This window comes from Chenopodium album, chromosome 5, assembly GCF_948465745.1.
Source record: "Chenopodium album chromosome 5, dcCheAlbu1.1, whole genome shotgun sequence".
Taxonomy (NCBI): Eukaryota; Viridiplantae; Streptophyta; class Magnoliopsida; order Caryophyllales; family Amaranthaceae; genus Chenopodium; species Chenopodium album.
The window spans coordinates 70,237,968-70,302,131 of NC_137838.1; the positions used below are offsets into that span (position 1 = coordinate 70,237,968).

General features: G+C 37.1%; 2 protein-coding genes, 1 non-coding gene and 1 pseudogene across 3 annotated transcripts; 1 reads left to right on the forward strand and 3 right to left on the reverse strand.

Annotated features, from left to right (window-relative positions):
* The first annotated feature begins 25,788 nt into the window (after nucleotides 1-25,788).
* LOC145633502 (small nucleolar RNA R71) lies at nucleotides 25,789-25,899 on the forward strand. Its single transcript, XR_014112825.1, has one exon. It is a non-coding gene; the product is annotated as a small nucleolar RNA R71 (small nucleolar RNA).
* Nucleotides 25,900-27,570: 1,671 nt separating this feature from the next.
* Nucleotides 27,571-38,444, reverse strand: LOC145633083 (uncharacterized). Its single transcript, XM_081685378.1, has 8 exons — nucleotides 38,256-38,444; nucleotides 37,512-37,647; nucleotides 29,966-31,264; nucleotides 29,022-29,355; nucleotides 28,841-28,927; nucleotides 28,402-28,501; nucleotides 28,021-28,303; nucleotides 27,571-27,830 (listed from the first exon to the last, which is right to left on the reverse strand). Exons 1-8 carry the CDS (start codon nucleotides 38,442-38,444, stop codon nucleotides 27,571-27,573), a joined length of 2,688 nt encoding a protein of 895 aa, XP_081541504.1.
* A 3,996-nt stretch (nucleotides 38,445-42,440) lies between these two features.
* On the reverse strand, nucleotides 42,441-43,862 carry LOC145630953 (polygalacturonase inhibitor 1-like). The gene has a single exon (XM_081683074.1). It carries the CDS (start codon nucleotides 43,679-43,681, stop codon nucleotides 42,674-42,676), a length of 1,008 nt encoding a protein of 335 aa, XP_081539200.1. The 5' UTR covers nucleotides 43,682-43,862; the 3' UTR covers nucleotides 42,441-42,673.
* A 2,264-nt stretch (nucleotides 43,863-46,126) lies between these two features.
* LOC145630954 (polygalacturonase inhibitor 1 pseudogene) lies at nucleotides 46,127-47,419 on the reverse strand (annotated as a pseudogene).
* Between the last annotated feature and the right edge of the window lie 16,745 nt (nucleotides 47,420-64,164).

Genomic DNA, 64,164 nt, shown 5'->3' on the forward strand with positions numbered 1-64,164 from the left:
CCCCAAAATTAATTTGAAAAAACCCCAAAATCAATTCGAAAAAACTCCAAAATAAATTTGAAAAATAAATTCGAAAAAACCCAAAATCGATTCGAAAAAACCCCAAAATCAATTCGAAAAAACCCCAAAATCAATTAACCCCAAAATCAATTCGAAAAAACACAAAATAAATCCAAAAAAACCCAGAATAAATTAACCCATAATCAATTCGAAACACCCCAAAATCAATTCGAAAAAACCCAAAAAATTCGAAAATCAATTAACCTAGAAACCCTAACCTCGAATAATTAAACCTAATAACATGCACTAACCTCGGACTTGGTGGTGCCGGTGGTTAGTGGCGGTGGGTAGAAGACTGAAGAGGGAAGAGAGGTCGGAGAAGAAAGGGGAAAGAATAGGAGAGGGGAAAGAAGAGGAGAGAGAGGGGAGCTATTCGTGGTCGGAGATCCGTCTGAGAGAGAAAGAGGACAGAGAAGAGAGGAGAGAGAAGGAGGAGAGGAGAAAAGAGAGGCGCATAAGAGAGGAGGAGGAAAGAAGCTTAGGGTTAGGGTATATAAAGGGGAGACAAAAGGACGAATTGAAGGCCGGTTTTTTTATTATTATTATTTAACAAGGCCACCGGTTCCAAACCGGTGGGCTTAATTTTTTTCCATCGGTTCAATTTGAAGGTGGCAATACTCTCCCTTCTAAATCCCGTCCATTTTCCCCCTTTTTTCCCCACCGGTTTTTAAGAACCGGTGGCCTTAGGAAGGTTCCAATTTCGTTTTTTCACCTAGTGATATGACGAACAAATCAAATCAGTGAAGCGTGCATAGCAAATTAGTAAATATTTACTAACATAGATTTTTAAGATAATCACAATATCGTGTAAATTACCATCAGTGACTTCCATGTTGGACCTTGAGGAGCACGACAATGTAGCTTCTTCATAACACTGTAATAAAGTACATTCAAATTTGATTACTCGTCTGACTACTAAATTAGTTAGCAATAATCATCACTAGGTAGCTATATATATATATATATATATATATATATATATATATATATATATATATATATATATATATATATATATATATATATATATATATATATATATATATATATATATATATATATAATATGTATATATATATATATATACATATATATATGTATATACATATATATATGTATATACATATATATATGTATATACATATATATATATATGTATATGTATAGACTTCACGAGCCACTTCTCCGCAGATCGAGCTGAATCAAGGTGATAGATTGTGTTACTGGAATTACAAATCACCATGAGGGTCCAATGCTCCCTACATAAGTTCACAATAGACAAACAAATTAATATTTAGGAGTCAACATATATATAATGAGGCCAAACGATTGAATTTGACATGGTTAGACATACTCTCTATAACATGGGGCGAATATGAACATGTCTCTCGCACGCATTGATTCCCTGATACTCTGTTCAACATAATACAACACGTCATGGGGGTTGCCTATGATTCTAGGAGTGGATAACTTCTCGGGGCATAACCACCCAACTTTACAAGGAGAATCAGTTTCAGTTAAGTGATCATGTAGTGCTCTAAGTGCATGAAAATTGAATAATTAATCAAATGATGGATAATCACCACAAATTTGAATAACATGAAAAAAGTGTAGATTATGTGGCATTGAAGTACCTTATGAATGTTTGAATGAGGGAAATGTTAAGCTTTACACCACATAGAAATTCCTTCACATCTTCTTTGTTAATCCATGCAACTACATCCTCATCATAGTGGAACATTGCCTTAGGAAGCGCAACTTCAAAGGGATCGACCAAATGACAAGCACGATTGTGAAGAAAGGTCAAATCAACAGAGAGTGATTGAAGAACAATGTCTTCAACAAGTGGAGTAGGTTGTATGGGTGAACCTCTCGAAGAGTTTAACTTCGACGCTTGTTCACTCTTGGACCGTTGTTCACTCATCTTCTTGTTAAGTTGATCAATGCTTTTAGGCTTCTCCACCATTCTTCTCTTTGAAGTTTGGCTTCTATGTTAAATTAGAAACTTCAACGATCGAGTGAGTTAAGAAAAAAATAATGGCTCAAAATAATCCCAAAAAAAAGTGTAGCTTCCCCCGAGGCCGGAACAGCCGAGGCAGCTGTCGCCGAGGCCGGAACAGCCCAGGCAGCCGCCGCCGAGGCCAAAACAGCTCAGGCAGCCGCCGCCGAGGCCAAAACAGCCCAGGCAGCCACCGTCGAGGCCACAGCAGTCCTGGCAGCCGCCGCCGAGGCCGGAGCAGCCCTGGCAGCCGCCGCCGAGGCCGGAGCAGCCCTGGCAGCCGCCGCCGAGGCCGAAGCAGCCCTGTCAGCCGACGCCGAGGCTGCAGCAGCCCTGGCAACTTGCAGCCCCCGCCAAGGCCGCCGCAACCTCGGCATTGGTAATAGGGGCCGGGGAATCATGCTATCTCGACGGTTTTATTTTTAGAGGTGCAGTTAGAGAGTGCCTAACGGTTATTTAACACATGATGACCTCCAAGTTTCAATTTTTCTACATGGAAGACACACTTTTTCCAATTCTCTTAAGTGGCACCCAAGTTTTGAAAAATCAAGTTTAGTGCCCTTTTTGGGTTTTATGGCTAACCTTTTGATTTTTTGGTTAACCACAATTATTTTTTTTTTACAAAAAAATCAAATTCTTCAAAAATAAATAAATAATAAAAAAACAGCCCCAAACCTACGATCACCCTCCCCACCACCACCATCCTGGAAGGCGGCAACCTTCACCATTCCGACAACCTAGCCCGCCCTAACCCCTCGCAGCCACCTAGACAAACTTTTGCCGCGTCGGCACCGACGATCTGTCCCCACTCACCCCTACCCACTAAATCCATCACCTGAAACCCCCAAATATCCAACTCGAAACGTAAATAAACCTTCCCCTGCCACGTAAACCCCAAAACAGACCTTTCCCACCCTCGAAACCTTGAGCGTCGGAGTTTTAAGGGTGGGGGAGGGCTTGATTCGGGGTTTAAAGTGGTGGGAGAGGGTTTTTAAGGGGCTTCGGGTTGGGTATTTTGGGGTTTCGGGTTTGGGATATGGGGTTCAGGTGGTGTTGTGGTGGGTTGAGTGGGTAGGGGGACTAGGCCGTTGGCACCGGCGCAGAAATAAGGGATTCTTGGCGCTGGCGATGTATGGGGGTTGGGGTTGTGGATGGTGGATGTGGTGGTGGGAAGGTGGTCGTGGGTTTGGATTTTTTTTAATTTCCTTTTTTTATTATTATTTTAAAATATAATTGAATTAATTTTTAAACTAAAATAATTTAGGTTAACCATTTAAATTATAAAAGTTAGCCATAAACTAAAAGAAGGACACTATACATAATTTTGCAAAACCATAGTGCCACTTGAGAGAGTTGGAAAAAAGTGTGTCTTCCACATAGAAAAATTGAAACTCGGAGGCCACCATGTATAATTTCCCATAAATAAATTACCTCGTTGATCAACCTCACCCACACACGTGGCCAATCCACGAAGCTACCTTGAGCTTGCCAGAGCTTTGTTATCTCAACCTCCTCTATCGGTGCTGGTAGTGGGATGTCTTTGAACCCCGCAATCACCGAATCGATCCCAACCGAGTAATGATGTGGCCCCGCCGTATCACCGGTCGTCGCTTTTGCACTACCAAACGCCACAAATTTTAATTCTCCCATATTTGCATGCCCGGGCTAGAAGTGCACACCGGGTATCTTCCTACACTTTTAAAAAAAGAAGTTATCAAAATAGGTCTTTTCCTACACCATTGATAATATAACCAAACAAATCACCTGTAAATCTGGATATTCATGCGGTATTGGATTATCAAGCTCCCTCGAGGCCGCTTGTGTGGGAGTAGCAACCTGCAATAGTCCATCAATCATGTCACCTCAGATCTCACGCAACTCAATATTTTAAAACTTTTAATACAATTGAAACTACCTCATGTGGCACATCTTCTCCATGTATCTCATCTCCTCAATGTCTATCACCTTCTCCTTGTCCTTGTGAGTGAATACATGAGTCGACCACTATAGTCGCGGGGAACGGCAAACTTGGTAAGTTCATCTGCTTCACCCAAGCATTGAATTCACCTACTAACTCATTGCGTACTTGTTCTTTAATTGATGCCACCTTGGCATCCAACTTATCCGGTGAGTTAACACTTGTTCGATATCGACCCGATTTTGTGTATTCTGGACCCATCACCTTTTTCCATCCTAGAAATGACCCTCCCGAACCTACTACTCATCCTGGATGGTCTGGCTTTCCGAAAGCTAAGGTGAAAGGGTCATTCTCCACACTTGGGACCAATTTTCCCTATACTAGTTCTTTAGTGTGCTCAAGCTGTAGCAAAAGGAAAAAGGATGTCAATAATACAGTTAATGATTTGTATAGTTATTTTGATGCAAAAGCTTCTTAAAATTCAACAGTTCATTGGTAACTTTCAAGTTTATCTTCCATTTTTTAGGTTTCCGGACCCTTGATGACCCATTTTCTGGTTTCCTTATCAAAAGTATGGAGAGAACAAAAGAAATCACCGGCATAAATCACCAAAGTAGTGACCGTGGAAGTGGTGGAACTAGAGGGTTCTTTCGATGGCACTAGAAGCGATTTGGGATATAAACCCTTTTCAATCCACTCAGGTCTCTTTTCACCAAATGTCTTAGCCCCCATACGATGGGTGTACTTCTTCTGAATGCATTTTTTGTATTTTGCTCTCGAAGTTCCTACATAAAAACAAATGTTAGTATCATTACTTTAAAAAGAGTCAAACTATTATTCAATTGGCATCAGATTTACCCAAACTTACAATTTCTTTCTTTTGACTTCTTTGAATAACGAAATTTTCCCAGTCATCTTTTGACATGCTCGGCCATTTTTGCCACGAAAGAAGGTCATCCTCAACAGCTTTCTTCTTCTTTGATTTCTCCTTCTTATAGATCCATCTATTAGTTAAGGTGGTCTTAAAGCCGGCCTCTAAATCTTTCCGCTAATAAAGATTCGAAACCCTTCTCTTCTCGGCATCATTAGGAATAGAAAACAGCTTCTACAAGCACAAATACAAACCGATTATCAGTTTCTATTTACAAAACACCGTAAGGTGAAGGTTTCTTAAATTGTCTAAATGTGCCAATGTAGGGAATAGTTTCAAGCCTTTAAAATCCCACTAGCTTGAACCCCACTGTGATCATACACTAAAGTACGGTGGCGTCCAAAAGGGAAGAAGATAGAGCAAAAGAGTCGCCAACAAGTTTTTTTTAGGAACTTGTAAACTATTCACGAGGTGAAGGTTACACCCCTTAACGATCCAAGAGATCGTCAACTCCATAAGGTCATGAACCAGATAAGGGTCCAGGGATGAAGGTACAAATTCAACCTAAAAGAGATTGAACCTGCCCTAATAATAGGCCTCTACTTTATTCTGCTCGTATTCATGTGCGCTTTCTGATTAACATACAATCAATAGGATTAACCCTAAACCTGTTTAATCTATGTTGGTTGAATTTAATGCACAAATAAACTATTATTGGCGATCACTTGAAATTATAATCACAATTAACCCTAAACAAGATTATTAATATCTTATTAAGCGTGATTGCAAATACCGATTCCCTTTAAACATGCAATAAAGGGTGATCAAGCAATAACAATATATAATAATATGCATATCAAGCAACATAATAAATAATCATGATAATTAATAATAATAATCATAAATGTTAGAAATAACATAGGAAGCATCATACTTTTAATCATACTTGATATTAAAAACACCCTAGACATGATACTAGGAATATCATAATAACAATATAAACATGATGTCTACATCATAAAATCAATTAATCAATAAAGTACTTACTTGGATGCCTCGTACCTCTTTCTAATTACAAAATACACACGTTAGTAACTTCAAGAAAAATAATAATCAAAACAATTAAATTAAATAATTGAAATAGAGATTTGGGACCAAACCCTCAGAAATTAAAACCTTTCACGTCTAGGGCGAAGGCAACTTCGAATATGGCTAGGTGTATCAAGATCTTGTGAATGCGGAATTTTGTATTAAAAAGCAAAATAGAAAAGAATACTAAAGAATCAATGTTATTGATGATTGATGAACGAAAGATGATGAATGAAGGGAATTGATGAAGATTGATTAATAGATGTAGATGATGAAGATAGTTGATAATTGGTGTTGACAATCCGTCCATGAAAACAGAGTTTTTGATACGATATTTATAGAGAAAATCAGCCAAAAAAGATAATTTATCAAAACAGAGTCTGAAGACCACAGAACCACCTTGGCGCCAGCCCTGACTCATTGGCGCCAGGACCAGTGGTTAGCGCTAGGCGCCAATGGCTGGCGTCTGGCGCCAATCCTGGTTTCAGGCGCCAAGGCTTTTAACGCGTTTTTGAAATTCTGATAAAATTCCCGTACTGGAAGATAAAATAATATAGTTTCAGTCGAAAATGCTATTTGATCTAATTAAAACTCTAAAGAATCCTAATTGAATTAAGAATGATAAAATCCTCTAGAAACTTCTAGAAGACCAAAACCATTCCTAATTACATTAGGAATGATAAATCATATTAGGCCCTCCCCTAGATCATTGGGCCGTACTTAAAACTCAAACCAGGCCCAGTTTAGTAAATTGGCCATAACTTCCTCAATATTCATCGGAATTGGGCTTATAATATATCGTTGGAAAGGTCTTTGCAAGCCCTATCCAACTACACCACTATTGGACCCATATCATGGACCAACCAAACTGAATTGGCTGTTTTCTTAAAATAAAGTTTTCAAAAACAGGGAGAAGAGAAAAGAAAAGAAAAGAAATAAAACTTTCTGCAACACTAGACCTTTCCACACTTTCGTTTCATTCGATTATGATTCGACGTGAAAGGCACTCATCACTGGGTTTGGTTTTGGGGAGACACAAATGGGTGTCTACAGCCAACAAAACACTTACCCTTGTATCATCCCAAAAGGTTTGAATCAAACTCGAAGGTACTTGCCGCATTGTAAGTGAAATGGGGATTTTCCGCGCACACATGCCAACATGATTAGCATACTGTCGACGCCATTTGCCCGCGTGTTGGCTGTTGTTGTCATACTCCAAGAACATGGGACCGGTAGGTTTCTTAAAACTTGTCGTCGGACCCCTACCCTTTCTCTTAGCTGGTGTCTTTACCCCCCTCCACCACATGTGTTGTTTTGATCTTGTGCACATCATAAGGGTCATACTCGTCCTCGTCCTCATAGTCATCATCCTCAATGTCCTCTACACAATGAAGGTCATGATCATCCTCCATGAGATATAAACACCTGTGAAAACAAACATAAAACGATATTGTATTCAAATTTGCCTAAAGTCACAACCACATCCGCTTATAAAGCATCTTGTGTACAAGGATCAAGCACTTTGCTGCATATTGTATTGAAAAATGAATAAAGGCTTATAATCGCTTCCCTCACGTGCTTCGGTAAAATACCACGGATTGCAATCGGTAGGAATACTTGCATCATAATGTGACAATCATGGGATTTCATACTTGTCAGCTTCAATTCTCTATTCAAGGATACAAATCTTTTCATGTTAGATGAGTACCCTGATGGAACCTTTATACCGTACAGACATGCACAAAACATACGTTTCTCTACCCTTGAAAATATATAACAAGCCAGAGGTAAATAGGTCTTTTCATCCTTCCCTTTACCCTCAGCTTTCTTCTTTGACGCATCCGTGGCCTTTCCCTTTCCCTTGCTCTTCTTCTTCCCTTTTTTTGAAACATTTTCATCTTCTTTTCCTGGTTCCTTTCCCTTTCTAACCTTTTCCTATGCCCATAATTCTGGACGAATCCCCATCTCTAGCAAATCTAACCGTGCACCCTTTCCGTCCTTTGTTTTGCCTTGAATATTCATAAGAGTTCCCAAAAGAGCATCACACATTCTTCTCTATATGCATCACATCAAGACAGTGCCTAACGTCATGTTCTTTTCAGTACGGAAGCTTCCAAAAGATTGATTCTTTCTTAAACAGAGCAGCTGAGACCACAATTTTTTCTGATTTTCCAAACACTATTCGTATACCCTTAACCCGAGCATAAATCTCATCACCAGTCAATGGTCTAGGCGCAGTATCCTCCTCCACTATCCCATCGAAAGCCTTTTTTCTGCCTATGGTACGGGTGATCACGCCTAAGGAACCTTCAAGTCCACAAGTAGACATCTTTGCGAGAATTCTTAAGTTATATGCTTGATGTGTCATCAATACATATGGGGCATGCTTTTTTTCCTTAGACCTTGTACCCACAAAAGTTGCCATATGCAGGGAAGTCATTCATGGTCCACATAAGGGATGCACACAATGTGAACATCTCGTTCTTATGAGCATCAAAAACGAAAACCCCTTCGTCCCACATCTTTCTCAAGTCGTCAAAAAGTGTCGCAAGGTAAACATCCATGTCGTTTTCAGGTTGCTTAGGCCCTGTTATTAGCAATGAAAGCATTACATACTTACGTTTCATGCACAGCCAAGGAGGCAAATTATAGATCACTAAAAGTACCGGCCATATGTTGTGTTGGGTACTAAGAGTGCCAAATGGATTTATCCCATCCGTGCACAACCCAAGCCTTAAATTTCTGACTTCATCACCAAATTTCTCAAACTTCAAATCAATGTTCTTCCAATGCGGGGAGTTAGCTGGATGCTTTAGCATTCTGTTTTTCTTTCTTCCCTCTGCATGGCACCTCAAGTTTTTAGCGTCTTTTGGTATTGAGAGTAGACGCTTAAACCTTGGAATAATGGGAAGATACCACAACACCTTAGCAGGAGGTCCCTCCGTACTAGGATTGCAACTCATGCGCTTGTAGTGCGACAGCTTGCATCGTGGACACTCCTGCAATTATTCATACTCATTTCGATAAAGAATACAATCATTAGGACATGCATGTATCTTCTTATAATCCAAACCAAAGGGACACATGAGCTTCTTTGCATAATAATAAGACTTAGGAATTTCATTCCCATTAGGCAACATATCAGTTAATGCGGTCAACAAAGAAGTAAAACTAATGTCCGTCCACCCATGCTTCGACTTAATGTTGAAAAGTGTTAGCATGACCGATAGTTTGGAGTATTTTTTGCACCCAGGATACAAAGGCTTTTTGGAACCCTCCGATAATAACTCAAACACGCCACCTTCAACACCATGCAACATCTCATCCACGTCTTTATCCTCAACCTCATCCGCGTGATCATCATCGGCTCCATCCTCACCATTCTCATATTCCTCATCCACATGAATCTCATTGCTTCTAACACGCACATAATTCCGATCAAGATCCCCACTGTACTCTCCACCTTCATCGTGCCAAATCCACACATGGTATTTATGCCTAAATCCACGACATAATACTTGATCTCTAATGATCGATTTCAACACTATCGACCACATTCACATTATTACAATCAACACAAGGCCAATAAAGGCCTTTGTCACCTAGTTTGCGTTGATAAGATAAATCCCTCTCGCAAAACTCTTGAACCCTATTCCAAAATTCCAATGTATCGCGTCTACCATACATCCAACCACGATCCTTCTCCATTTAGTAAATTGTCTCTAAACATATAATGAATAATATGTAATTGCTACATATTTTATGTAAATCAAATTCAAGTACACATCGTGAATATACCATTCATATAAAAAATGAATGTTTCCAAAGGGTCCTTATCACTCCAACCTAACCCATCCTTGAATGTCTACTCTCACTAATGAATGTATGTCAACTTTCCAATTTTAAGGAAAATCTGGCAACATTTCCCCCTACTTCTCCAAGTACACGATGTAGATAATTGATTACCCACATAAGTACAAGGAGAACATAGTGAACAAATGGTAAGACAAGATGTTCCTTAAAATCGAAAATAAGACATACATTCACCACCTAAGTGAGAGTACACATTCAAGAACAGTCCCAACCGGGGACTATTCAAGACTTTCTCCTAATGAGAAAACCTTGAACGAGTATCTAGGCATATGATGATGCAAGAATTATATATATTGTTGTATTTTTTTGCAATTAAACAATACACAAGTTGCAATATCATGAATAAACTTTTATTAAATGGATTAATAGAAAGAAATATAGCTTAGTAAAGTTTATAATTCATACCAATATAGCAAGTACAATGGATGTACACTTATGAACTTCTCACTTGAGCTAAATATGTAGTCCTCAAGCTAAACTCGTGCTTCACATATGAATCTATAAAAAAACAAAAAAATAGGTTAAATATTATGTATGTACTATTTCTTTCTCATAACATGTCAATTCACCAATTTATTTCTAAGCTAAAACACATCATTCATCAACCTAAAAATTGTTAAACTATGTATTCACTAATTTGTTCAAAATTCATCTAATTTATTCAAAATTTCTAAACTAACAAGGTAACTAATCTCTAATTTATTCAAAATTACCCATCAAAACAACTTAAAATTAACCATTAAAACATTCCAATTTTCAACTAATTTAGTAACAAGGTTACTAATCTCTAATTTATTCAAAAATACCCATCAAAACAACTTAAAATTAACCATTAAACATTCCAAAATTCAACTAATTTAATTACAAGGTTTCTAATCTCTAATTTATTCAAAATTACCCATCAAAACAACTTAAAATTAACCAATAAAACATAGCAAATTTCAACTAATTAAGTAACAAGGCTAATATTCTCTAATTTATTCAAAATTACCCATCAAAACAAATTAAATTAACCATTAAAACATACTAAAATCCAACTATTTGAGTAATAAGGTTACTAATCTCTAATATTTTCACAATTTCCCAATAAATTAAAACAACCTAAAATGGAGAAAAGTTGGAGTAAAATTATATTCAAACCTAAATTTTAATTTTCCTAACAATTGTTCAACATGAAAAAGAAATTAATATAAGTACATAATTGGAAAATAATTGTGAAAAAAGCAAAAAAAAAATTATTAGTAAAATCTTGTGGTTGAAGAGCTTGAAGGGAAGGAGAGATGGAGGGCAGCAGCCGTGCTCGGTGGTGAAGGAGCCTCAGGGCAGGGCGCGGCGAACCTCGGGGAAGTGGCGCGGCGGCGAACATTGACAGAGCCTCGAATGAAGAGGGAAACGAAGAGAGGTGGAGGAGGTTGAGGGGAAAAAGAGAAGGCGCGCGGCTGTGGTGGAGGGTTTTCAAACCTCCGGCGTTGAAGGTGGCGGCTGTGGTGGAGGGAAAAGGGGAGAAGCACAATGAGGGTTTTTGGGTTTTTTAAATGCAACAGTGAAGGGGAGAACGAAAATGAAAAAGGAAAGAGAAGGAAGAAAGGAGGGGGAAGGAAGGAGAAGACGGGTTTTTTTTTTTTAAATAAGGCACCAGTTCACATTGGCACCGGTTCAAACCGGTGGTCTATATCTTTTTTCCACCGGTTTAAACTTAACTGGTGCCATTATTCCTGGTTCATTTGTCCACCCATTTTTTAGCCTATTTTTGCCACCGGTTTGGACTGAACCGGTGGCAATTAAGGGGTGCCTTTTTGCTTTTTTCTACTAGTGTCTCTTTCATTTTTCTCACTCTATCTCCTATTCTCTCTTTTGTTCTCTCTCCTGCAAAACCCTAATACGAATTTTTTTCTTCTCTCTCTACGAAAATGAACCCAGATCCAAATGAGTCCCCTCAAAACAACACCCGTAACCCTAGATCTGAGGGTTCTACGCTGTACAAGTTGCAGTGAGGCAGTGGGAACCTCAAACCTTTTCGTCGTTGCACTGCTTTTTTCCGATACTACACTCGAGGGAAGATTGGAGAAAAACTGTCCGAGTACGTGTCCAGCGATGAGGAATAGGAGAAGGACGCTCCTTTGGAGGGTTAAGGGCCAGATCTAGCCATCAAAGATGCTAAGGCTGGTGAATTGGGTCCTAATTTAGGTGCGGATGGTGTTTAGAGCCCTTCAAACGCTGTTGTGGTGGTCGAAAACTCTTCTGATGACTCTGATTGTGTTGAGGTCAAAGTTCCTCAACCCCCTGTTGAGGTGGTGGTGCTCCCTAATTCTCTTGTTTCGGGGGGGAGGGTCTTACGACAAGTACCCTAATGACTTCCCTCCCAGCAACTGATCAGCGCAGCGTAACTATTTCTCAGCCCTAATTTATTGATTTATTTTGTTCATTTTGCTGGTTGATTTTATAATGGGTTTAATTACTCTATTGGTTAATGGTTGAATGAGTCCCTTATGTTTGTTTATGGTTTGTGGCTGTTGCTATAAATTATACATGCTGATTAAAATGCTGGTTTGACATATGTATACAATGGTGATTAATTGCTGCTAGTTGAAGCTTGTGTGTGTTGATGATGATGGTTGATTTGCCTTTGTATACCTTGCTTGATTACTGCTGTTGGTTTATGCTTGTTTATGCTGAGTATGTTGGTTGTTTCACTTATGTACACTCTGTTTGCTTCACTTGTGCACACTTTGTTTGCTTTCTGCTGGTTGATTGAGTCCCATGTTGGCTAAGGGAATTCTTGTTTGATACATGATGAGGCATGTGTTGGTGCCTAACCAGTGCCATTCTATTGATGCCTATTAGTTCTTGCAAGTCTGTGCCTATTGATGTGTGGATGAGTCCCTGATTAAGTGATATGTGTGTATGAGTCCCTCAATCATTCATATGTCAGTGTACAAATTCCAAATGATGAAGGGACTCACTTTGAGTTGGATGTGTAGAGTGGTTTTACTCCAACAAGTGTGTTTCACATTTGTTGTTGAGGTAACCACCTTACAACTTCTCAATGAAACTATAGTAACCTATCTGATGGAATTCAAATAAAGCATGCAATTCCATAGTTCATTCATTTGAACACAAAAGATTAGAATGCAAAAAGTCCCTGACTCTAATCATTCATCACATGACTGCCTAAAAATAAGAAAGGAAATCTACATAAATACACATCACCAAACCATAATAAGCATGAACAAAAAACAGTTGCTTACTTTGACAAAAAACATGTTTTGAGTACTTGTTTGATTATGTGTAGAAGTCATGCCTTTCTTGATTGATGGTCTTCACTTGTCCCTAGTCTACATCAACCTCCATCTGAGTGTTGTCTAGAATGTTTTGGTTAACTGGAATGAAAAGTGTGTTGAGGTGGTCAACTGCTTGTTGAATGAGTCCCCTTTCACATTCCAACAGTTCAGGAAGCAGACCTAGACTATCCAATCTCTTTTTGCCCATATGTGGTGGATTGAAGTTGTTGCCCCCTTCCTTTTCTAGAATCATCTTCATCACCCCTTGCAAAGTGATCCATGTATACTTGTTCAGTATTGGATCAAACGAACCACTCATAAGCCTCTTACACTTTCTCTATTAATTCTTCAATTTTTATGGGGAAGGACTGATATTGTAGAGACTGTATGACCTTAAACAGACCCAAATCTAGCACATTCAGGTTAGGTGATTGTTTTGGCTGAAATTTCATTTGAATGTTGAATCCATTAGATGTGCAGGCTGCAATAAATTCCTCATCCATTGGAATTTGATGAGGCCTTGCATTGTCCCACTAGATGACTATGTCTTTCGGAAGACTTGGATGCCATTGTCTTTTGATTGCTAGAATGATGTTGTTCAAAAGCATTTTCTTGATTTCTCCCTTGTTCACACTTTCCACAGCCTTAGTTTCCATAACCCATTCATCTCTGTTCTTGCTTTTCTTCTTAGCCCTCTGTTGGTAAGTGAAAGGGAAGATACCAAACTTCCCATCATGTAACATGTGCACATTACAGTCATATAAGGGTTTCCCAATGACCCCTATGAATATAGATTTATTTTGTATCTCTTGGATTGTTGACATTTGTAGGGGTTCTCTTCCTTTGGTATATGTAGAACCTTCTAGGGTTCATGTAGAGCCACTTCTCAGCAATGTGAATATAACCTGTTGCATGTCAATGAAATTTGGATTCTCAACTGCTGGAATTGGGTGAATATGCTCTAGTGCCCACTTTAGCCTTACCACTTGGTGATTAAATGTGAATGCTGGGTGGTTTGCTGCTGTCACTGCTAAAAAACCCAGTGAATTGGGAATAAGGAAAACGGTCGCAATTGGGAATTGCGATCGTCACCGTTCGCAATTGGGAATTGCGACCGTCACCGTTCGCAATTGGGAATTGCGACCGTCACCGTTCGCAATTGGGAATTGCGACCGTCACCGGTCGCAAAGGCCTAGTTGTTATTCTGTTGGTCGCAAAAAAAAATTTACGTCCACTTGGCGGTTGCAGATCAAATTACGACCGTTATTCTTATTTTGAACGACCGTTTTTGAAGCTGACGTTATTAGTTAATTACGACAGGTAGAGCGGTCGCAATTGCTGGAAATTACGACCGTCTAAGATGATCGCAAACGCCTGGGAACAACGACAGGGAGAATGGCAGTTGCAATTTTTCAGGAAATTACGACAGGAAACAAAACGGTCGCAATTCTTCGGAGAATTACGACAGGCAGAAAAACGGTCGCAATTATTCTGATAATTACGACATGTAGAAGAACGGTTGCAATAATTCTGAAAATTAAGACAGGCAGAAAAACGGTCACATTTCTTCTGAGAATTACGACAGGCAAAAGAACGGTCGTAATTCTTCTGAGAATTGCGGCTGTTCGTGACGGTTGCAAGTCATCAAATCTGCGACATGTATAGACGGTCGCAAATATGAGATGATTGTGACAATCTAGACAGTTGCAAATCTTATGTAAATAGTGCAATTTTCATATAATTACCGTTTGCATGATCGATACCATCCTAACCTGAACCTATAACCTGTTATCATATGAATTAATTTTAAAAATAATAAAAATTAAAAATAAAATGCATAATTCATGTAAATAATAATAGTAATTAATAAGTCCAACTTTGAACAATACATACAATAATAATGTTCAAGTTAATATTAATAGTAATTAATTAGTAATAGTTTTATAAGCTAAACTTAAAAACTAAGTTAGGCCTACATGATTTATACTAAGTAATGGCCTGTATTCTTTCAAAAAATAGATAAGGCCAACATGTGACAATATAATACTTAGTTAAGGCTTATATTCCTCAAAAAAAAATAACGAAATGGCCTATATCCCCCCCAAAAAAGCTAAGGTCTATATTCCCAAAAAAAACCTAAGGCCTATATTCTCCCCCCAAAAAAACTTACGCCTATATCAACAATACTAATCTAAGAGCTTTATGAACAAAAACTACGACACCGGAGTCTGGTGACCAACCCCACCACCACTCATGTCCGGGTCATCTTCCCTACGAAGCTAAAATGGAGGACCACCTGAACAGTTAGAGAACAAGTTCTGTAACTTCGTCTCCATCATTCGCTTACTCTCAATTGCCGCCTCCTGCAATTGTGTAGCAAACTGTGCCTCCATCTGTGCCTGCATTTGCACTTTTTCCTCCTCTATTCGCTCGGCAACCTCGGCTTGCACACGTTCCTCCAACTGTGAGCCTTTCTCGGAAACGGGGATGTAAAACAAACTAGCGCTTGCACCTAGGCCCTTCACTACACCCTTTTTCCTACCACCAACGACCTCCCAGTATAGCTGGTTAGGGTCCGGTTGTGACCCTTGAGTGGAAGACTCGTCAAGCTTCTTTTGGTAGGCATCCTAAAATCAAAAAACTTATATTTAGCATATGAAACATGTTTATAGGTTAAAATTGCTAAAAAACATACACATTTTCAAGCATTTACAAGGCTATAGGTTCGTAACTAGGCTAAAATGGCTTAAATGACCTTCTAACTTACCCATTTTCTTTGTTTTTGATATATTCTAAGAGTTTATCAATAAAAAAAACTCATATTTAACATATGAAACATGTTTATAGGTTCAAATTGCTGAATCATACATATTTTCAAGCATATAGAAGGCTATAGGTTCATAACTAGGCTAAAATAGCTTAAATGGCCTTCTAACTTACCCATTTTCTTTGTTTTTGCTATATTCTAAGATTTTATCAATAAAACAACTCATATTTATCATATGAAACATGTTTATAGGTTAAAATTGCTAAAACATACACATTTTCAAGCATTTACAAGGCTATAGGGGCATAACTAAGCTAAAATGGCTTAAATGGCCTTCTAACTTACCCATTTTGTTTATTTTTGATATATTCTAAGAGTTTATCAATCAAAAAACTTATATTTAGCATATGAAACATGTTTATAGGTTAAAATAACTAAAACATACACATTTTCAAGCATTTACAAGGCTATAGGGGCATAAGTAGGCTAAAATGACTTAATGGCTTTCTAACTTACCCACTTCTTTGTGTTTGATATATTCTAATAGTTTATCATTCAAAAAACACATATTTAGCATATAAAACATGTTTATAGGTTTAAATGGCTAAAACATACACATTTTCATGCATATACAAGGCTATAGATTCATAACTAGGCTAAAATGGCTAAAATGGCCTTCTAACTTACCCATTTTCTTTGTTTTTGCTATATTCTAAGATTTTATCAATGAAACAACTCATATTTTTCATATAAAACATGATTACAGGTTAAAATGTCTTAATCATAGACATTTTCAAGCATTTACAAGGCTATAGGGGCATATATAGGCTAAAATGGCTTAAATGTCTTTCTAACTTACTCATTTTCTTTGTTTTTGATATATTCTAAGAGTTTATGATTCAAACAACACATATTTAGCATAGAAAACATGTTTATAGATTCAAATGGATGAATCATACACATTTTCAAGCATATACAAGGCTATAGGGGCATAACTAGGCTAAAATGGCTTAAATGGGCTTCTAACTTACTCATTTTGTTTGTTTTTGATATATTCTAAGAGTTTATCATTCAAACAACACATTAGTTTCCAAAGTTAGGTGCCTAAAGTTTTAAATCACAAGTATAAGTGCCTATGTTTTGCTTTCTTCCTTAAAAAATTATTTCATTAGTTTCCAAAGTTAGATGTGTTACCTAGATTTGGTGTGCCCTCTTGTTAGCCGCAAATTTTCCTTTTCCAGGAACTTCCTTGAAATGTGTCTTTAGGAAGACCATAGGGGCATTTCGAAGCACTCCACTGGCTTTCTGAGCCTGCACAAATCAAATAACTCCTTTAATGCTTAGTGTATGTAACTACTAAAATTTATCATTATCATTATATACCATTAAGTATTACCATTTTCTTTGCATGCTTTGATGAAAAGATAGAACCTTGGAAGTGTGACGGCTCAATTGGATTAGACAGGGAGTCGCCCCTCATATTCTTCTTTGCCTTTACTAACCTCTCCATAAAGTCCTTCTCCTTTATTTTCGCCATAATTTGCTCAAACATACATTGTCCCATCCGTCTGGGAACTGACTTGTTTCTGACATAAGCACTGTATGTAATCTCTTTCAACCTCTTATGTGCCTTCTTTTCATACTCCTTCTTCACAAGGGTATCAAGATCAGCATTCCAAAGGTATTGTTTCTGCAAATTTTTTAATAAACAAGAAAAATATTATGTTTAATAATTTATTGTAATAAGTAACTAACAAACACCAAAGTTAGATGAGTAAACTAAACTTGGGGGTTTTATAATACCGTAAACGAGTTCCACCAATGGGTTTTAGTAACCTCGTCAACCATTTCATAGTTAAGCCATGGTTTGCGCCAATGTGCTTGAAAAATATTTGTAATGGAGGTGCTCACAGTGTTATCATCTAACCTTAGTACTAATAAGCAAACAAATGAAGTCATTACATACAAATCTAACCAAGATTGTTCAAGTTGTAATGCAAATTAAGATAACCATGAATAACTTACCATAACCATATAGGGTGCAAAGTCCTTCTCGCAACGGGGGTAGGTACCTCACCCATGGGAGAGTTACCGTCTTGCGTCTGAGGAACCTGAGTAGATGTCCCAGAACCATTTACATGCGACTGAGGGGATGGGGTAACTTCCAGAGAAGTTTCCGTATTTACATGGCTTGTCGACGGAAACAATTCTCTCGGGGTGGCATGTCCCAGCTTCCGACGACCACCACCAGCCATGACAACCTACAATAAGAAAAACATTATGAACATCGGTAAAAATCACGATCTATAAGCTACCGTCACACATAACCTTGGCTTTGCAAAATATAAATAATAACATATTAATAATACGTGACAGGCTAAAGTTGTATCACCTAATGAAAAGTAATTCCTAAATCCTCTAACTAATGTAGATAGGGAAGTAGGGTCGAATCCACAGAGAAACAAGTCTTTCTATTCCTAATTAATTATTATAATCTAGATTATAAAGTAACCAATATATTGTAATCAAAGGAAACTAAACTACGAAAATTAAGAGTAGGGAGAAAACAATGAATAAAAGGCCTAGAGTATAGGTTCACCAATAAATAACACTCCAGGGTAAAACATAATAATCAATCATCAATGCATAAATTAATCAGATCATAAAGGGATTTCGCTACGTATTACAATCACACAATTAATTTACCGGGGTAAAACAAGTCTCTTGAATCTCGACTTAACCATTTATAAATTAACCTGCCTATTGAAACTAGACCTAAACATCAATTCTCATCTCTTGAATCTCGAATCAATATTGTCAAACTCATGCATAAAAGATCTGCGCAAATCTAGTCAAAGAGCATTAAATCAATCAATAGGAAATTAATCTAGCATTGACAATCAATAACAATAAATTACCCCTTCATATTATTTATGGATCCCCACAAACCCTAGAAATAGAACTACTCACACATAATTAAACCTAAACAAATCAAAGTAATAAAACAAGACATGATCAAAGGAATAAAACAATTAACTAAGATTAAGAGAAGAAAAATTGTTACCAATAAATCTGGAATTAAGAATAGAGTTAAGAACAAAGTATTAGAGAGAGAAACTAATCTAAAAGCGAAGTAGAGAGAGAAAATCTAAAAGAGAAGGTAATCCAAATTTCGTACAAAAATCGTACTTAAACATCCCTAAAACAATTCCTAATTGAAAACTAAAAATCTCGACAATCAGGTCTTCAAAAAACACGCGCCCGATCGGGCCCGCCTTTTTTCCTTTGCCATTCCTGATGCGCCGCGCCCGATCGAGCTTACGCTCACCCGATCGGGCGCGCCTTCTTGGTGCTGCTTCTTTGTGCGCGCCTGCCTGATCCGGCGCAAGCTTGCCCGATCGGGCCCTGCTTCTTCTTCGAGTCTTGGACTTCGATTGGGCTCGATTCTTCGGCCCAATCCGGATTTCCTCTTCGGGTCTTGAATACTCGATCCATATGCCTCGGTATCACATACCCAGCCATTAATCACTGGTTCTCACCGGTCCTGGGCTTTAAAGACGGTCGTGTCCTCCTAATGCTCGTAGTTGCTTCGAGAAAAACCCGGAAAACGCTCCAAATGTGCAATTTCCTACAAAACTCAAGCAAAGCTACTAAAACACTAGAAAACACAAATTAGTAATAAAAGTGGCTCTAAAGAGCCAAAAACACTAGTATTTATGACCACGGGATGGGGGTAAAACACTATATAAATTGGACATATCAAACTCCCCCAAGCCAAACCTTTGCTTGTCCCTTAGCAAAGAGCTCCTCAATGAACATATAAAACATGCTTCATCCCAAATAAACAAATCAAGCACAAACAATTCAAGGCAAATCTAATGAACATGCTTTAATGTCAATCAATCTCATTCATCTAATCATTCTTCCACCCCAACAATTGTCAAGTAGAGCAAACCACATGAGCATATAGAATTCAAGACTAGTGCTCACACACTCAACTCTCATTTATGTGGTGAGTAAAAGATGTACTCGATCACTCTCCATCCAACCCCTTTCTATGTGAACAATGCCCTCCCAACTCACACTCTCGTGTGTTTAAAACAATGTACGCTCAACCTACTAGTCGACTCGAAATATGTTAAATCATAACTTGCATTGATAAACAACACTTTCACATTCATACAACTCTTATGCACAAAGGTTGGAAGGTCTTTAAAGCTTGTAATGTAAGGCTAGGGTAAAGGGTAGGATAAATTTAGGAAAATGTGAGAGTAAAGCCATGCTTAAGGGAGCCATATCCTAATAAAACCCAAGGTCAAAAACAAGTGATGACCAAACCTCCCCAATCACAACTTAACTCCACAAAAATTCACCAAACAATCATATATACAAAACACAATCCCAACACTTACATATTCACTCACAAAGTATGATAATATGAAATAGAGTGAATTAAAACAAATTTGAACTACTTATTCTTTTTTTTTTCTTTCTTTTTTTTATTTCAAACTTGAACCTTTTTTTTTTCTTGAGCAACCATCAAATAGAACATTTGAACAATTGAAACAATTTTCTTTCTTTGCTCTTTTTTTTTTCTTTTTACCTCATATTGGAAATTTTCAACTTTGAAACACAAAACATCAATATTTTCTAATCATAATATCAAAGAACAATCACTCTTCTTTTATTCCCACATTGTGCAAATGATATGCACACCACAACTCCCTCACCTCACCAACTAATAGCTCCCCAAAGCCAAGATTGGGACAAGTAACCAATGGGGCTCATATAGGCTTGTAATGTGACTAAATAAACAATAAAAAGGGAACAAGCAACAACATGGGTAACAAGAAGGGAACAAATGTATCTAATATCGTATGAAGGCTACCTAAGAGAACAAATGTCTTCGTCCTCCTCAATGTTCATAATATTGAGCCATATAAATATTACTAATAGTTGCAAACCAATACTCAAATTCCTTGACATACTAGGAACTACCACACATTCCTAACCAAATCAACTAGTCAAGCACAATATTCACAAATAGTTGGCAAAATTGACGCATGTTTAGGAATCCAAAAAATTAAACTTCAAATCATGATCAACTAATCCACAATGCTTATTATCATATACCAAGAATCAAAACAATATTTTCCAAGTATGGGACACAGGGAAGCTAGATTTACAATTCATTGGAACGTATTTTTGAATTTTTATATTTTTTAATTTTTTTGTATTTATTTTTTTCACAAAGGAAAGAAATATAAACTACACTAGAAAGCAATAAAAACTATATTTGAAAAGCAATAAATAGAGAAAAGAGAGAAAGAGTTACCATATATACAAGAAATCTCCCCCCAAGCCAAATCAAGCAATGCCCTCATTGACTTGTGAGGGTAGCTAGGAGAAGCTACTCCTTGTCATAATCCATCCTCTCGTAGCCTCCTCCATAACTCGAGACGGCACCACCCTAGCTCGTTCCAGCACCACCGTAGCCTAGGCCACCTGCAAAGTAGTTAGGGTCTACATTTCCCCCCATACTCCTAAAGGGAGCATCACCCCCATATCCATGGACTGAAGAGTAGTCCACATAAGTACCAAAAGCTCCGGTGGTGGAATACCCTCCTTGGGGGTATTGGAACCAATTGGGAACTAATGCCTCGGGGGGGATAGCCCCTCGGCATGCATAGTCATCGTACATAGGGTATAAACCCCTCCCGAGGTTCCTCTCTACATGACCTACCCGCCTATCCAAAAAGCCTAACCTAAAGTCTAGGTTTTGCACCATGCCTTCCACTCTCCCTTGCCCCCTCTCTATGTTGCCAAGTTTGCTCCAAAAAGCCGAAAAGTCATAAGGGGCATGGGGGTCGATGTTATAATCGACGGATGAGGTGGGCATGCCAGAGGTGTAGGGTTGGGGTGGTGGTTGGTAGTGTGGTGAATGGTGTTGGGGGGAATGGTGGGGTAGTGGTGAAAGGTGAGGTTCTTGAACCTCGCCTTGACCGTTTATCTCGAAAGTGTAAGAAGGCTTCCCCTTCTCAAATTTGGTCAAGGCGGGGTTGGGTAGTGTAAATGCTTGGTCTCTCCTACCCGATTCCCGGTGGACTATCCACCAAGTCTCACCGCCCATAGGTTGCACCCAGTTTAGGCCCCCTAAGTAAGCTAGGTTTTTGAGGGTTGAACCCTCCACTTTCCTATGCCCGGTTGGGTTCCATCCTAGGTGTTTAACAGCAATATGGGTCACCAACCCCCCAAAGTAGATAGGCGCCCTAGACCTACCCCCCTCGGCCGCATTGGTCGCCCTTTGAAAATTTTGGGCTATCCTATGTGGTATGTTTAGTTTCTCAGCGTTAGGAATCATATAGGAAGCCAACAATTCAAGTTCATTCCTCCTAACGTTTGTCGGTTCATGCCTCCCAAAGATTGTGAGGCCGGCAAACCCTTGCCAAAACTTTGGGACGGGATGTTGAATCCACGTCCCTTTGGCATGTTGGAGGTTAAGCAAACCCTCCCCGATGAGACTCTTGTAGACCACGGCGATGTGGTCTTGGGAGGGTTCAATAGGTTTGTCCGATTTAAGCTCAAACAATTTACCAAATTCTTTTAAAGTTAATCGCACATCATTGTTTAGCAATCGGAATTGTACATGAGTGATTAAAGCATTCATTTTAATAACATTGAAACTAGAAATAAATTATAATGTCAAATAATCATTGGTATCATGATGAATTTGGAAAAATCCACTCATACCTATACCCTTAAACAATTTCTCTACGGGTTTATCAAGACCTAGCCTAGACAATGTAGGATGATGAACGAATCAAGTAGAGATTACCTGCCTCTGGATGAGGTTGAGCATCCTATCTCTTTGTTTCGTTGAGGTGATAACAACCTCCTCCCATCCCGGTATTTGAAGCTCTAAGTCGACCATCGGTTGTTGTTGCCTAGAACTTTCACCCCCTTGTTGTCTAGATCTCTTTGAATCCATTTGTAGTTAAAAATATGGGTATTGAAGCTTTCTCTCTCTAAGGGTTTTGAGAAATCTTGAGAGAAAGTGGTAGAAAGTTGGTGGAAAATGTAGAGGAAGGTGTGAGGATTAAGAATATGTAAAAAATTTTGGGTTTTGATGAATGAATTTGAGAAGATCTTGAAAAGAAAGTGAGTTTGGAGGTTTGAAAATGGAGGTTTTAGAGAGAGAAAGTGTGAATGAAGGAGAAAAAGTAAAAAAGAAAAAGAAAGAAAGGGGGAGAAAGAGATATAAGACGGCCAGGAAATAGGCGCGCCCAATCGGGCGAATATGAGTTTGGCTAAAATGTGAAATGCGCGCCTGATCGGGCGACCTCCGCCCGATCGGGCGCAAACTCGAACTTTGGAATCGTAAAAATGCTCGCCCGATATTTCTTTTTGTATCACTCGATTTCTCCAAAATTCCGCCCGATCAGGCGAAATTTCCTGTGATTTTCTTCCTTTTTTTGGGCGCCCAATCGGGCATGCCTCGCCCGATCGGGCGATTTAAAACTCCGATAAAATCCATTTTTTGCGCCCGATCGGGCGTATTTAGCTCGAATTCTGATCACTAGGTGTGCGCCCGATCGGGCGAGCCTATTTTCGATCGGGCCCGTACCCAATCTAAAGCTTCTCTTTTCTTCAAACTGTTTCTCTTGAAAACTCCTTACTTTATGATCTAAAACCTGTACAAAAACACTTATGAAAGGTAAAATTTCACTCTCCTCACCTCTTTAAAAATAAAATAAAATAAAATAAAAACTAGTCTAGAAAGCAAGAAATATAGGTTGCCTCCCGCAAAGCGCAGGTTTATCTAGGTCCCGCAAGACCTTATTACCAAGTACAAGAACTAGGACCCTTGGCCTAACGCTTGGTCGGGTGTTTTCTCACCCGGTCCAGCGGTGTTTAGGCCATGACGCGGCTTCCTGACATACCCTGTGGGACGCCAATTCACCTTATCTGGTGGATCCTCCTTGACTTGGACTGGGGATTCTTCAATGCTACGCACTAAAGATCCCTCTCCGATCGATGGTTTCTTCAAATTGTCACTACATTTAGCACTTGCAACTCGATCTGGCGGAACACTCACCGTAGGCTCAATTTCCACAACTTGCTTGCTTGATTCCACCTTTTCATCCTCAAAGCCAAGACCGACAGTGTAGAGGGCTCTTTCTATTGCATCAACTTCCTTCTGTCATTTGTCTATCTCATCTAAAAAGGATGCAACACAAGATACCGCCTCCAAGGGATCTTTTAAAAGAGCTTGGGGCTTGTTAGAATAAGTTTGAACCACATTAACACTAAAGCACTTCTCCTCTGTCATGGGACTTTTAGGGGTATTATTGAGTAAAAATAATTTTATCGTCCCCTACTAATAGTGTTAATTTTCCACTTCTCACATCTATAATTGTTCCTACAGTGTTAAGGAATGGTCTACCCAAAATAATTGGAGTTTGCATATCCTCAGCCATGTCAAGAACAATAAAATCAACAGGTATATAAAATTTACATACTCTAACAGGAACGTCCTCTAAAACACCTAAGGGGTATTTAAAAGAACGGTCGGCCATTTGTAGATTAATATTGGTAGCTTTTAATTTACTCATATTTAACTTGGAACATACAGATAATGGCATAACACTAACGCTAGCACCCAAATCACACGATGCATTATCAATCATTAGATTTCCAATATGGCAAGGGATAGAAAAACTACCCGGATCTTTTAATTTAGGTGGAGATTTATTTTGAAGTACAGCACTTCACTCTGCAGTGAAAGCTACTGTCTCTACCTCACTAATAGACCTTTTTCTTGTCAATATTTCCTTCATGAATTTTGCATAGGCAGGAATTTGTGTAATTAATTCAGTGAAGGGAACTGTTACCTGCAAATCTTGAACCATCTCCAAAAACTTACCAAACTGCTTATCCAAATTTGTTTTCAAGTGACGATTGGGGAATGGAAGTTTGATAACTGGCTTTGGAGCATTATTGCTCTTATCTGGAGTGGCCACCTTCCATGGGGTCGTACACTGCAATGTAAAATCAGATATATTAGTATTATTCTTTAGCCCTGCAGGTTCATCCTCTCTGAGCATAGGGGGCCCTTCATAGTTTGAACCACTCCTTAGAGTAATTGCATAGGCTTGATCCGTAGGCCTGGTCGGCTGTGCTGGCAAAGCTCCCTATTGACAGGCTTGTAGAGTAGCGGAAAGTTGTACAATTTGATTATCTACAATTTTATTGTGTGCTATGATCGAATCAACTTGTGCATCTCTACTCTCCATGTGCTTCTGCATATTAACTAGCATCGCTCTGATTTCTACCAAAGCAGGGTCAGAAGATGAGGAGGGTTGTTGTGGTTGGTTCTTCTGGCCAGCATTGCGGTGGTAATATTTCTGATGTTGTTGTTGTGGCGCCTGTGGTTCTTGTGGCGGTGGTGGATTTTGAACATTGGTACTCCGGTAGGAAAGGTACGGATGATTCCGGTACCCAGGATTGTAGGTGTTGGAGTATGGGTTATTTTACCTATAAGCTTGAAAGGCATTAACTTGCTCCATGGAACTCCTGCAATCTTGCTCCCAATGACCTAAAATTCCACAATTTTAACAAAAAGCCTCATTAGCATTATTATTAATTGCAGAAACATTAGCTACATTAGCAATGCTAAGATTATCTAATTTCTGGCCGATAGAAGTTAATTGAGCTTGCAAAAAGGATACAGAGTCACCACTATGTTTCCCCTTGTTAGCAAAGCCTCTAGGATTCCCATATTGGGAATTATGTATCGCCATATCTTCGATAACTTGACCTGCATCATCAACATTAAGGTTCATAAACCTCCCACTAGCTGCAGAATCCAAGATTATTCTAGATGAATTTTCAATGCCAGTGTAAAAGGCTTGGATTAGCTACCATTGTGCCAAATTATGATGGAGGCATTCTCTTTGTAGGTCCTTGAACCTCTCCCAAGCCTCATACAAAGTTTCATCGGCTTCTTGAGCAAAGTTCTGAATTGCACTCCGTAGTAAAGCTGTTCTCTCTACAGGATAATATTTGTTATAAAAATTCAAAACAAGAGTTTCCCAGTCAATTATATCAAGTGCAGTTCTATTTAATCCATTAAACCATAATTTGGCTTTTCCGGTTAAAGAAAAAGGAAAGAGAATCTCCCTGATTTGGTCTTGTGTGACCCCAGCTTGCCTGATGGTATTATAGTACTGACAGTAGTCTGCAATATGAAGATTTGGGTCTTCACCCTTAGCTCCACTAAATTGCTTCCTTTCTATCATCGTTACAAATTGAGGTTTAATCTCAAACTGTACCCCATCAAGAGCTGGAGTTGGAGTCAGGTGTGGAAAATCTGTAAGCTTTGGTTGTGAGTAATCACTAAGCTTCTTTGGAGCCGTCATCTCTGATTTTGGATCTGAAGATACCTCTGAATCGCTAGAATCAGTTGGAGGATCTCGGTGATTATTATTATCACCAGAATCCGCCAGAATTTGCATGTAGAAATTCTTCTGTCTATGGAAGGATCGTTCGATCTCAGGATCGAATGGGATTTACCCTGATCTGGAACACCTGGGCATAAACAAAAAACTAAAAGCAAATATGAGACTTGCCTCAAAGAACTAACGTTCTCTGAGACAAAAAGAAATAACCTAGACTACAAAAATAATCAGAAATAAAAATAAAACCGTTTCCCCGGCAACGGCGCCAAATTTTGACAGGCTAAAGTCGTATCACCTAATCAAAAGTAATTCCTAAACCCTAGAAATAGAACTACTCACACATAATTAAATCTAAACAAATCAAAGTAATAAAACAAGACATGATCAAAGGAATAAAACAATTAACTAAGATTAAGAGAAGAAAAATTGTTACCAAGAAATCTGGAATTAAGAATAGAGTTAAGAACAAAGTATTAGAGAGAGAAACTAATCTAAAAGCTAAGTAGAGAGAGAAAATCTAAAAGAGAAGGTAATCCAAATTTCGTACAAAAATCGTACTTAAACATCCCTAAAACAATTCCTAATTGAAAACTAAAAATCTCGACAATCAGGTCTTCCAAAAACACGCGCCCGATCGGGCAAAGGGCCGCCCGATCGGGCCCGCCTTTTTTCCTTCGCCAATCCTGATGCGCCGCGCCCGACCGACCTTACGCTCACCCGATCAGGCGCACCTTCTTGGTGCTGCTTCTTTGTGCGCCCCCGCCCGATCGAGCGCAAGCTTGCCTGATCGGGCCTGGCTTCTTCTTCGAGGCTTGGACTTCGATTGGGCTCGATTCTTTGGCCTAATCCGGATTTCCTCTTCGGGTCTTGAATACTTGATCCATATGCCCCGGTATCACATACCGAGCCCTTAATCACCGACTCTCACCAGTCCTGGGCTTCAAAGACGGTCGTGTCCTCCTAATGCTCGTAGTTGCTTCGTGAAAAACCTGGAAAACGCTCTAAATGTGCAATTTCCTACAAAACTCAAGCAAAGCTACAAAAACACTAGAAAACACAAATTAGTAATAAAAGTGGCTCTAAAGAGCCAAAAACACTACTAATTATGACCACGGGACGGGGGTAAAACACTATATAAATTGGACATATCAATACATAATTATATCAAATTAAAACTAGGATGGTCTTTTAAAATAAATTGAAATCCATTAAGATTACATAATTAAAAAGTTAAAACAAGGTTACAATCAATCTCCTAAATCTCAGTTGAATCACCCTCCCCATCAGCACTAAGATCATCATCGGTATCGTCATCCCAAAATCCGTCATCCTCATCCTCGTCCTCATTATCAGTAGATTTGAAACTGGACTCATCTGGAGGGGCATCGGGCAGCACTTCATTTTCAGTACCCGAATCTCCAAATCCATCTTCATCACCTTCATAGTCCGGAATGTCATCCGGAGCACAAAGAGTTGGAATGTCAGCACTGGTTTCTTGTAGAAAGTCTTCGTCAACTAGTGCATCAAAAACATACCTCTCCTTTGTCTTGAACACTTCCCACTATTGAGCCTTGTCTCTTTTCAGACTTGGGTAAGGTGCATGGTAGACTTGGTTGGCTTGGTAAGAAAGCACAAATGGATCGTAATTAGGGTATTTTTTTGGTATGATTGACTTCTACAAGCTTGTATTGATCAGTGTTCATACCCCTAGTGGAATCCATCCAACTGCACTTGAAAAGAACAGTCTTATAAGTCTGTAGGTCACCAGTGAACTCCAACTCGATGATATCCTCTAGAAAACCAAAATAATATCCACCATATTCATTGGATACACTTACTCCATAATTCATGGTTGACTTATGTTTTCCATGGCCATAAGTTTGGAATTTGTATCCGTTCACATAGAATTGGCTCCAAGTACGCACTCGCTTAGATAGGCCCATAGCCAAAGAAAACAATATTTCATCATTTGGCTTGTCATGAATCACCTGCTCATATGGCATAATTATATTAAATTGATATATGTCGTGAAGTTATAGCAAAAAAGTAAGAAAATGTGTTGATGTCAAATGCGTAACACACTCACTTTCAACCTAAACCACTCAAGGAATTCAGCTTCATGTTTAATCCACACATCTTCTTTGCGAATAGTGGGTTGCATTTGAACAATGTGGTCCTCAAACCCCCTTCCAAATAACCAGAGAAAGAGTAATAATGATGGTGGTCGACATTGGATACGATGCAAAATTCAATGAAATCTTAGTGAGTGTAATAATAGACAAATTTAATACCTCTCATATGGTTCCAGAATTCCGATATTTCCCAAAACTTATAAATGAGCACGTTGTAGTTCTTTCTCATCCAAAAAGCGACGCGCTCCACCAATAGAAGAATGTCCATGATCAACCCTAAACAGTTCTAGAACACTATCATCCAACGTGCTTTCAACATCATCATGAACATTACGACCTAACTCACGTGTTTTGGTATCCACTCCTTGTTGGAAGTAGTTAGAGAAAAATTACCCTATCTCTTCTGTTATATATGCATTGCTGATTGAACCTTCCACACGAGCCTTTTTGCCAATTTTACGTTTCAAATTATTAAGGAACCTACAATAAAAAATATTGAATAAGTTATATGTTATGCAAACAACTATAGGTGTATAAACGAAAATGGCAGCTATGAGTTTGTAGGAGCTAAAACCTTTCAAACGGATACATCCAACGATATTGGACAGGACCACATAACCTAGCTTCATAAGGCAAGTGAAATGGTAAGTGTTCCATAGAGTTGAAGAACGCTGGTGGAAATATCTTCTCGAGCTTACAAAGAATTTCTGCAATGTTGTGTTCCAATCTTTCCATATCACTCAATTTGATGGTGGGACAACAAAGATCATAGAAGAAAAGACTAATCTTAGTAATAGCTTTCCAAACATGGACCGGGAGCAATTCTTTCAAAGCAACTGGCAATAATCTCTCCATGAAGACATGACAGTCGTGGCTCTTTAAACCATGAAGCTTACATGATTGTAAATCTACACATATACTCAAATTAGAAGCATAACCATCGGGAAATTTAAAGTTCCTTACCCACTCCCATAACACTTTCTTTTAAGCCTTGTCGAGTGAGAATGGGGCTTTCGGCAAAGTGTCTTTCCCTCTCGCATCCTCTGTCACATGTAGTTGTGGTCGTTTGCAATATTTGGCAATGTCATTTCTAGATGCAACTGTGTCTGAAGTATTTTTTTCACATCCATCACTGTGTGAATTAGTTGGTCAAAGAAATTATTTTCAATATGCATGACATCGAGGTTGTGGCAGAGGAGAAGAGTCTTCCAGTACGGTAGCTCCCAAAGAATGTTTTGTTTAAACCACCCTAGTTTCTTCTTTTTCAAGCTTGCCAGTACTTCTGGTCCATCTGTTTCCTTAGCAAATTGTTGAACTTGTTTTCATAGCTCGTCGCCGGACATTATGTGAGGCGGTGTCCCCTTTTCAACCTTATTCTTACAAAAAGCAATTTTGTTGTTTCGAAAAGGATGTTCAGGAGGAAGAAATTGGCGGTGACAATCAAACTAAGACATTTTACCACCATGTTCAAGCCAAAAAGCTTTTGATTTGTCCAAGCAATATGGACATGCTTTTTACCAGTTGTTTCCCAACCAGAAAGCATACCATAGGCTAGGAAATCACTTATAGTCCACAAGATTGTTGCATGCAAATTGAAGTTTTTTCTTTGCGAGATGTCGTAAGGTGTTGCACCAACATCCCACGGTTGTTTCAATAATTCTTCAACTAACGGTTGCATATACACATCCAAGTTCTCCTTCGGATTTTTAGAACCAGGAACGAGCAAAGAAAGGAACTTAAATGGTTTTTTCATGCACATCGATGGAGGCAAGTTATAAGGGGTCAAAATGACTGGCCAACATGAATATTGACCCCCAAACTTGCCATTAGGAGCAAACCCATCGGTAGACATACCAAGTCTCACATTTCTAGGTTCAGATGCGAAATCGGGGAAGGATCTATCCAAGTGCTTCCAAGCTTCACTATCACTAGGATGTGCCATTATGCCTTGGACTCTTGGATTTTTGGAATGCCAGGTCATTTCCTCCGCAACGTTCTTTTTTGCAAACAACCGTTGTAGCCTTGGAGTGATGGGAAAATAGATGAGTTCTTTTATTGGAGCCAATGACCCCTTTAAAGTCCTCTTGTATCTGTCCCTTTTGCACACTCTACACTTATCCAACTCAGCATCAGCTTTCCAAAATAACATGCAACCCATTGGGCATGCATGAATCTTCTCGTGCGGAAGCTCAAGTCTGTTAAGAATCTTCTTTGTATCATAGAATGTTTTCACCATCTTATTATTGTCGGGAATCACTTCGTTTAGTAATGAAGCAAACTCATCAACGCACCTATGGGGAAAATTGTATTCCGACTTCAAAGATACAATTCGAGATGCCATTTGTAGCACAGACATGGAGCTACCTTCGTACAGTGGTTGCTCGGCAGCCATTAAAAGCTCTTGAAATGCTTTTGCTTGAGAATTTGGCTCTTCATCTGAACCACTAGTACTATCGTCACCCGATGGTTCATGATTACTCTCAAGAGCATCGAGAACCATTTCACGGTAAGTATTTGGTTGCTCTACACTTGATGTAGGGAACCCTTCACCATGAGAAACCCATTCATAGTAACCAAGTATAAACTCCTTTTTGTACAAATGGAGTTTTACTGTGTTGGCATCATGGAGACATCTATTCTTACATAACAGACAAGGGTATCTTACTTCATCTATGCCCGGGTTCCCAGGATGAGCTTCGCAAAACCGTATGATTTTTTCAACACCATCCACAAACTCTTGCCTAAGTCTACGGGCATTACGGCCATCGTATCTATCGTACATCCACCAACGCTCTTTCCTTTTCATGGTGACAAATTCTACAACACTATGAAAAACAAATCACATTAATCATTCACACTGAACTTGTATTCATTACAATAATGGCATACGATACAATTAGAATCGAAATGATATCCAAAGGTCCTTATCATCACTTGAACGGGAAAGCTGATTTCACATTCTTTATTAAGAGATTTAAACATATGTTATGTCACATGCTTCTAACTTTTTACTCATCAAAGTTAATGTTGTTCTCACAATCAATGTTGACCATTAACTATAAAAAATAGTATTTATTCCGATCCATGCAAGGGTTAACTTTTTACCAAATTACTTGATAAATATTTATAATTTTTACAACATGTTTTCTAAAATACTTATTATATATAATTTACAATATTGATTAAATTATTTATAACTTACACTAATAAATTATATTCTTCCAATTTCAAAGTAAATTGATGTAACATTAATAAATCAAAGAAGCATTATGATTTGTATAATTAACAACAATGGGAGTTTGATAACAAAAATCAAAATATAAAATATTAAAAAAAAAAAAAAAAAAAAAAAAAAAAAAAAAAAACTACATGTAACCCTTCATGAAAAAAATTAAATGAAAAAAAAAAAAATTTACAAAATATATTATAGAACCATAATACAAATTAATATTCAAAAGATAATCATAACCCCTTAAACATACATATTTCTAATAAAGCCATGGTAATTCTATAAGAATCATTTTTTATTAAAACGAAAACGAATATTATCCAACACATGAGTTCATACCAACCAATATTCCTACATTGGACATAAAGAAAAATAAATTTCTATTCCAATCAAAACACATTCATCAAGTTCAAGCGTACGCACAATAAAGCGTAAAAAATCCAACAATGAACCAAGCTATTAATAGCAAACCTCTTGCTAATACTAAACTGAGCATTTAAGAATAACTAGGAAAACCCGCTTAAACAAGTAGCACATTCACAAAGTAAAGCAATGATAATAAACTGAAATCAAAATGCATCTAATAAGGATGTTTTTTTTGAAATATAGATCACAACTCCATAAAAAACTAACATAAATATGAATCATATTGCACAAGTAAAAGAAGTAGTTAAATAAGAAGGGAAGAAAACACACACTGGAGGAGTTGACCGGAAAAGCAGAGGCGGCGACGAAGGTGGTCCTGGTATATGGTGGTGTTACACTTTTAGGCAGGGTATTTATAAAAAAAACTTTAAAATTAAAAAATAAATAACTACACACGCCTTACCCGGTGGCAGCGACGGAAAAAGACAGAAAAAGAAGGAGGGACGAGCACAAGAGGAATCCGGCGACGGTGGAGCTGCAAAGGGGGTTAATTTGCGACCCACAATTACCTATTTCAGACAAAATAACAAAATTTAAAAAAAAAATCAACCAAAAGTTCAAGACTGAGAACATAGCTTTAATCAAAAGTTCAAGACTGAAATTTTCCCATATTTAACCCAAAATTAGCCAAAAAAGATATTTCTATTGTTTAAAGAAAAAATTCAACTATGTAGCCTGATATTGAAGTAATTAGAATGAGATAAACCCATGTATTAATACACATTTACGATAAGGTAGTTTATTTGGAATGCACATTTACCATGTCTAATTCTTAACTAGTCATTATGAATCTTGCATATTAGACAAAATCATGTACAAATTCAACAGTAAATCTCAAAGCTAACAAAGTATCTGGCTAATTTTTGTTCCATTTGGAGTATCAAATGAATTTTATTTGTTCCTGTCATATTTTCTCTCCTTCGCCTCTTTACTTACCTCTTTGCTAGTAACCTAGATAGCTACCTCACAAGTGAACATTTGATCCACCAAAATCAGAAATGTACTAACATGAGCCATGTTCTTAGGGAGAACTTTGTATTGAAAAACTCAAGAGTCGTTAGGTTGCATCATTAGCTTAGGTCTGTACTTGTACTTTTTTTAAGAAACTAAGTCAACTCAACGCACAAATCACTACGTGAAAAAACGAATTTGGCACCGGTTCAAACCCGGCCTAAGGCACCGGTTTGAACCGGTGCCTATGTGAGGGGTGCCAAAAAGGGGTTTTAAAAGGCACCGGTTCAAACCGGTGCCAAAACTTGAAATTGGCACCGGTTAACCGGTGCCAAAAAGTACAAAAAAAAATTATTTAACAGTTTTTGGCACCGGTTAACCAGTGCCAAAAGTGCCAACATATTAATTTTTTTTTTTTTTTTTACTTAAAATTAAATCTGTATTAATATTAATATAATCAAATCTATTCATTATAATATTAATATATATATAATCAAAAAAAATTACAGTACAATCAAATCTTAATAATAACCAAAAGTGCCAAAATATTAATATAATCAAATCTGTTCAAAATAAATTACAACAGCTAAATCAAAATAAAAAAATTACAACATATAAAAAAAAATTACAATATAAATCAAAAAAAAAAAAAAGAAAATCAGTTGATTCTTCGATTTAAGATCAATATACTTGCATGTTGATTCTTCAATTTAATTCTTCAAGTTAAGAACTAAATCCATATACCTGCAACAATTAAAACAACCAAAATGAATCGATTAACATGAATTAATTCAAAAACCCAGAAAATCGAAAAAAAAAAAAATCAGTTCAAAAATCCAAAAAAAAACCCAGAAAACGGGAAAAAAAAAGAAATTAAAATCAGTTCAAAAACCCTGAACATCAATTACAACCCAGAAAATAAAACCCAAAATCAATTAAAACCCAGAACATCAATTCAAAGCCAGAAAATAAAATAAAAAATCGACAAAAAAACCCAGAAAATGAAAATGAAAATCAGTTCAAAAAAGAAAATGAAAATGAAAATTAGTTCAAAAAAGAAAATGAATCGGAAAAAATATAAAAATTAAAACCCAGAAAATCGAAAACAAAAAAAAAAATCAGTTCAAAAATCCAAAAAAAAACCCAGAAAAACGGAAAAAAAAAAGAAAAAAAAAAACAAAATCAGTTCAAAAACCCAGAAAATGCATGTTGTTGTTGTTGCGGCGTTGTTGTTGTTGCGGCGTTGTTGTTACATGTTGTTGTTGTTGCGGCGTTGTTGTTGTTGCGGCGTTGTTGTTGCATGTTGTTGTTGTTGCGGTGGTGTTGTTGTTGATGTTGATGTTGAGGTGGTGTTGTTGTTGATGTTGAGGTGGTGTTCGAAGAGAAAGAGAAGAGATTAAGGGAGAGCAGAGGAGAGATAGAGGGGGTGTTGTTGCGGTGGTGTTCGAAGAGAAAGAGAAGAGTTTAAGGGAGAGCAGAGGAGAGATAGAGAAGAGTTTAAGGGAGAGCAGAGGAGAGAGAAGGGAGTAAAGAGGCGGAGTGAGAGGAGAGATAAGGAGATCAGTGTTTTAATTAGGGTTATAAAATGAGAGGAGGAGGCGGCCGCTTTTTTTTTTTTTAATAATTTAAGGTCCGGTTCACAAAGGCACCGGTTCAAACCGGTGGCCTTTATTATTTTGGCACCGGTTTGAAGTGAACCGGTGCCTTTTACTCTAGTTTAGCTTCCCACCAATTTTATAGGCCATTTTTGGCACCGGTTTGGACTGAACCGGTGCCAATTAGGGGGTGCCTTTTTGATATTTTATACTAGTGAATAGATCAATGAAACAGAGCAAAAAACTAGAAAAACTCGAAAATATGAAAGACCAAATACTCAACCAACCATAAAATTTCAAGTTCCAGCAAGATTTGTAAAGCTCAATCTAAAATTAAAGATAGACATTTCTTTGGTTGGTTACTGACAGGGTATATTCGTATCCCCTAATCAAAAATAAATACCTAAGTCCTCTAACTAAAGTAGATAGGGAAGTAGGGTCGGACTCCAAAGGGAAACAAGTATTTTTACTCCTAATTAATTATTATAATCTAAATTATCTAAGTAACCAATATTTTTGGGAATAAATTCTATACTACGAAGAATAAGTTTAAGGAGAAAAACAATAATAAGAAGGTCTAGGGTCACAGGTTCACCAATAATTAATAATCCGGGATAAAACATAATAATTAATAATTAACATTGCACAAATAACATGATTAACAGGCTCTCGCAATTTTATTAATCAACATAGATCTAACAGGCTCTCGCAATTTACTAGATCTAAGTTCCTATTAATAATAACCTTTAATATTAAATTAAAATCTGCTCGATTCATCAATTCAATATTGCTAAACATTCACAATCAAATTACATCTACTCGATTCATAATCTAATTGCAAAGAATTAAAACAATTCAATAAGAAATTATCATGCAATATCAATAAACAATAATAACAAATTATCCCTTCATATTAATTATGGATCCCCATAAACCCTAGAATGAAACTACTCAGACATAGTCATAACTAAACTAATCAAATAAATAAAACAAAGCATAATCAAAGAAGTAAATGAAATAGCTGAAATTAAAGGAGAAGAAATTGTTACCAAAGGAAATCTGAATTAATGGAAGTAATTAAGAACAAGAGTTGAGAGAGAAATTAAGAGAGAGAAATATCCTAAGTAGAGAGAGAAAATCTAAAAAAGAAGGTAATCCAAAATTACATACATAATTCGTACTTAAACATTCCTCAAAACAAAAATTAAAACTAAACTAATCAGGTCTGAGAAAAACACGCACCCGATCGGGCGCGCCTTTTTCCTTGCGCTTCTTCTAAGCAGCGTCGCCCGATCGAGCTAGATGCTCGCACGATCGGGCGCGCCTTAGGCCACACACCGCACCAAATGCATGTCGCGCTTGATCGTGCTAGCTTGCCCGATCGGGCCCTTGCTTCTCTTCGAAGCTTGGACTTCGATTGGGCTTGATTCCTCGGCCCAATCCGGATTTCCTCTTCGGGTCTTGAATACTCGGTCCAAATACCTCGGTATCCCGATTACCGAGCCCTTAATCACCGGCTCGATGACTCTAACCGGCCTAGGGCTTCAAAGATGGTCGTGCTCTTCTAATTCCCGTAGTCGCTCCATGAAAAACCCGAGAAAATGCTCCAATGGTGCAATTCCCTACAAAACTCAACAAAGACTACGAAAACACTAGAAAACACCAATTAGCAATAAAAGTGGCTCGAAAGAGCCAAAAACACTACTAATTATGACCAAGGGACGGGGGTAAATTACTATATAAAATGGACATATCAGTTACTAAGACACAAAACACTATTAAATGGTTATTTAATCGATTCAAGACAGAAAAATTTCATTACATCCAAACTTAATCTCAAAAATGCTGTAAACTTCACTGAGATTAACATATAGGTGATGCCCCAAGGTCCAATGCTTCTATGATAGTATGTCCAGTTAATAGTGTTCCTCTCTGCAATCTACTCTACAAATTTCATCACTTAGATTTCTAGTACTACTAATCCAAAGTTCACAACACCCCAATAGGCCAACAACTATCAAAAAGAAAGATGAAAATTTCAGTCTAGTAGAATGGGTGACATAAATCATATTTTACACAAGGTCTCAAATTCACTTGGGCAAACTCTAAAAAGAGTTTTAGCAAGAAAGGCGTATGTAAACTAAGGAAGGTACAAGGAAGTCTTTGCAATTGACGAGCAAAGACAACCTGAGTCCACTTCAACATTGTGACAAATTATGCCCACAACATTTGGCACAGATTCCTGTAGCTTCTAAAACCAACCTTACTCCCATATCATCTCAAATCCATTTATACCCAACACTTATACCATCATACATTGAGAGATAATACTCACAAATTTGCTAAAAACAATTAGCTATACTAGGGTTAGAAACATTAATTCTTTTAATATCAAGCACCAAAACAAAAATGAACATAGATAACTCTTTCTTTACTAAATTAAACAATTATCAAGCAGAGCAAAGTGAATTCCAGAAATTCACATTTTTCAATTCAAGAAATGAATTCCTTATTAACGAACGCAACCTAATTTTGAAAAAAAAAAATTACAGCGATTTACCTGACTTCACTCGACGGAAAACGGAGGAGGGACGGAGAAAAGAGGAACCCGGCGAGGCGGCGATGGTAGCCCTACGAAGAGGTTCATTTGTGACCCAAATTTAGGGTTTTCGCCAAAATTAATAAAATAAAAAACATGCATCGACTTACCTGAATACCGGCGTCGGAAAGCAAGGAGGGACGGGCAGGAGGGGAAGCCAGCGACGGTGGTCCTGCTTAGGGGTTGATTTGAGACCCATTGTTAGGGTTACGGAACAAAGTAACGAAATTAAAAAAAAAAGAAGAGAAAATTAAGATAACCTACCGAGTGCAGCGTCGCCGGCCAGAGAATGCTCGTCGGAGGGTAGAACGGGTGGAGTAGCGGTTCTATCACGACGGTGGTCCTTCTTCTCTTCGTTGTTTCCTTCTTTCCCGTTCTTTGTTTCTTCTTTCCCCTTCCCCTTGCAAATGAAAATACGACCACAAAATTATATTTTAAATTTCTTTTAAAAAAATTACGACCGGATCTACGACAGTCAGACCGGTCGTAATTATTTTTTAAAAAAATTAATCACATAATTTCAACGACCGGCACAACGGACGCAAAAAATTAAAAAAACGATCGCAATTATAGAATTTTACGACAGTCTTTTTAACGGTCGTAATTAATAAGAATTGCGATCATTTTTATAACAGTCGCAATAAAACGTCGTAAAGTCACCGAATTTTAGTAGTGTGTATGTGTTCTTAATCTGCCATTTTTCTTTAGATTATGGAGAAATCCATGTGAGATTTTCAGAGCAGCTGCATAACTCCTCTCTGTTGTGCTTTTGTATAATGGCACAGACTGCAAGAACTCATCTGATATGCCCCTAGGTTTGGACCTGTTTTTCCAAGTTTTTTGCTTCTGACATCAATGACATTCTCTTGTGCTATACTTTTCTTAACAAAATTCCAGACCCTTAGTGATGTGCTTCTGTGAATCCCATACTTTCTTGTCATTTGTGATAGAAATCCCCTTGTGAGTTCCCCCTCATGCATGTTGAGTAAAAAGTCATCAACCATTTGCCTTGAGTTGCTTTCTGCTTGTTGGTTGTGGTTGTATTTGTTCTTCATCTTTAATGTTGTCCCCATATGCTTCACTGATTTCCCCATCTTTGTCTTCTTCCATGCTTTCATCAGCACTGTTGTACTGATATGGTCCCTCATTTAATAGTTGCTCAATATCAAAAAATTCCTGATCAAAATATTCTTCCATTTGGGTGATCCTTTTTTTTCCTATTTTTTCAAATTAAGAAGGAAGGTGATGAAGTTTTTTGTGGCTGAAGTTTTTGTGAAGAGCTCAAAGAAGCAGAACCCTAATGCTGCCCTTAGTTTAGAACTAATCTTAGTTTAGACAGTAAATATTTTGGACTAATTAAACTTTTATGTAATAGGGCCGGGGTTTGTTTTTGAAGAATCTGAATTCTGAAATTTCTAAGCCATGGTGGCTTTTGGATTGTATTAACGGCTATTTCACCAAATGCCACTGAGCACTTTAAAAATTCACCAAATGCCATCGGACTTTTCAGAATTCACCAAATGCCACCCAGTTTTATAAAAATTCACCGAGTGCCATTAATGACCAACGGCCGTTAACTCCGTTAGTCATTAGGGGTTAATCATGACACATGTCATGATATAGTTGGTCCATTTATATTAATTCATAAAAATTAAAAATAAAAACAAAAAATTAAAAATAAAAACCCCAAAATTTTCCCAACCACCCCCACCACCGCCAAACCCTAGTTCCTCCCCTTATCTCGCCGGAAAACGGCCGACCACCATATTAACCACCAAATATTGGCCGGTCGACCCTTCAACACACCACCTAACCCACCGCCGACCCCCAAAACCACCCACACAAACTGCCCTGACCCCAAAAACCAACAACAAGCATGAGCTTTAACAACAGCATGACCACCACGCAAAACCACTCATATCCTCCACCCTTGAAACGACGAAATCGGCCATAGAAATCGACCATTCTGGATTTCCATGGTCGATTTCGGCCGTTTGAGGGTGAATGGTTTCCATAGTCGGGTTTAATTTTGGGTTTCCATGGTGGATTTCGGTGGCTATGGTGATGCGTCGTGTTGGTGCGTGAGGTGGTTGCGGGGGCTAGGGTGGGGATCACGGCGGGGGTGTCGGGTAGGCAAAGTTCGGTAGGTCGTCGGCAAGGTTCTAGAGTCGTCGGGCAGGCGGAATTGTGGGCAACTGGGCATTTCGTGAGACGGTTACGGACTTGCGGTGGCTGGGGTGGTTTATTGGGAGGAGGAAAGGGGGATTAAGTGGAGTCAGTGGTTTTGGTGGGGTCAATAGGTTCAAGAGGGAGGTTAGGGGGTTTCGGCGGATTCCGACGGGAGGTCAGGGGATTCCGCGATTGGCTTTGGGCTGTCAGTTGGCTTTGGGTGGTGGTTATGGTAGTGGGGGCTGGTTTGGGTTAAGATTTAGAGTTTTTTTATAATTTTATTTACTTTTTTTAAACCAATAGCTGACTGACACGTGTCCACATGTGTCATGATTAAGCCCTAGTTTTTAACGGAGCTAACTCCATTAGACAATAATGGCACTTTGTGAATTTTTTTAAAACTCGGTGGCATTTAATTTGGTGAATTTTGAAAAGTCCGATGACATTTGGTGAATTTTTAAATTGTTCAGTGGCATTTGGTGAAATAGCCGTTGTATTAAATACTAAGTGAATGCTTGGTGCCCTTTTATATGTGGCACTTTAATGTTTAAAATGAAGCTGAAATTTGAATGTTGTTTGAAATTTTGTTAAATTTTGAAATTTTTGGTGGAAATCTGACATTTTAAAAATTTCACACCAAAAAATTAGAGAGAAAAGTACATTTCCTCTTCTTTTGATGACAGATTTCCAGCCAAATCACAAAAGGAGGGACCACCTTCTCTCTCCTTTTTCCCACTCAAAAGTACCCACATGTAAATGTACTCAAGTTGGACCACTTTCTCTCTCTTCTTTCCCTTCATTTTAGAAGTTAATTAAACCCACAAAAATGTAATTAAACTTCCCTAAAAATTTTGCCTAGGAGTATGTAAAAAGTACAAATGGTGCAGGTAACTGTTTGCGGAGGGAGTATAAATTTAAAATACATTGATAATTATCCTATTCAATTATTCCTAGTCAACAAACACACGCAGTGGTCCCGCATGGCGGCATCAACAAAAGTGTGTAAGTGTTGTCTAATACGTACTCGTATCACCTTGGTCCACTGACGGAAAAAAAATGGATAAGGTTTAAGATTGCAAATTGAAAAATTATTAGTAGATCTCAAAGTTTGATTTAACTTCAGCTTAATTTCAATTTAGTTTACTTCAGTTCAGTTCCAATCAATTCAATTTAGTTCAACTTTTAATTTCTTTCTTTCATAAAATATTCATTTCATCTCAATTCAGTTCAGCTCTAATCAGCTCAGCTTAGTAAATATGAACTGGCCCTAAGAGTAGTATAAAACATACAAGAATTCCAACCTTAAGCAACTCTTATAAATGTTTTTAGTTCACCTTAAACAAATAATATTATGTAAAAATAAGTTAAGTTCAGTTCAGTCATTATCTATAAAAAAAGGTTTAGTGTTTTCGGCATATATTTTTCCTCTATTTGTTTTTCGTTAACACGTTTTCTTTATTAGTTACGTTTGTTATTGCACAAATTCAATCATTAATATTTTTTATTACCGATAAGTAAAAATTATAAAAATATGATATTTTGAAAATGTATACCGTGATGTATTTAATTAAATCTCACATGACTATATTTTTCATAAATGAATAAATCACAAACCAGGTTAAAGAGAAGTAGATTAATAAGGCTAAAATCAATTCGTGTCAACTAAAAAAATCAGTATAATTAAGTTTTAATTAGTAATGACAATTGAATTTAAGTCAACCGATTTAATTAATTTCAGTAAATATAGTTTATTTTTATGGAAAAATTGCTCCCATTAATCTGAACTTTGCCTCGTCCGCCGAAATTAATCTCAACTTTTGTTTATTATCTATTGCACCGAACTTTAGGGGGTATTAATTTCTATTACACCCAACAGGTCATCCAACCTGATGTAGTAGGTTACCTAGACACGTGTCAACACGTGATAGGTCAAAAAAAAAATTTTAAAAAGAAAAAAAAAACAAAAATTTAAAAAAAAAAAAAAAAAAAAAAACCTGCCAAACCCAACCCCCCACCCCTATCCCGGAAAACACTACATCACCACCCCCAACCCCGCCGGAAAGTCGCGCCCACCCCCGAAAACCCCTCCCCCGCCGCCGGAAACCGCCGCCCAGCCACCCCTTCCCTTTCCCCACCCCCGAAAACCCCTCCCCAGCAGCCAGCCACCCTCGAAAACCCCTCCTCCCCCTCGAAAACCCCTCCCCAGCAACTTCCGTTTCCTGCAGGAGGGTGGTCGTTTCCGCCCCCTCCGATTCGTCCCCTTCTTCCCTTCCTCCCTCTGATTCGCCCTCTTCCCTCCCTTCCTCCCTCCGATTCCGCCTTCTTCCCCTTCGTTTCCATCCACCCCCTTCCTCTTCGATTTCCGACCTCGATCGGCTTCTTCTCGTCGACCATTCTGGAGCTTTACCCTCCGATTTTCGCCCTTCCCCTCTGATTTCCGGCTGTTGCTTTGGTAGCCGGTGCTCGGGGGCAAACGGGGATGGCCGGTGCTCCGGGGGAAACAGGGTGGTTTTGTTTTTTTTTTTTAATTAATTTTTAAGTTTTTTTTTTTTTTTTTTTTTTTTTACTTTTGAACCAATCTGGTTGCGACACGTGTGCAATTAATCACAAGTCAGCAAAATTTACCTCTTCAACCGGTTTCAAGTCATTTGGGTGCAATAGAAATTAATACCCCCTAAAGTTCGGTGCAATATATAATAAACGAAAGTTGGGATTAATTTCGGCGGATGAGGCAAAGTTCAGATTAATGGGAGCAATTTTTCCAATTTTTATTTAATAAAAATAATTTATCTTCAACAAAAATAATTTAAAGATCGATATGTATAGATATGAAAGAGTATTGCCTAAGAGGTATGGGAAGCTTCAAGCTTGTTTGGATTTTGTAGTAACGGATTTTAAGGTGAATTCATAATAACCAAACTCCAACCTTCACTATGTTTTTCATCAAGATCGAACAGCCACCAGGCCCACCACCTTGCTCATCCTACCCTACTAAAAACTACAAGTACTTTACTTATTTCAAAGGATGAAAGCTGTTCACAATTTTATATAGAGTTCGGACTAGGGAGTATGTAACAACATTTAGTACGACAAAGTTGTTAAAAAATGAACAACAAATTCCAAATTCGGCCACTAAACTATAACTATATATAGCCATTGGACTAGGTATAGCTCGATTATTCGAGACATTTACTCACTCTATTACATTAACAACGTTATTCAAACCATCAGACAACTAAATTTAAAATGTCGGTATTTCACTTGCAAGGAGGCAAGGGAGAGCCGCACAAACACTTGTTATGAGCATAAGAGTACTGGTCAAACTGTTGCAACTGGCCTCCGGTTGGAATGTTACCACACAACCGATTGTAACTCACATTAAAGAACTGCAACATTGGCAACTTTCCTAATGCAGGTGGAAGACTTCCATATATTTGATTATGACTCATTAAAAGGTTACTCAAGCTCTTAGGAAACCTTACTTTTGTAAAATCAAAAGAAAACTTATTCCTTGAAATATCAATCCATAGTAATCCCTCCTTGTTCTTCCCAAAAATCACTGAAGCATCACCCGTAAACATGTTTCTCGAAAGATCTATACCCATGAAGCTAATCGCTCCTAGAGATCTCGGGATTGGTCCCGAAAGTTGGTTCTTGGCTAACCTAAGGTGAAAATTAGGGATATTCTTAAACTCTCCGAAGCTCTCGGGGATGGGTCCTTGGAGCTGGTTACGCTCTAAAATGAGTAGGTTGAGTTTGTGTAGGGATGATAACGAAGGCGGGATTGGACCGGTGAGTTTGTTAACGGAGAGGTCGATCCAGGTTAACTTAGGAAGTTGACTAAAAAAGTCAGGGATTGGACCGGTGAGGTTGTTGTGGCTAAGCCATAAGTTAGTAAGGTTTTTAAGCTTAGAAATCGAGTGTGGGATTGGACCGATTACATTAGGGAGTCTAATGAATCTGAGGATCTCTAAGTAAGGGAGGTCACCCACCGCATCAGGGATAGGACCCGAAACCTTATCGTGTTTATCGACGATAAGGGAGTAGATGCGGTGAGTGACTCTGTCACATTTGACCATGTACCATTGACAACAGTCTGTGTCGTTAGTCCATGAGGTGAAAATGTAGGCATTGTTGAAGGCTTTTTTGATCTTAAAGAGGGTTTTCTTGTCGTCGGGGTGACATTTTTCGGCTGATAATGTCGAGGAGAGGAGGAGGAAGATAGTAATGGAGATGAACGACATTTGATTACGGCTACTAGGCATATTTTTGTTGCCTTGAATTTTTTTTGTTTGTTTAAGAGAAGAATGCTAAGCGTTGAAATGGTGTTTGGCTAGGAAGGTTAATTATGGGGGTTTTTATAGAGTTTATGGTTAATGTAAAATAACAGTTGTATTTTATGAAATTATTTGAGCACTAGTGTCACATTACCGGGGAAAATGGGTAGTACAAGACTAGTAAATTTAGGTGGCTGTGATGTTGAGAGTCATCTTGCATTGCATTGATGCGTTGATGACTTGATGGGTACATAGCGGGAAGGGCACTACACAATATATACATTTTAGACACCTTAAAATGACAAGGGAAATAGCAATCAAACGAACCTCTTAAGGGTTTGTTTACTTGTCATATCATCGTACAAACTCTTCATCCAACAATCCTATTATCAACAATCGATAAACATGTTCATTTATTTAAAAAATAAATAAAAATAAAATGATAAACTTGTTCAAAGGTTTAAGTATGGGACTTAATACAACTCATTAAATTCATATATTTTTTTTTTAAAAAAAAAAGGGTGAGCCAAGCAAACTCCACTTGTCAACATGTAAAACAAATGGTACCAATATCAAACTTATTGCATTTACAAAACTCTAAAAATATATGGAGTAAGATAAATCTTAGACAAATCGCTTATTGTTATTGTCCTAGAGTACCCTCCTATATTGAGACAGCCTTATCATAAAAGTTTATTTGTCACGTGACAAAACCCAAAAAAAAAAAAAAAAAACAGTTAGTTGTTTAATTGGTTTGTCTCAACATATTATTATACGTAGTATAACATATTACCGATGATTGATTGATAGTTATTATTAATTAGCTAAAGGTACTTGATCGAATCATAACATATATACGTGACTATGAGTATATATGGTTCTTTCATAGACCATAAAAAACCCGAAGAGATAAAGTGCAATTTAACTCAAAATCATACAATTTATAAGCCAAGTTCATATATTTAGAGGTTTGATGGAAAACTTTTACAGAAAGATTGTAAAAAAAAAAACAAACAAACAAACAAACAAAAAAAAAACAAAAAAGGAACTTTACTATCTAGATGTTCAAAGTAATAGCGTGGGACATTGCCTAGGTCACACAATAATCAATAATCTAAGCATACTAAAAAAGTTGTACATTTATTCACGAAAATGCGCTCATAAGAAACAAATTTCGTTTTCAATATACGAAACAAGGAATTTCTCATTTTTTAATCAATTTACAATCACATGTAAAAATGTTTTGATTAATTAAATTAAGTTAAATGGGATGGCACCTATCTACATTGTAATATTAGTGGATATAAGACCAAAAATGACTTGGATTATTAATTAAATGAGTTAAGAATGAAGAGCAAGAAGATGTTGGGTTTGTAAGAGCATCTCATATTCTCATTATTGTATATATAGAATGAAATAGAAGGAGAGGATTGGGATTGAAGATTAGAGGAGATAAATTTTTGATTCATGTAATTGATCCCAACATTGAGATTAAAGTTTCGATTATTGTTTTCATCACTCCATGTATAGTACTCCGTATTATGACATTCCTTCATAATTGAGATAGAAGGCGATACGATGAATCAAACTAATCATTGTTCCCCGCCTACTTGCATAAATGGGGTTAAAAATTATCCGACCCGACCATTTTCGTACATTAAGTCAATTATCAATTGATTTTGAAATATGTAATGAACTTAATCTCATGATAAATAATGCTTCACTATGTACACCCTTTGTCTTTAGCTTCTACGTCAGACATTATTGTTAACAAGTCCTTCACGATAAATATAGGCCATGTTCGCCTATATAAAATGAGGCCCTATTTTTACTTTAAACGTTAAATCTAAAAATTATAGAGTTTTAAAGTAAGTTGTTCTAACTTTTGTTTAGTCAAATTGTAATAATGAAATTCCTCAAAAGTAAAGTAAAATAAGTCCATTCATGAGACATGATATAAGTCTAGAGGTGTCAAACCTCAATCGATAAATCCGATTAGAAATTAACCCGAAAAATATTCAATTTAGATTTCAATTCGCATGTACATAATAATTTAGCATGACTAAAGTGTGAAATTTGACTCGACTTTACCAAATCTTACCCAAACATCCAAATTGACACTTTTACATATTAATATATTTTTTAAACCAATTGAGCAAGCTAGTAAACAAATACATATTTATATATATAATTTTAAAGACACCTCTAGATATTAATGAGGACAAAAAAAAAAAAAAAAAAAAAAAAAAAAAAAAAACTCCCAAGTATAATAAACAAATCAATAAATGGATTATTAAAAAAAAAAAAACAAATCAATAAATGGAGGCCCATGTTTATGAGGCCCTGTTTCGAGTTGCGCTGATTGGGCTGGTTATACTCGACTACCATATTTGGCTGCTTTTTAATTATAAAACGACAAACTTTACTAAGAAATGAACAACAAATTCCAAATTGACATTACACTCAAAACTCCAACCAGGAAAACCAAAGAGCCCAACTATTAGTTATAGATATGGCGCTTTTCTTGGGCTCCCAAGCTATAACTATATATCCATTGGACTAGTTATAACTCTGTTATTCGCGACATTTTATAGCTACTTCTTCCATTACATTAATAACGTAATTCAAACCAGCAATGTGACAACTAAATTTAATATTCCGATGATTTAATTTACTTGCAAGGAGGCAAGGGAGAGCCGCACAAACACTTGTTATGAACATAAGAATACTTGTCAAACCGATTCAACTCGCCTCCGGTTGGAATCTTACCACACAACCGATTGTAACTCACATCGAACTGCTGCAACATTGGCAATTTTGCTAATGCGGGTGGAAGACTTCCATAAATCTGGTTATGACTCAATAAAAGGTTATTCAAGGTTTTAGGCAACCCAACTTTTGTAAGATCAAATGAAAATTTATTCCTCGAAATGTCAATCCATTGTAATCCCTTGTTCTTTCCAAAAAACACTGAAGCATCACCCGTCAACATGTTTCTCGAAAGATCTAAATTCGTAAAATTAACCGCGCCAAGAGATTTCGGGATTGGTCCCGAAAGTTGGTTCTTGGCTAACTTAAGGTAAAAATCAGGGTTATTCTTAAACTCTCCGAAGCTCTCGGGGATGGGTCCTTTGAGTAGGTTACGCTCTAAAAAGAGGGCGCCGAGTTTGTGTAGGGATGATAATGAAGGCGGGATTGGACCGGTGAGTTTGTTAACGGAGAGGTTAATGTAGGTTAACTTAGTGAGGTGACTAATAAAGTCGGGGATTGGACCGGTGAGGTTGTTGTGGCTAAGCCATAAGGACTCAAGGTTTTTAAGCTTAGAGATCGCGTGTGGGATTGGACCGGTTAACTTAGGTAGTCTAAGAAATGTGAGGTCTATAAGGTAAGGGAGGTCACCCACCGCATCAGGGATAGGACCCGAAACCTTATCGTCTTTATCGACGATAAGGGAGTAGATGCGGTGAGTGACTTCGTCACATTTGACCATGTACCACTCACAACAGTCTGTGTTGTGAGTCCATGAGGCGAAAATGTAGGCATTGTTGAACGCTTTTTTGATGTTAAAGAGGGCTTTCTTGTCGTCGGGATGACATTTTTCGGCTGAGAGTGTGGAGGAGAGGAGAAGGATGAGGAGAGAAATAGAGATGAGCGACATTTGGTCGCGGCTACTCGGCATTTTGTTGCCTTGAAAAAAATTAACTTGTTTGTTTAAGAGAAGAAAGCTAAGCTAGAAGATGCTTGGGTATGAAGAAGTTTAATTAAGGGGTTTTTATAAGAGTTAAGGATAGTTCAAAATTATACAGTAATTATTCATGAAATTATATGATATTTTAAGAGGAAAAAAAATATCTGTGTAATTGTGTTGTATTACTGGTTGAAATGGGTATAACTGTACAAGACAAGAAATTGTTAGGTCCCAACGTCTAGCTATGATAGATTTATAGTACCAAATAATCACAAAATCACATGTTTGGTACCCAAAAAGATAGTGTCCAAAAAAGAAAAAAAAATTAGAATGTTATTTGGTATCAAAATATTTGATTATGGTAATTTGGTACAAAAATGTGCATTGCAGTTACAACCTAAATTAAGATGTACTTCCCCAAAATTGTTGGTGGCTATGATGGTGAGAGATGTCCTTGTTGAGCCTATGAACAATCCTCATGTGAGCATTCTTCTTGTCCCACACTAAAAACACTAAACACTAAAAGGGGGAGTGTAGTGGTAATGAAATCCCACATTGAAAGAATTCAAGAGTTACCACCACAATATAAGGCAGAGGGGCTACATACTTCCCTCATTGCCATATGGCTTTGAGGTGGAACCTCCTTGGTCTTGTAAAAGTAGTGGACTTGCACTCTCCCGTGACGGGTGCGGCCCAGACCCGTATTTAACATGGTATCAGAGTCAGGCCCATGATCTCACGATTGGGGCCTTAATGGCTAAGGTATACTGGGTCAAAACACTATGGACAGCTCACATGTGAGGGGGAGTGTTGAGCACATGAACAACCCACATGTGAGCATTCTTCTTGTCCCACACTAAACACTAAAAGGGGGAGTGTAGTGGTAATGAAATCCCACATTGAAAGAATTCAAGAGTTACCACACAATATAAGGCTAAGGGGCTACTCCCCTCATTGCCATATGGTTTTGAGGTGGAACCTCCTTGGTCTTGTAAAAGTGGTGGACTTGCACTCTCCCATGACGGGTGCGGCCCAGACCCGTATTTAACATGGTATCAGAGCCAAACCCACGATCTCACGATTGGGGCCTTAATGGCTAAGGTATAATGGGCCAAAACACTATGGACAGCTCACATGTGAGGGGGAGTGTTGAGCACATGAACAACCCACATGTGAACATTCTTCTTGTCCCACACTAAACACTAAAAGGGGGAGTGTAGTGGTAATGAAATCGCACATTGAAAGAATTCAAGAGTTACCACACAATATAAGGCTAAGGGGTTACTCCCCTCATTGCCATATGGTTTTGAGGTGGAACCTCCTTGGTCTTGTAAAAGTGGTGGACTTGCACTCTCCCGTGACGGGTGAGGCCCAGACCCAGTCATGCATTGCAGATTTGCATGGATGTTTGGATGCTACATGAAGGAGGGTAGTACTCTATGATTTGGCTAAACACACATGAACTTATCTGACACTCGTTTACTTTGAGTGATACTAGGCGTATTTAGGGGCGAAGTCAGTAGTTAAGAATTAGGGGGGCCGAGGTTTATATTAAACAAAATAGTACAATAGTCGTATTGTATCTCCTACATTTTTTTTCACAGCACGATAACTTTAAGACTATTATAAATTAGCTTTGACTATAATTTTTTTACTAATATATAAATTTAAATTTTTATAATAAAAAAATTACTTTAGGAATTTCATGATTGTCAATAATGTATCTTATATATATACCGTTGGCGTTAATATGTTACCTTACTTATATATTAATATATTATATTAAAAAAATTGATTTTTTAAAAGTAAATATTAAGACAATTCTAACAACGTCTTACATGACTATATTGGATTAAAAGAAATAGGTAAGATTTACAAAAATTAATGAAAGGATAGAGTTTGTATCAGGGATCTAACTACACTCTAACTCTAATGCAATTATAATGACTCTACCATTGAGCAATAACATGTATGGTAATATAATTGTGACAATTTATTATCTCTACTAATATTAAGTGGGTCAGCTTTTGAAAATTAAGAGCTAGCAATAATTGGGCCACGGGGCCGGGCCTCCACCAGCCCCCCTCCTTGGCTCCGCCCTTGGGCGCATTGGCGGTATTTACATGGTTTGTAAATAAAAGGGCAAAGGCGTAAATTTGCATGGTTGGGTTAAATGGAGGCGAGCCGACTTTTGTTTGCCTCGTTTCATTTTTGAGTTATACGTACCATCATATGGGTAAATAGTACCATTCAATGTTGTAGTGGTATAAATATTTTTCAAATGGTACAAATAAATATGTAAATTGTACATCAAATATTGTACGACTATGAGATATAATAGTACTACTAAGATAATCTATAATATAACGATATACTCCCTCCGTCCCCGAAAGAACGAGCCATTTGGATTGATTTTGCGGGTATTAAGAAACTTAATTTGCAAGTACAAATGTATGGGAAAACACAAGTCATCAATAATTTGTAAGTTCAAATGTATGGAAAAACACAAGAAAAATTAATGGTGGCAAGAGAGAGAAAAAAAAGTTTAGAAATTTAGAGAGGAGATGACACAAAGAGAATACAAGGGTAAAATAGGGAAAAGGAGCTATATGACAAAAATATTTGAGGATATATTAGTAATTTAGTGATTTTAATAGATGTCGGGAAAAACAAATGGATCATTTTTTTTGGGACTAATATTAGGCCAAATGGATCGTTCTTTCGGGGACGGAGGGAGTAATATACATGTATAGTACAAAAAAAGTATCACTGTAACCATGTACCAATATGGATATCAATGTACCATTTTACTTACCCGCTTTCTCCAAACTAACCCCATTATTTTTTAATCTGTAGTCTATACACACGGGAGTACAGTGCTCATCGTACACCCGAATAAATAAAAAAATGCGGAAAGAACATCATGTGTTTCATAAAGAACATACATATATTTGACAAAAACATGCATTACCAAAGAACATACAGATATAATAAAAAGAACGAGATAAAAACTTAATAAAATTTTCTGAAATATTACACATTATTAACGGAAAAAATTTAGAGGTGATAAAAAATCGAGTAGGGCCGGGCCATATCATGATTTCTCGTGCCCAAACCCGTAGAAAAGTAGCGGGTTTTCGGGCTTTTTTCGAGCCCGGTTCGAGTTTTAAATAAAAATACATTTTTAGGTTTGCCCAAACCCACCCTATTTCGGGCCGAATCGGGTCGGAATGCGAGTCATGCCAATGTTGATCACCTCTTAAAAAATCCTTACCAAAAATATCATTTCCCCAAAAAATAGTTTTCTATCTCTCCATAAAAAATTCAACTTCCCATAATAATTTAGTTTTTTTTACTCTAATATTATTTTCAATTAAAAATAATTTAAGATTTCAATATCAAATTTCAAAATAACATATGTTAAAAGAACATAATTTATATTGTAAAGTACATATAGTTAATACGTAAATAACACACTAATCAAACTCAAAGAACATACGATAAAAGTAATTTAAATATGACATATGATAATAAAAATAGAATTTAGGCGTCACTACGACCTTAAAGAACATACACGCCAAATTCAAAGAACATACTTTGTATTATTAAACCCAAAAAAACATATATGTTTATCAACATATGTTAAATAACATAAGTTATAATGTAAAGAACATATAATTCTACTCAAAAAACACACTGATCACACTCAAAGAACATATTAAAGGTATGTTCTTTGTTAAACATAGGAATATTCTTTAATAAATACTATATGTTCTTTCCGCTTTTTTTGTTTACCTGGATGACCCGGGTGTATTATCTAATTTTCATTATTTTTTTGCTTCCACCGTAATACAGAGTACTTTTTACCCAAATACACTGCCAGCTGTACATGGGCACAGCAAATACTTCAATTTATTTACAAACATTGTCATCCTATGAATGAACAAATCAATACCGCCTATGCACTAGTAGTTTTCCGTTTATTTTGGCTTTATTTGGCAACACATTATTTGACAACATATTACCGATAGTTAAGCTAAATGAGAGTTAGTTCTTTCATAGATTTTTTTTATGTTTAAAAAGCCACAAGGGGAATCGATCCCACGAACTCCTGAAATCGGGAGAGAAACTCTAATCACTTGAGTTATCCCTCACTCTCTAGTTCTTTCATAGACCCCCCCCCCAAAGATAAAGAGAATTAAGTCAAAGTCATACGATTCACAAGCCAATTTAATGTTTTTAGAGGTTTTGATGGAAAGCTATAATAAATTAAATACGGAGTAGATAGAATGAAGAAACGTATTATTCTATTCATTTAATTATAATTTTACATAGGATCTTGCAACAAACGCCCTCAAAACATTTGATAAATATTTAAAATCTAATATATATAAATAAAGTAGGCATTTTTAGAGAGCATTCGGAGCACCACATAAGAATTATACTTATTTCGACCAATAAGAAAAAAGATTTATATTTTATTTTTGAATTAAAAAATTATATCGCCGTCTAGATTAAGGTAACGAATTAGATTTAATATATCTAAAATGCCACGTAGATTATAATCCACGAATTAAATTATTTTAATGAAAAAAAAATTATAGGAAAAGATAAATTTATTAAATCAATACTACGAGTATAAGAATTAAAAGAAAAAAAAGGAAAAGATAAATCTCCAATAATAAAAAGTATTCAAATGATAAACGCTAATAATAAAGTTTGATACGTACCATTATATAAATTTTGATAGTATTTATGATAAGAAATAAAAATTGTTCGTTAATTATAATAAAATTATAATTTGTGATACCTATCATTATAAATTGACACATCATACGACACAAACATGATTTTGTGTTAATTTTTTATCATCAATGGTCAAGAATTTTTAGCTTAATTTTTAAAATCCTATGTTTAAATTTGTATGTGTAATTATTACTTACATTGTGTTAATTTGGGATACTTAACAATTATATGTTAATCTTTTATTTACTAATTTTTTTTTACATGCAGATTTAACTCATCATACAACACAAACAAAATTTCGTATCAATACAAAACCCCATCAAGCGAATTTTGTGTCAGTAATTTTGTGATAGTTTAGGTCATCAATATCCGGGGGAATTTTTAAAATCTTATGTTTAAAATTATATTTGTAATTATTACTTACATGGTATTTTTTTGGGATACTTAACGACTATTTTATTTATGTAATGGCACACGATTATGTGTTTATGTAATGGCACACGATTATCTATTTATGTAATGACACACGATTTGATGTTGTATACTTTTTTTTATGGATGACTTTGGTTCTTATTGGAGATGATGAAAAAATTCCAACGCATAAATTTGATTTTATATCGCAACAATTTTTATTCTATCGAAATAAAAGATATGATAAAACAATGAATAATGATTTAGGATTTAAATTATTAAAAATATTAAAAATTTATCTTTTCACATTAGAGATGTTATATAACGGATAAACTATCATATTTACCATTTATTTATATTTAACAAATTCATTATGAATTACAATAAAAAAAAATTAAAACCTTAGATGAAAAAATCGTGCATCGCACGGGCTTTCATCTAGTATTTATAATTATATGTCAAAATAATGTTAATTCATTATTTCTACTTAAAATTTTTCTTATCCAAATCCCTCAAGATGGTGTTCAAATGTTAAAAGTAATATAGCGGGGGACATCGCCTAGTCAAACAATAATTATTAACATATACATGAACAACCTTTGCTAGATTCTACATACTAAATCCTTTAAAAAATTTAATATTTTGGGCTCCAATATTTTGAGGCGTTGTGCACTTCATATGCATGCATCAGTTGCATATAGGTGCATGTATATACGGTTGACCTTATATTTTAGAGTTAAGCTAAAATACGGTCCTTCAACTTTAGTATTTGTAGCATTTTGGTCCCTCATCTTTCAAACGAAGCAAATTGGTCCCTCAACCACCCATAACTTATTTTTCCGGTGGAAAAAAGATGAGTCACCAAAGTTTAAGGACCAAAGTGCCCCATGTGGCAAAAAAAAATAATATTTTTTTAAAAGGGAATCTTTTAACTTACATTAATTTTTTTTTCCATCAACATTAATATTTTGGTTATGATTTGCATTAATCAAACTATAGAATTTCCAAAAAAAAAAAAATTAAAAAAATTATAGGATTTTCCACCTTTTCTCACCCCACATCACCAACACAAACACATAACCCCATTTCCACCCGTCTGCAGCCTCACCACCGTCATTAATCAACCACGCAACCCAAACCTCCGGTTCGGCTGAACTATATTGTGCATGAGCTTGTACGGAATTAATTAAATCAGGAGGCCAAGATTAAATAACAAAATAAATCAAAGGCTGGGATTAAAAGATGGTGATTGATGATGATCGTTAATGAGGTGCAAAGTAGGAATTGTTTCCCCATTAGAGCAACCAAACCGAAAGAGAAGAAGAGAGGGCCGACCCTTTTTTTTTTCTTTTCCTATTTCTTTAATTCGAATTATTTAATTTTTTTTTTTGAAAGAAAGTCAAAGTATTTAATTTTTTAAGTCATATTTAATTTTCTTCTTTAATTCTCTAAGTCATATTTTTTAAAAAAATAGTCATTTAATTTTTTTAAAAAGCAAAAAATTTGGGTATGTTTTCTTTCATTTTAATCAAAATTTGTACATAATAAATAATAAATATTAATTAGTAGCTGACAAAAAAAAATGATTTGTAATCCCTAAACAAATGCTAACTAGGATAAGTCCCTTAACTTTTGCTTAGTTGGCAGTACACATCCCCAAACTTTGCTGACTCATAAGTTCCTCCACCAGAAATGGTGAGACAAGGGTGGTAGAGGGACCAATTTGCCTCATTTGAAAGATGAGGGACCAAATATGCAACTAATGCCATAGTTCAGGGATTGTATTTTAGCTTATCTCTTATATTTTAATTATTTTACAGTCACATGTAAAATTTGTTGATAATTTAAATTAATTTAATGGTACCTAAGCTACTTTGTATTATTAAGGGATATAAAAACTAAAGATCACTTGAATTAAATGAGTTAAGAAGAAAATGAAGATGTATGGGCTTGCAGGAGAATATTACATTACATTGTATAACATGAAATGGAAGGAAAGGATTAAGATGGACAATTGAAGGAGATAAATTCTTGATTCATGTATTTGATCTTAACTTTGAGATCAAAGTTTTGATTATTATTTTCATTATGTTAGATTATGTATATAATATAGTGTATATTATTAGTTGTATTTTTCTAATGTTTCCTTAGCTCTAACCCTAGTATACTCTTGTATAAATACTAATGTTCAATCAATGAGAAAGGCACAACCATTATTCTCATATTCTCTCATTGTATCACGAGTCTAGGTTTTTCAATCTGAAACCCTAATACTCTTCCACTCATCTTCTCTATTCTTCTCCTTCCTCTCTTCTTCGGTTTTCCTCCATGGTCAAACAGAGAATTCACCCAGCCACCCTTGTCACCAACATCAAGACTTGCATTCCTGTTGTTCTTGGTTACGAGGGCACTTAATACAACATTTGGTCTACCTTTTTCCAACTTCATTGCCTCACGAATTTGGTGATCGATCATATCATACCATCGGTTGTTAATGAGAAGGAAAAGACTCTGATCCTGAAATTTCTGATACAGTGCTATGACAACGACTTGATGACATTGTTCGTATATGGATTTACAACACTATCTCTAATGACCTTCTAAATTCCATTATCGATCCCGATTACAAGGCTATTGATGCTTGGAAGTATTTGAAGAATTTTTTTCTCGATAACAAGTGTGCAAGAGCGCTACATCTTGATGCGCAATTTACAAACACCAAGCTCAACCAATTCGATGGTGTGAAACCCTATCACTACTATAAAATGAGTGTTTTTTGGATGCTGGACCCTGGATGTTGGACCCTCGATGCTGGGTAAAGAGCGTCAATGAGTAATTATACTATGCGGGTTTTATCGACTCTTTTCAGGGTCAAAATTAATTTTCTACTCCAAAAAGCGTCGAGATCAACTAGTACGTGCCCACACATGAATAAAAAAACCCACAATTGTAGAATTTAGAAAAATATTAAACAGTTGAACATTACACAAAACCTAACTATTCTTCTCTCCTTCATTCAAAATACAAATCTACTCATAGAACCATGGATTTCAATCTCAGATCTTTGTTCCTCTCCGAGTTTATTTCGGATGAGATACTACTGCATATCAGTTTTGAATTCAGATTTTTGAATCTCTTGAAACAATTTGGAATTGAGGTACATAAATTTCAAGTTTAGATCTTCATTTTCTCCGATTTAATCTCGAATTAAAATACATCAATTTACAATTCAGATCTTTGTCTCTCTCTAAATCAATTTCACATTAAGGTATACAAATTTCAAATCCAAATTTCATATACAAGTTTGGAGACAACGGTGCAAGAAAAACTGGATTCTGAAAGGTGAATGCCCGTCTAGATTACTGTTCTCAAAGGTCAAGAGTCACTAGAAGAAAAATGAGATTTGTTCTCTAGTTGATGATCTAGGAGTTCTCCAACATGGGCAAACAGATGTTCAGCGGGTTGTAGTGCAATCTCTAAAGAAAACCTTTAAATCTAATTGCATGCCTCCTTATGATCCAGAAATTGATACGGTACTGCAAGAGCTGGATCTTCCTCGTCTCAATTCCTCCCAACTCGCTAATCTAGATCGCCCCTTCATGGCCGCTGAAATCCGTATAGCCATGTTTTCGTTAGGGAACTGTAAGTCTCCGGGGCCAGACAAAATTACAGTAGAATTCTTTAAGGCTCACTGGGATGTTGTGGGTGATTCGATGGTCTTAGGTATTTAGAGTTTCTTTCAAACGGGGTATCTCTTGAAGGAGTGGAATCAGTCCCTCCTTGTTATGATTCCTAAGATTGGTACCCCAACAGAGATGGCCCATTTACGACCGATTAGCCTCTGCAATACGGTTTATAAGTGCGCTTCTAAATGCTTGGTGGCCAGATTAGCCTCTGCAATACGGTTTATAAGTGCGCTTCTATATGCTTGGTGGTCGGATTACGCCAGAATCTTCCTCTTCTCATCTTAGATTCACAGCATGCCTTTGTTCAAGGCCGTGTAATGACGGATAACATCTTGATCAGCCATGAACTGATGGAAAAAATCAATGGCGCAAAAACTGGCACTAATTGGCTAGCCTCAATCAAAATTGATATGAGCAAATCTTATGACAGAGTTCATTGGAGTTTTCTTTTGCAGGTCTTACAAGCCTACGGGTTTCCAGATCGTTGGTTACAGATGATCCAACAGTGCCTCACCACGGTTACTTACAAATATTTGGTTAACGATACTACCTCGGACACCTTTAAACCACAATGTGGTCTTTTCCAAGGTGATCCTATCTCACCGTATCTTTTCGTATTCTGCATGGATATTTTCTCTCGTATGCTGCATCTGGGGCAAGATTTGAGGCTTTTTCAGGGAATCAAGCTATCTAGAACAAGTCTTATTATCTCCCATCTATTCTTTGCGAATGATGCTCTTATCTTTTTTCGGCCTACGACTTTTTCCTGTACTAATATCATGCAGATAATTCAAAGATTTACTAAGATTTCTGGAGAAGATTTGAACCTGGCCTATCAAAATCATTTATTAAGTTTAGCCCGAATATCGGTTCGCCTCCTCAGGTTGGGTTCAAATCAATATTCCAAATGAAGCATGTTAAGGTGTTCGATCATCACTTGGGGGCTCCAATCGACTTCATTGGAAAAAAGAAAGATCACTTCTAATTCATCATCGACAAAATCATTGGAAGAATCCATTCTTTAAATGCAACTAGGATTTCACAGTCGCAGAAGTTAATTTTCATTAACTCAATCCTTGTTGCAATGGCTTCCCATGTGCTTGCTTGCTATGACACTACTAGAAAACAGGGAAATAACGACGGACTACTTCTGACGGACCAATTATTCCGTTTGAAATATTGAATTTTCCGACGGATTTTAATTCCGTCGGATATTTCCGACGAATTCTACAAATTCGTCGGAAATTTCCGACGGAATAAAAATCCGTCGTAATATATGTGCTTTCCGACGGATATTTTCGTAGGAAATTACTTTTTCCGACGGAATTTTCCGTCGGAATTTATTTATTTTTTTTTTAAAAAAAAATCAACCCCTACAAACCCTAACATACACTCCTCTCTTTCCGCCTCTTCTCCTTCTCCTTATCTTTCCTCTTCTCTCTCCTCCCCTTCTATTTGTTTCTCACTCCTCTCTCTGAATCTCACTCCCCTTCTATTTCCTTCTTCTTTCGATCTCTGAATCTCACTCCCCTCTTTCGATCTCGTTCTCCTTCAATTCTCTATCTCTCCTCTACTCTACTTTCCCCTCAAATCTCCCACCATAGCCAACACTAACCACCGACATCAACAACGAACAACACCAACATCAACAACAGAGTTTTTATGGTCGAATTTGGCCTCTTAAACCCAATTTCGAGGTTATGGGGTGGTCTAATTAAGGTTTGTATTTCGTTTTTTTCAATTTTGATTTTATTTTGTTGTTTTATTGGATTTTTTTTTACAATTTATGGTGGTGGTGGGTGGTGACTGTTGGATGGAGATCATGTTTGTGGGTTGCATTCGGATTTTAATTTTTTTTTATTTTTTTGTTAATTTCTGGGTTGTGATGATTTTTGGTGGTGGCGGTGGTGATTTTAGGTGGGTGGTGGGGTGGTAAATATGGTTAGGTGGCTGTGGCGGTGGTGGTTGTAGATGGGTAGTGGGGTGGTGGATCTGGTGTAGGTGGCTGGTGGGTAGGGTTCTAGTGTGGGTGGTGCAACGGGCTAGTGTGATGGTGATACGGTTGGTGGGGTTGGGTGTGGGTTAGGTGACTTGGTGAGTGGTTGGCTGGTTGTGTGAGGTGGGGGTAGGTGGTGTGGGGTGACGGCTTGCGGTGGTACAGCGTGGCGGTGGCCTTTTTTATGTTCTTTTAAAGCATTTTCCGACGGAAATTCCGTCGGGAATTTACGACAGAATTCAATTCCGTCGGGAATTTACGACGGAATTCAATTCCGTCGGAATTTTCCGAGGGACTTTGCCGGGCTTGAAAATACTCTCGGCGGACTGAAATCCGTCGGAAATTCCGTCGGAAAACCCATTTTCGACGGAAATTCCGTCGGAAAAGGGTGTTTTTCCGACAACAACTTTTCCGACAACCGGTTACGACGGAATTCCGTCGGAAAAGGGTTTTTCGACGGAAAACAAGGTGTTTCCGTCGAAAAATTTCCGTCGCAATTAACCTGTTTTCTAGTAGTGTGAGCTGCCGATCTCGGTTACTAGGAAAATAGATTCCTTGCTCATGTGCTTCTTCTGGGCGCATTCTAATAATAAAGGCATGCATTGGGTTAATAAGGATACCATGCATCTTCCTCGAGGGTTGAGTGGGTTGGGCATTCGTTGTTTGTCATCCTTAAACAAGGTGTTGTTAATGAAACAGGTTTGGAGACTCTTTACCATCCCAAAACTGCTAGTCTCTAAAGTTTTTGGTGCTCGAACGACCTTTCTTTCCAACAACCCTAGTACTCGTCCCCCGTATTCTGGTCGTCATTCCAACAACCCTAGTAGCACTAGAAATAGCACTGACCTTTGACTTGGTGTCGTTCACAGATGGATTACACGAAGACATCTCTGCTCGCTCAATAAGTTCTTCAACATATATTGTTGTAGAAACTCATTTGTGTCTCCCTAAAACTAAACCCAGTGATGAATACCTTTCGCGTCGAATCATAATCGAATGAAGTGAAAGTGTGGAAAGTCTAGTGTTGCGGTTAGTTTTTATTAAAATTCCCTCTTTCTATTTTCGAAAACCTATTTTATTTTATGAAAATAGTCAATCCAGTTTAGTTTGGTCCTTAAAAAGGGTCCAATAATAGTGTAGTTGGATTGGGCTCGAAAAGAGCTTTCCAACGATATATTATAAGCCCAATTCCGATGAATAATGAGGAAGTTATGGCCAAATTACTAAATTGGGCCCGGTTTGATCTTTATATGCGGCCTAATGATCTAGAGGAGGGCCTATTATTAATTATCATTCCTAATGTAAATAGGTTTGATTATAGTCTTCTAGAATCTTCTAGAAGGTTCTTTTGAATCCTAATGGGATTAGGATTGACGATTAAGTTTTATGAGTTTTTAATTCGAATAAAAGAAGTGTTTTAAATGAAATTACGATTTTACCCCTCATACGGACTTTTACGACTTAATTTTGTCAAAAAATAGAAAACGTGTGGAAAAATCGCCTGCAGCGTCGAACGTCAGGTTGTCGCCTCGCGGCGGCAGGGGCTGTTGCGGCGACAGTAACTTGTTTTATTCCTTTTTTAACTCTGATTTTTTATCAAATTCGGACTGTTTTTATTATAAATAGCGTCCTTAGACCTTCGTGAATTCTCATCAACTCTCAACCAGAATTCTCTAATTCTCCTCTCTCCCTCTCTCTAAGCTAAAGCTTATTCTCTCTCTCTCTTTCTAGCCTAGCCTTTTACAAACACAATTCCTCATACATTAGCACTAGACACACCTAACCAAGTTCGAAGTTGCCTTCTCCCTAGACATGAAAGGCTTGATATTTCTGAGGGTTTTGTCCCAATTCTCTATTTCAATTATTTAATTTAATTGTTTAATTTTATATTTTCCTTAAAGTTACTAACGTGTGTATTTTGTTATTAGAAAGAGATACGAGGCATCCAAGTAAGTACTTTAATTGTTTTTATTGATATTTTGATATAGAAATCATGCTTAGATTATTTTATTGATTCCTAGTATCATGTTAGGATGTTTTATTGCTTTCTAGTTTCATGTTTAGGGTTAACTAAAAATTTCTAATATCAAGTATGATTAAAAGAATGCTTCCTATTTCCTTCTTAATAGCATGTTAGTATCATGTTAGGGCTAAAGCTTTGATTTTTATTGTTTAGTGACATGGTAGGGTTTGTTATTAATCTTGTTAGTATCATGCCTAGGGTCTTGCTATTAATATTATGCTTTAACATGAACATCATTATTTCTATGATTTATAATTATTAGTATGATTATTATTATTGTTATTGTGTTGCTTGATTATATTATTGTTATTTCTTGATCACGCCTTTTATGCATGTTTAAAAGGAATTTGTACTTGTAATCACACTTAATAAGATAATTATTAATCTTGTTTAGGGGTAATATGATTATAATTCAAGTGATCGCCAATAGTAGATTTATTTGTGCATTAATATTCAACCAACATAGACTCACTAGTAGAAAAATACAAAAAGGCAACCCCCAAATGGCACCGGTTCAGGCCAAACCGGTGCCAAAAATCGGCCTAAAAATGGGCGGGTTTTTAGACAAAGAGAAATGGCACCGGTTCAGATCAAACCGGTGCCAAAAATACAAATGGCACCGGTTTGAACCGGTTCCATAAGATGTTAAAAAAAACGGTTCAACACATAACCCTAAATAAATTTGACTCACTCCGCCTCTTTTTATTTCATTCCCTCTGATCTCCTTCTCTCTCCTCTCTCCCTTCTCCTCCTCTCCCTTCTCTCTCCTCTCATCTCCCTTATTGATCTTCATCTCCCATGCATATTCGATCTAGCTCCTCTCTCTAAACCGATCTTCTTTCATCTCCTCTCCCTAGCTTCTTCGATCTCCTCTCTTTCTTTGATCTACACCACCACAAATTCGACCACCACCACAAAGCCCACCACCACAACATCACCACTGCCGCAAAGCCGCCGCCACCACCACAAAGGTCGACCGCCGCCGCAAAGCCCACCAACATCATCATCAACAACAATTTCTGGGTATCCTTCGAGGTTAGGGTTTATTTTAGGGGTTTAATTCGATGTTAATCGAGTTTGTTGGATTTAAATTTGGGTTTGATTTTGGATTTAAATCGATTTTTCTGGGTTTATTTAATTGATTATTGGATTTTAATTCGAGTTTTGTCAATTTTTCTGGGTATAATTATCCGAATTTAATCGGTTTTGTATTTTAATTCGATTTTTCTCGTTTTTTTTTGGGTTTAATTTTGTGTTTAATTAATCGATTTTTCTGGGTATATGCATGTGTCTTTTGGGTTTTTTTTTTTTTTGAGTTTTCTAGGTGTTTTAATTTTAAAAGAGAAAATTCGGGGATTTTGTATTTTTCTAGGTACATGCATGTTAAAAAAAATGGATGAAGTACTTGTGTTAAGCCATTCTTGTTAAGTAATTCGGGGATTTTGTTTTTTTTTTTTCAATTTTTCTTATAATTTTGAGTTTCTGGGTTTTTTTATTTTCAGTTCGTGAGTATTTTTGGGGTTTTTTCTTTTTATTGGGGGGATTTCTGGGTTTATTTTCTTGCTTTTAATTTCGTGATTTCTGGGTTTAATTTTCGCAATTTTAGTTTGTTGTGAGTTTTTATTAATTCGATGTTTTAATTGATGCAGGTGAAGAATCAAAGTGTTGATTTTGGAATTTTATTTTATTGTTGTAATTTTTTTTTTCGTTCGATGTGTAATTTTTTTTTCTTTGATGTTGTAACTTTCTTTTTTGGATTTTGATGTTGTAATTTATTTTATTTTTTTGTATTGTAAAATAACAATTTAATCATCAATATATTTCTGATTATATTTCGTATTCAAGCTTGTTATATGTTTCTGATTATATTTTGATCAATATATCTCTGATTGTACGTGTGGATAAAGCAAACTTAAAAAAAAAAAACATGAATTGGCACCGGTTAACCGGTGCCAATTGACTTTAATTCCCAACAAAAAAAAAAAGAAATAGTTATGGCACCGGTTAACCGGTGCCAAAAATCAATTATGGCACCGGTTTGAACTGGTGCCAAAAAGGGGGGGTTTTTGGCACCCCTCATATTGGCACCGGTTCAAACCGGTGCCTTAGGTCGGGTTTGAACCGGTGCCATTTGCTATTTTTCTACTAGTGACTAAACAGGTTTAGAGTAAACCTATTTAGTGCATGTTAGTCAGAAAACGCACATGATTACGAGAAGAATAAAGTAGAGGCCTATTATTAGGGTCGGTTCATTCTTTCTCTTTTAGATTGGATTTGTACCTTCATCCCCGATCTTCCAGTCTTGGTTCCAGAACTATTGGAGTTAACGATCTCTTGGATCATTAAGGGGTATAACCTTCACCCTGTGAACGGTTTACAAGTTCCTAAAACTTGTTGGCGACTCTTTTGCTCTAGCTTCCTTCCCTTTGGACGCCACCATGCTTAAGTGTATGATCACAGTGGGGTTCAAGTTTGGGGTAATGCTTGAAATATTCCCTACAATTGCGCTGTGAAGGAAACATACCACCTTTATGTTGTGTCACCGCAATGCCTAGAAAATAATTCAGAGGACCTAGATCCTTCATAGAAAATTCAGAACTAAGTAGTTCCATGATCAAACACCGCAAAGCATCAGAAGAAGCAGTGAGAATAATGTCATCAACATATAATAAGATGTAAGCCATTCTGACCCCTTGGGGAAAATAAACAAAGAATTATAGCACTTGCTATTAGTGAAGCCAATAGACAAAACATAATATGCAAAACGCTTATACCAAGCCCGGGGTGCCTGTTTAAGACCATGTAATGACTTACGTAATATAATAGACAAACGTAATCTGGATGATCACGATCCATGTAGCCTAAATGTTGATGCATATAAACAGTTTCATGTAGCTCACCATGAAAAAAGCATTTTTAACATCCAATTGATGAATTGGCCATGTCTTGGATATTGAAAAACTCAGAAACCGTGCGGATTGTAGCCGGTTTGATTACCGAGCTAAAAGTCTTACCACAATTAATGCTAACCTGCTGTGTTTTAGCATCACCTATAGGACAGGCTTTATGCTTCTCAAACACATCATTAGATTTGACTTTATGAGTAAAAATCCATATAGATTGAATCACATTAGCATGCGGAGGACAAGGCACCAACTCCCATGTCTTATTTTTAATAAGAACTTCAAATTCATCATCCATAACCATTTTTCAATTTGGATCACGTAGTGCCTCAATGGGATTTCGAGGTAAAGGAGACCTCTCAATTCAATCGAAGTATGTAAGTTCGCATATTTTGGATTGAGTTTAAAAATACCATGTTGACTACGTGTGGCAACTCTAAACTGGGAAGAAGGAATGGGTTGAGAATTTGTAGTGGAGGGGTCATGTTGTGATTGAGCTAGAGGTGAGTGAGAGACTGGGCTTTGGGAAGAAAGCGGCCCAGTGAAAGATGGAGAGGGAGGAGACACAGGTTGGTTAGTGGGCTTAGAGTGGGCTTAGCTCGATCAGCCATGCTTGCCCCAACCACCTAGACACCCCCCACACCTATGTCCGCTGGTAACCCGACGGGGGTGGTAGTTGGTGGCGCAAGGCCACGCTGCCGGACGCATGGTGAGGCATCAGGTGGTGGTTGGTTATTGTGTGGAGAGGGAGCAGTGATGGACTGATGTGGCTCAGCTTCTGGGCCGTGAGGGGAATGGGCCCAGTAGGTGAGTTAGACTGAATAAGAGTAGTATGTTGTTGCATATGGTGGATAACATATGATGATAATCCATCATCAAGAAAGTCATACGTATGTGAAGTTGGAGAATGCACACTATATATATAGCTAGCAAAAGGAAAAGTATGTTCATTAAACAAAATGTGACAACAAATTATGATTTCCCTAAAAGACATATCATTACATTTGTAACCACGATG

What these genes read in the sequence shown, in the direction of transcription:
- LOC145633083 (XM_081685378.1), bottom strand. Translation starts at nt 38,444, where the DNA reads ATGGAAGAATATTTTGATCAGGAATTTTTTGATATTGAGCAACTATTA. An exon ending in GGCCGGCGACGCTGCACTCG is followed by an intron (nt 31,265 to 37,511) that starts GTAGGTTATCTT and finishes ATAGTGTTGTAG; the next exon opens with AATTTGTCACCATGAAAAGG. An exon ending in TGGATGTATCCGTTTGAAAG is followed by an intron (nt 28,928 to 29,021) that starts GTTTTAGCTCCT and finishes TTTTTATTGTAG; the next exon opens with GTTCCTTAATAATTTGAAAC.
- LOC145630953 (XM_081683074.1), bottom strand. Translation starts at nt 43,681, where the DNA reads ATGCCTAGTAGCCGTAATCAAATGTCGTTCATCTCCATTACTATCTTC.